The sequence below is a fragment of the Homalodisca vitripennis genome, chromosome 5 (assembly GCF_021130785.1).
Source record: "Homalodisca vitripennis isolate AUS2020 chromosome 5, UT_GWSS_2.1, whole genome shotgun sequence".
In the NCBI taxonomy this organism is placed as follows: domain Eukaryota; kingdom Metazoa; phylum Arthropoda; class Insecta; order Hemiptera; family Cicadellidae; genus Homalodisca; species Homalodisca vitripennis.
In genome coordinates, this window is record NC_060211.1 from 109,184,678 (window position 1) to 109,256,766 (window position 72,089).

Consider the following 72,089-nt stretch of genomic DNA (forward strand, 5'->3'; position numbering starts at 1 on the left):
AACAAAATGACATGACGCAACAGCCCGGAGCTCCTTCAGCCAATTAAATCAATGAAAATATTCCGAATAGAGAGCTGCTCTCTACCCATCCACAAACATGGACTAGTGAGAAGTTTTGAACCAAGTTTTCCTACTGATGTTTTATTTACGTTGCTTTCAAACAGGGTAACTATTTTTCAGAATAAAAATAACTACAAAAATGAATATGATGGGAAATACATTAAATAATCTGAATGTTTCTAAATAAGTTAAAAACTGTTTGTGTTTTTAAAAAGCAAGTGATTAGTTTAAACAAAACTAAATGTATAATTAAACATTTAAATCTCCAGGATACTCACTCACATATACAGTTCTTATAAAAGTGTGAATTTTTTCCGCCATTGTGAATTCCACCATTACAGGAGTAGAGACGAACAGAAAAGCAGCATCATTTAACGAACAGAAAAACACAAAACGATCGCTTTGACACAACAGGTAGGAGTGATCATTAGCCTCACTGGTGAGATCAAAGTATCCACTGGCCCTAAACAGTTCAAAGCTCGATTGGGAAACCTTCTTTTGTTACACCTACTTGTTTGGCGGTTTTATGATCGCGTGAAGAAAAGGATGTGTTTATTTGTAATAAGAAGAATTTATAAACAAAATCTTTATAGCCATTTTAAAATTAGGCACGATTAGTACGTAAAAACTCAAATAATAATTTTTAACATACTTTATTAATATTCTAAAATATAATTCGTGTAGAAGTAAATTGTAATGATTGGTTCGATTTATAATATATATTCGATTCTTTTAGTCATCATTTCTCATGAATAGATCACAATGCCTTTTTTCTTAGAAAAAATACAACGTGGAATACAATTAATCGGTTTGTAATTATTTCTAAAATACCAATACGTACAGAAGATATTAGTGGACGGTGAATATTTTCAAGAATACAGCGTACATCGTTAAGAATATTGGGAACCAAGAATTTATTATTACTAACCAAAGTCAATGTAATTACAAACACATGTTAACTCAGATAAGCATTTTATATTATAGATCGATAGTGAATATTGGTTGCTACCCATACCGAAATAGATTTTGCATTTTGCAGGTATTTAATTTTATTCATTAATTTGTTAGTGCGTAATAAAACAGTTATTATTTTATGCATTTAAAAATAAATACCAGGTTGCTAGATCAATGTTTGGAAATCCATGTTTGTAACGATGGGGAAAATACTAATGCACCAACAGCGCCTAAATTTAACTCACTCTTCAGGACTGCTTTCTGCAGTGAGAAGAACGGATACCCCTTACTGTACAATTTTAAGCAACAGATCTCTTCGTTTCTATGTTTTAGTTAGCTGGACTGAGTTATAAAATACTCGAATTGCTTATGCGTTTGTAAGACTTTTTCTGACAAAAATAATTAATTACGCATTTTAATATATGGCATAATACGAGAATTCCCAACGATGGAACTGCATTCTGTTTTGCTTTTAATATGAAGTAACATTTCGGCTGTTTTATTTTCAAGCTGTTCTCTAAGAAACATATCACAAAAAATACCCTCATTACATGTGTTTGTAAACTTGAATTGAAGTAGTATACTTAAGTTATAATTAAAATATCATCACGGGTCAGTATGTTTGTTTATTAATCTATTCCATATGTTCACTACATAAGTTAAATATAGGATCATTATTAAACTATTATATTGTTTTAAATTTGTTATGTTCATAAATTTTGTTCTGAACATTTGAACAAAGTCCTTGCACTAATTCTTGCGAGATATGTCACTCAGTAAGTTAGTATTGGATCATAGAAGAACTATTATAGTATATACAAGTAAATAAAAAAACATAAAACTTTATAAAGGACATAAAAATGAAAGCCTGAAGAATCTAGCGCGGAAATCATCTTCTCCCATGTGTGTGATTAAGTCAGTAAGAAAGTATAAGTTGAATCTAGTTTAAATAACATGTTAAAGTAGATATTATTACAATTGAAGAATAAACATCCTCCCACGCCTTTCTCGTACACACAAACAAACAGATTCAACTGTCTCAGAGCGAAATCATACTTCGTTCCATTAATAAGCTCTTGTTATTAAAGCCATTGCATTAGTACAACTCTCCGCTCCTATTGTTTGTGTTCAATGGTCTTATCCAACTCTAGCTTTAATTATTCCCACCTACAAACCTAAACTTGATTTCTCTTCACAGGAACTCATTAAACATCTTTTGTTTCAATCTTACAAAGAGCTGTAAAGTGACTGTCACTATTGTCTCCTGATGAATGACCACACTTTATTGAATGTAATATACGGTGAGCTGTTACTTACAATCCAAATCCAGTTTTAGCAACCATTGACGTAAAACTATGAAGAACAGTGATATTTATAACATCAGGGACAGCAATATATTATAGAAATTCTGGAATAACTTAATGCTGGCATTCCAGAATTAATAAAGTTAGTTGCTGGTCATTCAGACATATGTGCATTGTTTAAAGTGCACGTAAAAGCAGGCTAGCCATAGTACGGGAGTTATACTAACAACGACACGGTCTTTAGTAAATGGTTTATGTTCGACGAGAGAGCTATGACGTATTAATACTTTTATTTTCTCAACTATTGTATTCAACATTTTATTCGCGAGTAGTATTCTGTACTCACTTGATTATCCCTCAAAGTTCTGGGAACTAAAGGATAGCGTAAGAATGACTCCTACATTAGTTCTTGTTTACGAATATATCTATTATTTGTGTCAATTTACTGGATTGTAATTAAAACCATTCTGATTAATTACGTTTTATTTCATTTAAATTTCTGAGAGCAACATAAAGAAGATTTAAGTATTTTTGTCGTAAAAATAATATTTATATTTTGGTATCACATTTAATAAAATAAAATATAAAAGCTAAAAAAAAGAACTTGAAGTTAAAATGATACCTCTACGTTACTGTATGAATACAAATACATAATAAACTGTACTATTTTCTCTACAAATTGTATACACAATGCAAACAATTAATTATTCTTGTTATGTTAAATTATAATAACAATATAAATTATAAACAAACAAAAATATCAGTTTATATAGATGTCAGTAAATATACTCAATGGTGAATTCTCTCATCTGTGATACACCCGTTGCCTTAAGTTTGTGTTGCAATAAATGTCCATTGTAATTGTTTATAGATTTAATATATAACGAATAAATAGAAAAAACAGGACAATCTATTTATACCTATTCATAATAACGCGGTTTTGAGAAGGAATCATTTTCATTATTAATAAGAATTCAGATTTCAACGAATGATATATTAAAACCATTATCCGCTTTTAGTGTATTTATGGCTTATACAAATTTAATTCCTAGTGGTTTTGTTTACAACTAAAGAGTGTTTCGCACATTGTTTAAAAAAAATACCTAAAATTATGCAACTTTACGTAGTTAGTGTTTACTTCTGTGTTTTATAATTAAAAGTCAATGAAATAAAACTTTTAAGAATATTACTAAAATTCCAATTTTTCTTCCCTTTAAAATTAAAGTTATTGAATAAAAGGTATGATAATAATAACTATAACATTGTTACATAAAACAGTTAAATACATGCGTAGTAAAGCATGGGAGGTATCAAATAAAATATCAAAAGAAGAAATTGTTCTTAAAAAAGGTTTAATAACAGGCAGGAGTTCGTTTTGTCATCTTGCTCCTAAATTAAATTAAAAATACCTCGACACTCTAGGCGTTAACAGCTCGATTGAAAAGCTTTTTAGAGGTCTTTAAATCTTTGGATAAACGACCTGCCTGTCTGTCCGATATAAAACCTTTTACACCTTACTTTTAGACCTCACCCTAGACCAAAACAACAATAATTTTGAATATGGCATTTACCGTAAACGTACAGCATCAGACCAAACTATCCATTACACTTCATATAATCCATACACGTAAAAAATGGCCGCTTATAACTCTATGATTTACCGACTTCTCAAAGTACCATTGAAGATAACCAATTATAACAAAGAATTAAATATCATAAAACATATTGCCAAGGTTATAACAACACTATGATGGACAAAATAGTAAAGAAAAACACGATCAAAATATTACTTGGCAATGAGAAGGAAAATGAAAAACAGGACAAGAAGTACATATGCGTTGAGTATAGCCCGATTATACAGCATGCACTAAATAAAGACCATTATTTCAATGGCTTAGACCTAGTCTTTAAGAAAACAAACCACACTAGAAACATTTTGAGATAGAATGAGCAGGTTGAGACCATTTGGAGAAGGTTATTGTTACGAAAGTGTGGGAGAATGTTCCATACAAACGGCCAACCCCAGATACAAAGCGAGAATAGATGAAAAGCGTTGTTGGAAGAGGAGCGGTCAGTGAGTTAGGTCGGTTTCTTTGATCCGGCCATCCACGCCCCTGAGCGGTGTATGGAGGATGTGACCCTTCTCCACTAGTGGGTTCTGGACGTCTCCACTGGAATGTTCTGGAAGCTCTAGTGGCCTTATAAGGAGCTGTAGCTATGCAGCGAGTTGAGTTGAGCTTCAGAAGTGAATTTATGCTAATACTCGTAATCGTGACAGCTGGATTTTTGTAAACAGTTATTGACTGTGTCAGTGTTAAATATACTCGTGTGTAATTAGATAGGCAATTTACTTCATAGTGGATTGTGTCAGAATAGATTACACTTCGTGAGTTTTGTTAACAAGTAGTTTATTTAAAGCCAGTCTAGTTTTAAGTAGACATTATTAATTATATTTATTTGTAAGAATAATAAATATTCAGTATATTCAATAATCGCCTAGTGTTTAATTCAAACAAACCCGTAACATTAATCTTAAAAATACTTTACAACAATAAGGTGAGAACGAGATAAAGTTTCAAAAGCGTATAAATATACAACGGTGGAAGTAACACTTCAATAATATTTAATGTCACCATTTGTTAATGCAACATCCTATGTTCTTACGTTGACATTCTCAATTAAGATAAATATAGTAAGAGACACTTATTAACAAGACGTTGTGTGGAAAGGCTTAACGGTATTTAATCTGTCTAAGTTACATAAACATCTTAGATGATGATTATTAGCGGAGCATTAGCTGACCCCATTTCAAAGGGGCTGAAATTTGTATTCCTGTCTGTGTGTTTAACTGACTGTCTACCTTCGCACGATATCTCGAGAACTTACTAACCTATAGATTTCAAATTTTACATGCAACTTCAACGGAGCCTATTAAAATATATCTTATTTATACTTTCTCTGAAGAATTCGAATTGGAAAAAGTAAATATGTTCAATTATTATGTACTTGGAATGTTATGAAGACAGTTGTGTTGTATTAATACTGATATCAGATATGTTGAACCAACACCTATAATACAATAAGATATCAGACAACGAGGACACGTTTTATCAGTTATTTAATACGAACACGCGTATGTTTGAAAAGCTGGTTTAATATTTTCGTTTTACTTCCCTGCATAATGCTATCAAGAAGTTTATATTATTTGATAAAGTTCTTTTGTATATTGTTTACAAAATATAACAAAAGTCATAACACTCAGTTCTACTTTTTACTTAAATTGTGTTGTAAATTATGATTTTACTATCATGAAAGTAGAATTTTTTTAAAATATGTATTTTAAAGTAACTTTTGGAAATTTCAAGCACAAGACTTGGTTAAATTATTCAGTGGCATTAAAAACTCTCACTGAATATATGAATTTGTGTTACTTAAATTAATGTAACTGATCTTTAATATACAGATAAATTTAATTAATATTATTATTGACGTTCTTTATATTCAGTTCCCCACATGTTCCATTCGTATCGCCTGTTCGTACAGTCAATATTGTTGTACAATAAAAACGGCCAAATATAAATAATACTGATTATGTGCTTTAGCGAGTGAAAATAGAAAATAAATACAAACAGGTAAAATAATACAAGCTGTTGGCTTAAGCTGACGTAAACAAAATAAATAGTGCACCATTGTACATGCCTGTGTTAGCAATAGTTAATTAAGTAAGGTAATTATGATTAGTAAGGTAAATTTAGCGCATGGTGGAATATTCGTCATTATCTGCATTGTTTGAGAGCAGTTATGTAATAATGAGAACACGCAGAGGCATTTGTCCATAAATGCAGTAATTGGGGAGTCAACAAGAGCCCGTGGGTACGAAAATTTACGATTATTACGTGATTCAAGTGAATAATGGCTATAGGATCAAATTGTAAACAAGGGTACAATATAATTTAACCTGTTAACTTCTAAAAACCACACACATTTATATTTTTTCCATTAAATTCAAACATGCAAGTTAAAGGTTTTAAGATCTTGCCTTAAACGTGTATACGATAAGCCATTTCAGCGGAATAAAGTGGGTGTTTTCGAAAATCTCAGGATGAATGGAAATATGAGGAATTCATCTTTAAATACTACACATAGTTATAATAGAACATTTATAATATTTGTGAAGTAATAGAATATTTAAGATAAGGAAAGATGTAGGTTATAATAGAACATTTATAATATTTGTGAAGTAATAGAATATTTAAGATAAGAAAAGATGTAGAATAGTTATAATAGAACATTTATAATATTTGTGAAGTAATAGAATATTTAAGATAAGGAAATATGTAGTATCCCGTGTAACTTTCACTATGAGATAGGACCACGGTCACCATTTTAATAGCTTTGTATCAGCTTCTTTCAGTCGAATTGTACTCCCTCAGGTTTAGGCTTGAACAAATCTTTAACAAAAAGGTAACCCCACCAATCGCAACAGCAATCCTTTGCAGTAAACTGAAACTATCGGTCAATCCCTATGTCTCAACATTTACAAAAAGTGCTCCGGAGAATCCTTGTGAGACCCAGATGCATATAGGTTTTTGCTGTACCCAGTGTATGTTCAACTGGATGGTAAAATCGAGCCAGATACGAACCCTACCGGTGTAGTCCTTCAAATTATTTGTTTACTTCAGATCCTGATATGGGTGTATGCTTTGTTTCAGCAGCAACAAGATGACAAGATCGATATGGGTGACGTTGCTACTGCTGATACTGACAGGAGCGGTGAAAGCTCACATACACTTCCTGAGACTGGCAATTCTGGCGGCTGCAGGACTGGCGGGAATGTACATGGTACATCTACTGGCTCAGGACTGGACTAAGATACGACCTAACACACCTAACCTCACTCCGCTCATTCAACAGGCACTGCAGGGCATCCAGGGCCTCTCCAAACGGTCCATCCCTGACGTAAGTGTCGGTGCGAATTCTAATACACAAATACATTTTCATTTAGTGAAATTCAAATATATAAAATTCTTTGAGATTTGAAACTATGATGATACAGAAGGTTTCATGTAACAGATAATTATCTATGCTTTGCTAAAACTCATATTCTACCAATATGAATAATATAGTATTTGATACACACCTGTCGTCATTGTCAGTGAATAAAATACATTCGTTTTGAATTTATATAGTACTAGCTCTAAAACAATTACTAAAAATTCAGTTAGTTTTTGTTCAAAGATTTCTGACCAAAATAAAATAAAAAATTATTATTAAAGATTATTAATTTAATTTCTATTACATTACATTAGATATTATGACAATCGCTGATTCAGTTTATAATTCATTCTTAGATAAGGGGTTATTTTAACAGAACGAAACAATTGTCTAAGATATAAATAATTAATATTAGGATAGTGAAATTATAAAAGTTAAAACATAGGAAATGTCATTATAGAGAACTACTATTTCAGTTAATTATTTAAACTAAATAAACAATTAATTTTGTATATAATAACCTGTATTTTTCTAATATATTATAAAACAGCAATTATTTTTTATTTGAATTTAATCTTAATCTTCATGTATGACTGATGTTTCAACATTCTAGCTGGTCGATGTAGAGTGGCCAAACATGTGTTCATAATACCCAAATGTATTACGGGAATATTTTGTTTGGACGAAAGTGAGAAAACAAGTTATGAATATAAAAATGAACACGTAAGTATAATTTACTTACGTTAGTAGTTTGTAGAAGAATGTGTCTACAGGACTTCAGAAATAATACGAAGTTAACACCTATGATTACGTACATACAAAAGGAACAGAACAATTATGAGAAAGAAAATAATTATGAGGAGTCAACCGGCTGTTAAGAAACATTATGTGGTGAATGCCAGTAAAATAGTGGTAGAAACACTAACCTGGGTAGGAATATGACAACTCGTGATAATATAAAGTAGCATTAAATGCTGTTAAGGAATAACAGTTCCTGGAGTCGTCACTTTAATCGGTTCTGCTAGTGACGGTAAAAAGAAAATGGTACAAATTAAGAGTAGCTCTCAAAACAAGAAATGAGTAGTATATTTGTAAATTATGCGTTTATAACTAATTCGTCAAGGAATAATAGCTTAGAATTTGTGGCAGAATATCGGTTCACAAACTAAAGAAACTTTTTGCAAACAAAAATTCATAAAGTTATTATTATCTCAACTCACAGGCAGTTACATTATATTTGTGATTTTTTTTGCTGATGTGCTCTTTTGAAATAAATAAATAAAAAAATATATTAAAAATTTTAGACAAAGATTTACTTCTTTTTTGACGTGTCTTCCATGTTTTTCAGGGAATAGTTGACGATAGTCTGAACGAGATCCCGACTTGGGACTCGGCCCTAGAGCAGGATCCCCTAGGGTGTGCTCGTAAACTGGTCTGTACTCTGGCTACCAGGCCACGCTCTTCCCTCAGGGCAGAAGAGACCAACATACTCGCCATGGTCAGGTTAGTTACTGTTATACTATATGCCTTAGTGGTAAGTGGATTTAGGAGTTTCGGTATTTAAATGTTAGATCAATGAAATGTTGTTTCATTTCACTTATGTTTTGTAAAAAATATAAAACTGCAACAATACAACGCCGTTTGATATTTCATCGTAATTTTTAATGTGGGGGTGAAAAAGAATTTTTACAGCTACGCATCTAAAGCCAGTTAATTAAATGATTTTATAAATAGCAATCAAGACTTGAGTGTTAATCAGTAAGAGATTCTTGGATAATATCAGACGGTAAGTAAGTATAATCTAATGGTTGTTTTATAAAATTCATAACAACCAATATTTAATTTTATGAAACCTTTCGATAGCAAGTAAGTGGTTCATAACTGTGTTTATTTGGTGTGAAAACTAATTACACTACTAACGCTACTTTGAGCTGAAATTAATGATATTGTTGATTAGTACAAGAAAACTCCTTTTACAAAAAATATTGAGTAAAAAATATAAGTAACATCTTTAGAATATGGAAAGTTGTAGAACTGACATTTAGAGAGAGAGAAAGTCCATTAGGAAAGTATAGGTTTTGTCTATCCGGTAATCAGTCACCTTTCGAGAGTAGTTGGAAGGTTCGTTAAAGGCCGTTAGTTTTAAATGCAAATATCATCAGACCAACTTTAACAGAAATCAAAGTGGTTTTAATATTATATTAATGTCTTATTATTCTTTCATTGAAAACGAAAGGCCTCGCCAAAAAACCTTATTGTTATTAGATCCTTTATTTTTAAATCCATTAAAGAATTACAGTAGGAAAGAAGTTTCTACAACGTGTAATATAATTTTCAAATTCCATTTTTAATTCTTCAAGAATTCATTGGCTATCAATATTGACAACTTGAATTACATTCTTTCTCAGTTGGAATCTTGATTGCTTTCGGCAAGATAAATAGGCTAATAAACCCTAAACTCTTTGTTTGAAGTTTATTTTTGACGATGGAAGGATTGTGAAAGAAACATGATTTTCCGGACATTTGCCATCGTTCACTAAATTTTTGAATCAGTGAGTTTTTGTTTCACTGAACGATGGCAAATGTCCGGAAACCCCCCTAAACACTTTGTATTACGTAAGAATGAAGAGAATCAGCATTCTTGTAATATACCTTCCTCATGTTACTAATTGGCAGATTTAAAAATAAAAACTATTATTTAATATTTGTCAGTAGGAATAACTGAGGTGTATTTAATAATTTTATTAACTATATTTAACCATTGTTTCAACCAATTATGCTAATGAATTGACTCCTAAGTGTTTGTTGTAGCAAAAAAAGGCATGTAAATACCTTTTGGGCTTTGAAATAATTGTATCCTATTGATAAGTATAATTATTTGAATATAAAAAACTAAATCGTGTCTTTGATATGACTGTTTTGGAATATACAAATATACTTTGCTGTAATTGACCGTTTCTACATGAATACGTATTGTTTGATGCAACATTCACACGTCTATTATTTATAGACTGACACGTCTGCATAACTCCTAGTTTGACGACATAATATTATGAAGATTTTACTTAAAATATACACAACAAAGTGTGTTACACCAAAAATACACAGTGTCGAAGACTTTGACATTTATTTTATAACACTGCCGATATCTTGTTATAAAATACGTGATGTTAGAAACATATTCAAAATAGATTCACTTGTACATTGAGGAAAAAAGTTTGGCATATATTGTTATATTTGTTTGAGGTTATATGTAAAGGATAGACTGAGAAGTAAAAGCATAATTTAATATTATTTTTTTAGATATTCAGTTTCAATTATGTGTTACATATTATTTTCTAAAAAATATTATGTTTGTAATAGAAAGAAAAATATTATGTTTTACTTTCTTTATCAAATACGATTACTTTCTTTCTTTATTTTTCGCTTTTTATAAATAAATTAGTATCGTACTCCTTCTCTTAAAAGAGATCTGGGTTTAGTAAAATATTTGTTAAGATAATGTTCAAAACGAATTTTTGTACTGAAAATGAATTATCTGGCATTGTACACTTTACTGTAAGGTCTGCACTGGGTGACATCAAAGCGATTGTACAAGCACAAATATGAAACTCTAAATAGTGCGGTTGCCTGTAGCATTCCGTAATTACCCTGAAACATTTCGTACAACCAACGTTACTTACGTAATTGTGTTACGGTAGTACTTTTGAACAAAACGTTTCAAAAGAACTTCTGACTAAATTTAATTATTGTTGGAGCCCATATTCATTCAGAGGAAAGATGAATGAAGTTAATCAGATAAACCAAACTGTCAGTGCTATAATCGTAAAGTTTGCTATCAAATTCATGTTATGTTTTTGTTATATTGTTGTAAACTACTCCAAAAATAATTCTTATACTCGAAAAAAATAAAAGAATATAAGTATATTTTTGGACTAAGCCGAGGATTCACACGCAGGACTAAGTTATAAATAATTATTTTTTCTATCTTTGGGGCAATAGATTTAGACGAAATCATAGTTAACTACTCTTTTCATTCGAAGGGCTGGAAAAACTTCATTTCTATTTTTGTGGCCATCTGTATATAGGTCCGCATGATATCTCTTAATTAACCTGACCGATAGACGTACTTTTTGCTTGAAGCTTTCTATTTAAGCTTATTTGAGTTTGATGTTGGTACATGTCACTCCATGCTATTTCGATGAGCTTTACTGAAGCTTTTGACTTGATCTTATGGGTTTACCAAAAATATAAAGGCAACGAAAAAATCGCAGGGTAAGTAAATTTGTATTCAAACTAAGCACAATAATTTAGAATGTAATACGTGTCAAAATAATACATGTAGGTTTTTGACATTTTGAATGCAACTCCAACAGAGCCTGTTATTCGACGCGCGGTGTGGCGTACTCCTGCATTGTCACTGGACAAGGAAGAGTTACATATTGCCTTCTTATGGACAGTAATTGCTTTAATAAAATGCTTTCTAAATAAAAAACTTGATAATTATCAACCTTGAAATATTTAAGTTGTTGTCAGGTTATGGGATCATTACTAACTGGGGAAAAACAACAGGACCGTGATCTATAGTAAAATTACTTCCCTTTATAATAAGAATTATTTAACTAGTTTTAAATATTATATACTTAAATGCATATCCGAAAATAAATATGTTTAACTATGTTCTAATCGTAATTTACCTACGGAAATGTGCGAAGTTTCTTATCTTGTGTCGTGGAAATGTGATCTAGCTAGCATATATACGAATTCTCATCTTAATACAAACAATAATTTTTGTAATATGAAATTTTATTTGTATACAAACAACATTCTCCTCAAATTTTCAATTTGAATCCTGCTGCATATGTTTTCAATTACTGTAATCTCGTCTAAAAAAAATAAATCAAAACATATGGATACGACGATATTACTAGTGCAAAACAGTTTTACATTTATTTTGAGATAATAAACCAGTTTATAGTTTGAAATATTCTTCTAGTATATTATCAAGTGACGTTTGAATATTCAATCAAATAATATTCAATCAATAAAATACTTCTCCAGCAATTCCTTACTTTTCTGTAAAACTTCTCTAGTTTTATTTTTCTTTGGGTTTATTTAATTATTTTTATGTTATATTGAAGAAAACCACCGTCTACAGAGCTAAAAATTTGCGAAAAGACAAAAAAAATATCAGATCTGTTAGGCCAACTACATTTTTCCTGTCATTATTTCTAGAGCAATAATAGTGAATGGAAAGGAATGAAAAATGTTGGTCTTCTGCTTATTTGTCATAACATATAAAACATATTTACCGGTATAAGTATTTTTCATAGATAAAAATTTGTAAAACTACAATGTACATCTATTAGTCTCTTCCTCTAGCAGTCGATAGAAAAATAGATTTAACTGTCATTTGCAAATATTGGATACAGAAACTTCAATGGCAAGACAGTAAAAACTTATTATGATATTTCTGGTTTATAAAAATCTTACACTACACAAACGACCGCCTTTTGAAACATTTTCATTAATTTAATCTTCAATTCGATACATGTTCCAAGGTGGGAGAGCGGTCTTGAAAAGTTTGCCGAAAATACATTTTCTAAAGATCAGTTTCTAGTTATCTCAAGTAGCAACAATTTTCTTAAGAGTTCAAGTTCAAGTTATCATAAGACAAATTTCCAGCACAATAAGGAGCATTACTAGATATCTTTAAAGTATTATTTCTTCCATATTATGTACGTAATAATTAAAGCTATTTGTTTAACATTCAATACGGGCACCTAATAAAAAGATAATATTTTTCACTATCATTTCAGAATATATTTACTATAGTAAATATTGAATTAAAGATCGTATTCGTGAAGTTTAATAGCAACACATAATAAATACACGTTTCAATTCTATAAATAGTTTGGTATTTTAGAATTAATTACACTCCGTAGAGAGAGAGAGAGAGAGAGAGAGAGAGAGAGAGAGAGAGAGAAGAGAGAGAGAGAGATAGAAAGAGAGTTTGATACCATTATAGGACCCAGGAGCTACATTATTCCCAAGTTAATGGTGACAGATCGACTGCCAATGGCGTTAAATGTAGTTTTAGAGTCATCAATCACAATATAAACGGAAGTTAGTCTTTCTATAGTTCTAAAACAATTGGCTCAATTAATCACACTTTAGTATCATAATGGCTTCATAGTTCGGCGTGTTCTTACTGTAACAGTTCTGACATGACATTTGTCATAACCTCAGAACACTACGATATAGTCAAAGACACAAAACTGATATTTCCATACTTAGGTTTTGATCTATAAATCGTGTTTGGTTTAAAGCCAGAGCTTACCCAAACCTCACAAGGTACTCAGTTACGTCACTCACTCTTTATGAGAAGTTCAAATGTTTTATAGTTTAATATAGTTTAAAAGTCAAGTTTAAAGTCAAGTTCACTTGAAAATGCCATATTATATAAAACAAAGAAACAAAAATATTATTAAGCTTTAACGTATTTTTAAATTTTTTATTTCTAGCAGCAAAAATACCATAGAGTACGGTATAACAACAAATATATCACAGAGGAAAAACAAAAGTGTACATTTATTAATTTATTTCATAAATAGTAATGTAATTTAGTAACTATCCTTTTAAAATATTAATTTATTGAAATTTGTAGGCATGAATCCAGTGTTTCTGGAGGACTATATCTTACCAGTTCAGTTTAACCAGTGTTTGATATTATTGCTATGGAGAGGTCGCTCGTTTAACAAGGTTAAGTGCCTTGCTCTCCACCTCCCTAGGTGACTGAAATCTGTCACCTGAATTGCTGAAATCTGCAACTACTTAGCTACCACTCAGAAATTCAAATTTTAACATTTAACACATTTTGAGGTAGTATGAATAGTACATACAGTTCAGTTTAATGTAAGTTAGGCCCATCCTGTTTATCTTGTATCTCATTTTCTTGAATTTTTTAACATCATTCAAAAAGCCTCGCAGTATTGTATGTATTAATACCTGTGTATATTGTTACATATACTGAATGGTAGATATTCTCTACATTAAAACTGGTAAATTTCTGCTTTATTTTTAATGATGATGTGTACATTTCTTAAAATGTATTTTAACATGGGTTTTCTTTATAGAATGTCAAATACTGGTAGTAATATTGCAATCATTCAAATGGATGAGGCGTTTGCGTGTGACTGAATTTGATGTATGGGATTAAACCAGTGATTTCCCAAAAGGATTCAACACCATTTGCAAAGGAAGAATTTGATTATCCAGGAGAGTATAAACAAAAAGTAAACATTCACATAAGTAGATATGAATATGGGGTTTCTAGCTCACTTTTGGGACAGACAGTAAATCAATAGAAATTCCTGTTTAAAGGACAATAAACGAATCTGTAAAATCAAACAGTAACTCACGAATGAAAAATTACCGAATCTATAGCTGTTTGCTTCTACTTTCTTGAGCTGTCTAGTAAATCTATTTGAAATGTCTGCTACGAATAAACGAAAAATCTTCTATTCTACAAAATTGATAGTAACACAGTCTTTATCTTTAATAGTCTTCTTTCCAGTAACAACCAAGTGAAATTTATCATGTTTATTCAATTCTTTAATCTTTTTTTCATCCAAAACAGTCAAAAATCTGTTCGGTAAGTGTACTTTGAAATATTCCAATTCTGCTATGATTGTAAGCCCGAATTTATCTTTCATTTTCTCCAATGTCACAATTTTATACTTCTTATTTTCTTCTAATTCCATTAATTTCTTATATTCTTTGAACTTTAAATCACCAACATCATTTAATTCCTTGATAACAGATTTAATGGATTAGGCGGCTATGATGACAAAATTTCTCCTTTATAAATGACTCTAATCTTTATAATTATTTTACTAAAATTTATATCTTTTCTTATAAAAACGTACATTAGATCGATGAAAAAATGATATCTTTCTTATATATGGTGTTTAAAATTTCTAAATTTTTTCTTAATAAATGGCGGACTACAAAAAGTATGCTAGTGATATTGAAAGGGCGGAGTTTAAAAATTTCTATCCAATTAGTAAACAACATTTGAATGAACCGAATAAAAGAACTGAGTTTAATATTGATTTTGGAGATAATTTTTGCTCGTCTAACTTCCAGTTTTATATTTCTGGAACTTTAACAAAACAAGATGGTCAAGCATATCTTGGAACTGATAATGTTAGATTAATCGATAATTTTATACCGTTTTTATTTTCTAAGATTGAAGTAAGAAAACACAATAAATTGATAGAAGAAGTCGAAAACTGTGGCCAATTAAGCACAATTAAAGAACTATTTCGTATTCAAAAAGTGATGTTATTTCTCAAACTTCTAATGGCTTTGAATCAGATTTTAAATTTGGTGTTTTTGAAGCAGCTGGAAATTTATCTCATTTTGGATTAGGATTTTTTGAAAATGTTACTATTCCGATCTATAAAGGAGGATTTTATCTAAGTTTTATAAGAGTAGAAGACGATGATGCGATATTAAAAACAAAAACTGGAAATGATATGCCAGTTGATGGCATAATTACAATTACAGATTTTTTATTAGAGTGCCGATGATTGATTACAAAACTACGAGTAAAATTATGTTGATTAACGAAATTACAAAAACTCAAAATATTATGTTTAATTTTCTAGATTGGCAATGTATTGAGCAAAAAGGTATTTCCGGAACAACTTATTCGTTCGATATCACAAATATTTATAGAAATATCTTCAATCCCAAGTTCGTTATCATTGGTTTTCAAACAGATAGACAGAATAATCAAGAAAAAAATCCTTCAAAGTTTGATAGTTTGAATGTAAAAAATATCAGAGTAAAATTGAGCGGTTCTTATTATCCAGATGAATTACAAAATTTAAACATTTCAGGAGGTCTTTTCAGAATCATGTATCAGATGTATCAAGATTTTAAGAAAGTTTACTGTAATAATAAGGAAATGTATTACAATCCTAAAGAATTTTTAGCGAATAGACCTATTTATGTCATTGATACGACAAAGAGTCTGACAAATATTTCTGGTTCAAAGAACGATATAATTATCAATATGGATTTTCAAAAGGCTGTTACAAACGCGATTTGTTATGTGGTTGTGGTTTCTGAGAAATTTTTAGGCTATGATGTGATTAAGAACGATATTAGAGAAATTCAGTAAAAATCGCGTTATTTTCACTATTATTAATCGGATAATTTTAAAACTTTACAGAATTGTTAAAGACATTAATAAAAGTATTCATTTTAAATTGCATTAAAAAATTTTGAAAAATAGGGATGATATTAGGAAAAAAACTATTTCAAGGTCATGGACCGGAAGTGGTGATTTAAAAAAATACTTTAATATTTACTGATCCTATATACCAAATATCATCAAAAAAGCTCCAATAGTTCTCTAGATATAAGAGTTTAAAGATAAGGGATGATTGGGGTAGATCTTGAACATTTTGTTATTTTCATGAAATTTTAAGTTGACCTCGCTTGTTTTTGAAGTTTCAGATTTTTCTGATAATTTTTTATATTTTTTTATGAATATTAAGAAATAGGGAATGATTTCACCCTTATGGATAAGTTAAGTCAAAAGAGTTAAGTATTTACTATATGTGTACCAAATTTCATTAAAATCGGTTGAGTGGTTTTTGAACAACAAGGTTTGAAATAAATATTGATATTCACTTATTTAATATACATTGGAAACTATAACAGTTCTAGGGAATTGAGACATTTCATTTTAACATGTTGGTAACACTACATCTCGTCTTCATCTCTTGCTGGGCGTTGGCCACGTATAGCTAGCCATGTGTGATCCTCCTCTATTTTAACGAAATTTAACAAGATATATCATCATTTAGAAGATTCTAATGTATTTCCAAGTTGAAGAAAGAAGAAATGGACCTTATATGAAGTAAGAAGATTGTGTGATGTTCTGTGTTTCTTGTTAAAAGTGAAGTGAAGTGTTCCACTGGGCGTTGCCATTCATAGTGTTATTATATTTTATAAGTTACTTTTATATTTGCGACTCGAAGAAAGGAAAAATTGCAAGAAGATTGTGAATTTGTGTAGACATTCTAAACTGTGATAAAAACATTGTGTGAAAATAGTGTTCATTTGTAATACAGAATTAAGTGTTTTTACAGTGATTTCATTGTCGCACACGGCGTGAGCAAACCAAAGTCATTGTGGTGTGAGCAAAGCAAGGTCATTGTTCGCGGCGTGAGCAAACCAAGGTCAAGCGTTAGTGACACAAACGCCTCTCACATGTTTCAATAAAATGAGATTCGAGGTCAAGCGTTAGTGGTACAAACGCTCTCAGCTGAAAAGCAGACGTCACAAATCTAGAGTTGATTGAAATAAAACATATGATTTCTTTCTTCTTCTCCCATTCCCAATTTCTTAGAAGTTAAGTAGATATCGCAAAAACACGCACACTAATAACACTCATTTTGTATGTATTTAACAATAATTGATGATGTTCATATTATTCTCTTTCATTCCTTCTAAAACTTCAAAAATATACTCTTTCGCTGATGAAAAATCTCGATTTCTTCCGGAATAATCTTTGTAATCATAGACAAAATATCCTGAATAGTTGAATAATAAAATAATTTCTTTTTATCTCGGTAGTTGAAATATAAACATAAACATTTGCGCTGAAAAATTTATATCTCGGCAGACTTAGTTCCATAATCTCCATTTATAACATAAAATCTTTCTATATAAATGAATGAAGAGTATAATGCCAACTGTTACAAGTGTTATAATAGAGGAGAAATTATTGATAAAAGATATTTAGTTTGTAGAGATTGTAATTTAATTTTGTATGAAAGACCTAAACATAAGAAATTTCGAAATAAACTAACACATTTGAATAATCTGCTTATCTGCTTAAAATTACAATACGGAGGTGAAAAACAAACAAAATTTGTTACAGAGTTTAGGAAAATAAATACAAATTTTTACTTATCTCTCATAACCCTTGAAAAAATTATTTTCCTTTTCAAAGAATACATTAGGTTTGTAGGTATCGATACACACGTTTATTATGAGAAGATTTTACCTATAATCTTTCACTATTTGGATATTGAATTTGATTACGATTTTAAGCCTGAAATCTTTGATGATTTTATAGTACATTTGGAGAAATTAAATGAAGAACCTCGTGAAAAGAATGCGGTTTTACTCACATTCTCCCCGAATTCTCGAGTGATTGTTAGCAAATTCCATCATTTCCGTTTATAAGCTTTAATTTATAGTTTATTCGTACCAGACCAATAGATTGATTCTAAGGAGATTTTACATTAAAACTGCTCAAGAAAGTAGAAGCAAACAGCTATAGATTCGGTAATTTTTCATTCGTGAGTTACTGTTTGATTTTACAGATTCGTTTATTGTCCTTTAAACAGTATTTTCCCTTGATTTACTGTTGGCTCCGAAAGTGCGCTAGAATCGGCACTTTCTGACCTACTCACATAAATTAATATAAACAATATTAAATATTGAAATTACAAGATTATTTCGTCTAATCCAATAAAAAATTTTAAAAATGTTATGCATTTTAATATAAATTTGAGCCCACGCCGCATTTTAATGTTAAATAAATCGCTTTAGGATCATTCTTGATCCTTCTATGTACCAAATAGTAAGCGACATTTTTAATACAAGACTTCGTAAAATCGAATAAAAAGTAAAAAATTTCCGGTTAGGTAATTCCTCGGTAACGGTTTTTAAAGTGTTACAACATTTTGAAAATAAAAATACTCTTAATTCTATATTATTTGTATGAATACAACTATTGTTATAGTTTGTGGGTGAAATATATTCATTAAAATCTCTGTTCACCGTACAAATTTACCGGCCAATGGAGTGATATACGTCACTAATAAACAATAAATATGTAAATAACATTCCGGAAACGTACAAATTTTGATGGAGTTTTGTTAGCGGGATTTATTTCAAGTGCTAAATAAATGAAATTGAATGGAATAACAGTGACGAAAGATGGATCCTTTTAATTCGAGTAATTATTACTTTAAAAATTAACACAATTTATTTTATAGACTATTCTGTCCAATTCCGATAATAACATGATGCAGTTATTTATTCTCTATATACAAGGCATAATACATTAAAAAAATTTTTAAAACCTATTAAAATCTACTATATTTTCTTTCATATTTTTATTTTTGGGTGTCATATTAGGTACTACGACACCATAAGACAGCTTCTTCTCTTAATTTCAACACTTAATTATTTGTGCAGATTGAATTGCAACCATTGACATTGGTTTGATTCTGACTACAGTCCGTGTGTCGATTGTATACGCATGTATATAAGCTTCGGCGAAATGTGGTTACCAGGTAGCGAAAGTAGATTAACACAAGCAACTCTAATAAACCAGACCCTAGTTATATCAGAGATAGTGTACCCAGAGCACAGATAAATATTTTGCTTAAATAATCACAATACGCTTGGCAGTGATGAACAGAGGTCCAATCAACGTACAGTTTACTATTGTATAAGTCATAAAATTAACCTTACCTTGAAGTTCGTTCAAAATATGACTTTACAACTATATTAACACAATTTTATCTCGTTTATACCGTATATTGACAGTAGCTTTAAATAATGTTGCTCCATTGTTTAATGAAAAAACTCGTTTATATTATTCTCTCATTTATTTCGGTATATTCAGACTTATGCCTCGCCCTATATACGCGTGTTTGAAAGTCCAAATGGATATCACATCTTACTTGATGTGGCATTTGGTTACACTACCATATGAAAGTGAAATACAATGAATTATAGTCTTGCTAAGCCTCGTATAAGTTCATATATGAAATGTTCAGGCAAGAAAACATTAGTTTATCTTGTGTAACAGGAAATACAGCTGACAGGCACTCCTGGTGTTCAGGCGGATATTACACTTGACAAAATATTGGTTTCTAAAGAAAACAAAGGTTATCTGTAGGTACAGCGCCTCTTCAAATTACATTCAACTTTTGGTTATATGCAGTATAAATTATTAACATAGTAAATTTATTAACATAAAATAGAATACAAGGTGATAACCTGTTTAGTCACGATAATTCTGTATAGGATGTTTATTTCCAAACCACCCACAACTAATGTTTGTACCTTTGCTCAAATTGGTCAATATTAAAAATTCAGTTGTCCTTAATCACCATCATACAATTTTTAACTATAAATATGTTCTATCACAACTCACTAGAGAGAATTTACTAGAAAAACCATAGTATAGTGAAAACAAATTAAGAATAATGATTTTGTTATCAAACACGTATTTTTGGTTATTTCCATTTTTGATTTTTCTTTTATATATAGGGAACTTAATAAAGTGTCCTAAACATATAACGAGAAAACAATTCGAACCACAAGAAAGAATTAAAAAAACATGTTCCTTAAGATACACATGAGAAACCCAATTTAAAAAGTTTAATCTAAACTTACGTACATATTGGGTCGCGAGTTTCAATCTAAAAATTCTCAAATGTAAACCTGTATCACATTGTAGATATTTTAAGGACCTTATAAAAAGACACATGGTGTTGAACATTTTCATCAATATAACGGGAAAAAATTCTGAAAATTGGGATTTTATGCTGCAAAAAATAATGTAATACAACTCTTACAATTCGTAATTATCATAAAAGTTTCTTTTAATCTACATAACATTTTAAACAATTTAGGAAAACTTGTGAACTTAAAATGTTTTTACATGGTCAAAGGTCAAACTGAAGGCTGTGCCATGCTGTTAACTATTTTATTCGTATTTAAGAATTATTTTTATACACATAAATTATGTGTCTATCTGTAACCGTGTGTAGTGATAGCATGTACTATTTTAGCATATGAAAATAGGGACTAAAACATGGACGAATTTGAGGTTTTACAAAACTTTGTTTCTGATTGTGATTATATTGAAAATTTACGATATGCATTTAATTTCATTAAGAATGATAAGACACGTGAAAAAATTTGAATATGTTCTTTGAAAAATAAATATTTTAAAATATGTAATGAATTGCTAAAAATTCTAATAAAGTGTACTTCATATAATCAAGAGTTTAATCGTTCTTGTAAAATGATTTTGTTATACTCAAACCTTATGTATAGTCCTAATCATATTGAGTGAGAGCTTTTCACTATTAAAAATAAAAATAAAAATTGTATAGCAAATATTTGACATTAAAAAATGAATGTTGTAGTATGTTTTAAAAAGTATTACATGAAGTTACGTAACCCGGTAGATTATATATTACTCGCTTGTGTACTATTTTTATACAAAGAACATCTAAGTGAGCATTCAAAGCCTGCGAGATGTGCCAACTATTACAATTATATATATATATATATATATATATATATATATATATATATATAATTTCAATAAACATTGAATCGCAAAAAGTACTTGCTCCGCCGGGAGTCGAACCCGGATCTCTCACTTGCCGGGTGAATGTGCTACCATTACACCACAGAGCGCTTACTTTTTCCGATTCAATTATTTTGTATTTGGCCGTATCTGTCACATATGTGTTTTTAAATAAGCAAACTAACATATGATCGGAAGACCAAATACCTGTCAAACGACTTTTATTTACATTAAATTGTATAAATGGCAATAGCCTTATTTAATTTCAATAAACATTGAATCGCAAAAAGTACTTGCTCCGCCGGGAGTCGAACCCGGATCTCTCACATGCCGGGTGAATGTGCTACCATTACACCACAGAGCGCTTACTTTTTCCGATTCAATTATTTTGTATTTGGCCGTATCTGTCACATATGTGTTTTTAAATAAGCAAACTAATATATGATCGGAAGACCAAATACCTGTCAAACGACTTTTATTTACATTAAATTGTATAAATGGCAATAGCCTTATTTAATTTCAATAAACATTGAATCGCAAAAAGTACTTGCTCCGCCGGGAGTCGAACCCGGATCTCTCACTTGCCGGGTGAATGTGCTACCATTACACCACAGAGCGCTTACTTTTTCCGATTCAATTATTTTGTATTTGGCCGTATCTGTCACATATGTGTTTTTAAATAAGCAAACTAACATATGATCGGAAGACCAAATACCTGTCAAACGACTTTTATTTACATTAAATTGTATAAATGGCAATAGCCTTATTTAATTTCAATAAACATTGAATCGCAAAAAGTACTTGCTCCGCCGGGAGTCGAACCCGGATCTCTCACTTGCCGGGTGAATGTGCTACCATTACACCACAGAGCGCTTACTTTTTCCGATTCAATTATTTTGTATTTGGCCGTATCTGTCACATATGTGTTTTTAAATAAGCAAACTAACATATGATCGGAAGACCAAATACCTGTCAAACGACTTTTATTTACATTAAATTGTATAAATGGCAATAGCCTTATTTAATTTCAATAAACATTGAATCGTAATAAGTACTTGCTCCGCCGGGAGTCGAACCCGGATCTCTCACATGCCGGGTGAATGTGCTACCATTACACCACAGAGCGCTTACTTTTTCCGATTCAATTATTTTGTATTTGGCCGTATCTGTCATATATGTGTTTTTAAATAAGCAAACTAACATATGATCGGAAGACCAAATACCTGTCAAACGACTTTTATTTACATTAAATTGTATAAATGGCAATAGCCTTATTTAATTTCAATAAACATTGAATCGCAAAAAGTACTTGCTCCGCCGGGAGTCGAACCCGGATCTCTCACTTGCCGGGTGAATGTGCTACCATTACACCACAGAGCGCTTACTTTTTCCGATTCAATTATTTTGTATTTGGCCGTATCTGTCACATATGTGTTTTTAAATAAGCAAACTAACATATGATCGGAAGACCAAATACCTGTCAAACGACTTTTATTTACATTAAATTGTATAAATGGCAATAGCCTTATTTAATTTCAATAAACATTGAATCGCAAAAAGTACTTGCTCCGCCGGGAGTCGAACCCGGATCTCTCACTTGCCGGGTGAATGTGCTACCATTACACCACAGAGCGCTTACTTTTTCCGATTCAATTATTTTGTATTTGGCCGTATCTGTCACATATGTGTTTTTAAATAAGCAAACTAACATATGATCGGAAGACCAAATACCTGTCAAACGACTTTTATTTACATTAAATTGTATAAATGGCAATAGCCTTATTTAATTTCAATAAACATTGAATCGCAAAAAGTACTTGCTCCGCCGGGAGTCGAACCCGGATCTCTCACTTGCCGGGTGAATGTGCTACCATTACACCACAGAGCGCTTACTTTTTCCGATTCAATTATTTTGTATTTGGCCGTATCTGTCACATATGTGTTTTTAAATAAGCAAACTAACATATGATCGGAAGACCAAATACCTGTCAAACGACTTTTATTTACATTAAATTGTATAAATGGCAATAGCCTTATTTAATTTCAATAAACATTGAATCGCAAAAAGTACTTGCTCCGCCGGGAGTCGAACCCGGATCTCTCACATGCCGGGTGAATGTGCTACCATTACACCACAGAGCGCTTACTTTTTCCGATTCAATTATTTTGTATTTGGCCGTATCTGTCACATATGTGTTTTTAAATAAGCAAACTAACATATGATCGGAAGACCAAATACCTGTCAAACGACTTTTATTTACATTAAATTGTATAAATGGCAATAGCCTTATTTAATTTCAATAAACATTGAATCGCAAAAAGTACTTGCTCCGCCGGGAGTCGAACCCGGATCTCTCACATGCCGGGTGAATGTGCTACCATTACACCACAGAGCGCTTACTTTTTCCGATTCAATTATTTTGTATTTGGCCGTATCTGTCATATATGTGTTTTTAAATAAGCAAACTAACATATGATCGGAAGACCAAATACCTGTCAAACGACTTTTATTTACATTAAATTGTATAAATGGCAATAGCCTTATTTAATTTCAATAAACATTGAATCGCAAAAAGTACTTGCTCCGCCGGGAGTCGAACCCGGATCTCTCACTTGCCGGGTGAATGTGCTACCATTACACCACAGAGCGCTTACTTTTTCCGATTCAATTATTTTGTATTTGGCCGTATCTGTCACATATGTGTTTTTAAATAAGCAAACTAACATATGATCGGAAGACCAAATACCTGTCAAACGACTTTTATTTACATTAAATTGTATAAATGGCAATAGCCTTATTTAATTTCAATAAACATTGAATCGCAAAAAGTACTTGCTCCGCCGGGAGTCGAACCCGGATCTCTCACTTGCCGGGTGAATGTGCTACCATTACACCACAGAGCGCTTACTTTTTCCGATTCAATTATTTTGTATTTGGCCGTATCTGTCACATATGTGTTTTTAAATAAGCAAACTAACATATGATCGGAAGACCAAATACCTGTCAAACGACTTTTATTTACATTAAATTGTATAAATGGCAATAGCCTTATTTAATTTCAATAAACATTGAATCGCAAAAAGTACTTGCTCCGCCGGGAGTCGAACCCGGATCTCTCACTTGCCGGGTGAATGTGCTACCATTACACCACAGAGCGCTTACTTTTTCCGATTCAATTATTTTGTATTTGGCCGTATCTGTCACATATGTGTTTTTAAATAAGCAAACTAACATATGATCGGAAGACCAAATACCTGTCAAACGACTTTTATTTACATTAAATTGTATAAATGGCAATAGCCTTATTTAATTTCAATAAACATTGAATCGCAAAAAGTACTTGCTCCGCCGGGAGTCGAACCCGGATCTCTCACATGCCGGGTGAATGTGCTACCATTACACCACAGAGCGCTTACTTTTTCCGATTCAATTATTTTGTATTTGGCCGTATCTGTCACATATGTGTTTTTAAATAAGCAAACTAACATATGATCGGAAGACCAAATACCTGTCAAACGACTTTTATTTACATTAAATTGTATAAATGGCAATAGCCTTATTTAATTTCAATAAACATTGAATCGCAAAAAGTACTTGCTCGCAAAAAAATTGTTTGTTTGCTTATTTAAAAACACATATGTGACAGATACGGCCAAATACAAAATAATTGAATCGGAAAAAGTAAGCGCTCTGTGGTGTAATGGTAGCACATTCACCCGGCAAGTGAGAGATCCGGGTTCGACTCCCGGCGGAGCAAGTACTTTTTGCGATTCAATGTTTATTGAAATTAAATAAGGCTATTGCCATTTATACAATTTAATGTATATATATATATATATATATATATATATATATATATATATATATATATATATACAGTTCTGCTATACATACATGTAATATACATTTAATGTATAATATATGCTAAGTAGCCTAGAAATTTAAGAGGATGGAGAGGTAAAAGTTTCATTTTATCATTCCATTTTAATAGGAATGATATGTTTAAAAACATTAATTTAAATATTGCAATGGAAGTAGTTGCTTAAATTTAGATACGCTGCATTCTCAAAAATACCATAAAATTCTATAAAACGAGATGAGATACACTAGCTTGACGATAATCCGAGGTTAACTAATTACAGTATGAATAAACCTACGTTGTGTATTAGTAAAAGGGGATTTACTGATTTCCTAATAAGAAAGATTTGCTTTGTTATATACACTCTGTGGAAAAGTGGGACTATATGTATAATAGATTAAAAAATAAATACTAAGCAGCCACTGTCTATTAAATGCTTATAAAGAATTTTACTTTGACAACTATTTTCATTGAATGTCATTAAACTTTCCGATGAAAGCAGTCATAACTGCAGTTACAACAAGATCTCATCACAATATGGTCATGCAGCCAGCAAGCGAGAGAGAAAGGGAGTTGTGTGTGTGTGCGCGCGTGCGTCTGTGTGTGGGTGTGTGAGATCACAGCCATATACGAGAAACATACCGCAACTCTAGTGGACAGGAAGTGACCCCTAGTTCCGGTCATGTAACGCACAGCTCATTTCCGGGCCTTTATACATAATCTACAAACTAAAAGCTGAGACGAGAAATTATCTGAAGTATAAGCGATTTCTGAGACGTGGTATGTTAAGGATATTAAAATTTACAAAATGTATTACATGTATCACGGAGAGCTTTTACGAGTGAACTGAGAACGCATTAAATATCCGAAATATGTATTTCAATATACAGTGTAGAAAGATCTTTCTAGTTGGTAAATGTGTATTGATCACAAATTTAAATTAAGGTAATTCAATAAAAATAAAATAAATTTGATAGTGAATTTTTTGCTACAAAATTAAAAACAACGTAGGGGAGCGCCACACCACGGGTCGCGTGACAGACTTCACGATGGTTGCATGCAAACTTTGAAATATAAAGCTCATTTATCTCTAGACATGTCCTGTGAACAGATATACATAGATACAAATAATTATTTACATCCCCTCCATAGACAAAACAAACAAACACACACACACACACACACACACATTATCTGTCTTTCTGTCTCTCTCCCTCTCATTATCCCTCCCCTCTCTCTCTGACTTTTCAATTTTTTTATTTTTACTCCGTCAATAAAAGTTTCACATGTTAAAATCTCACACGTTTTTTCAAACTTGTTTATTCTGCAATTTTGGTTTTCCCTTCATGACAGTACTTACCGTACTTATAATTAAAAATTTTAATATTCACTAACGTTCAGCCAAATCTCATGGAGAGACATATACCAAAATTGAACTTATTATTCCATATACCGAAATGAAGTGTCATGCAACTTTCAAGTCTAAAATGTGTTATATTGAGCGGACAGGTAGACAGATAGAAATAAAAATCAAGTTTTTGATTAATGAACAGGGGTGTATTGATAGTGTTTCTAACGCTTTGCCAATTATTATAAGATATTATCTACGTACTGTATTGATACTTATTACAACATAGTGACTTATAAAACTGAGATTTAAACTTACACAAAATGTTTTAAATTATATTGCAATGGACGTAGAGACTGATTTATAGTGGTTTAGTCCTTTTATATATTATTTTTATGAAGTCCTTTGTGAGATTTTATTGTTAAAAAATATATGCAATGGTTGTGATGGGTTAACATATACCATAACTCATAATTATTTCTGTTACTACCAACACAATTCGTTATGGTCATCAAAATCATGCTTACTTAGAGAATAATATAAATATATTTCTCAAGAAAAAGATCCATTTGAACTCTGTTTTCACAACAAACGTTTTAAAATACCTACCTGTAAAATATGTAAAAAATTTTACTGATACTCAGTATTTTATCTACAGATAGTTATATTTGTGTATCTGATGTAAGGCTAGTATTTATTTTTATTCATTTTAAAACTGAAGAACTCAACTTACTTACTAAAATTATTGCAAATTTATGGAGAGCGCCTTTAAATGTCTCTAATATAATTATAAAAATGGTTTAGCTCAACTTAGATATTATTTTTGTCTAATTAAATCTACATTAAATATTAAGTAGTTAAAATAAATAAATTATTGTGTTAACATAACTTTTTAACTTCATAAACTGACTTATTAGGATATGAAACTATTGGTTCCCCTGAAAATATCAGAGATTTCTAAAATTTTCTCTATTGCTGAAAAGTACTTGTTTTGTAGTGTATTCCCTTTAAATTCATTTATTTCAACAAATGTTGTTTAAAACGAAATCTACAAAAGAAAATAATCCAATATATTTAAAAATTGACTATTGAACATTCTGAAGAGAGGACATGTAAGGGTCTACCAGTGTAAGTCTACCAACTCCCATGGAACTGAAATTTCAGGGTAAATATTATGTATTTAATGGCTGAAATTGAACCGTTTAATTATACTGTGAAATAAATCCGTATTCCAGAGCTATAACCGTGACAAATAGTGATTGTTCTCATCTAAATTGTACAAATTATTTATTATACACCTCAATAATCTTTAACTGCAGACAAAAAGGTGTACCCCTCGATTCATATTTATTGTTATCATACTAAGGAAGTTAACAATTTGCTAGAACTACTAAACTGTAGGCCAATTTTTAGGGCAGTTATAGTCAAAGTTACAGAGGCGATCATGTAATAATAAGAACATTGTTTTTTATTTGAAATAAATAAGTAAACATGACTTTTTGTAGTGTAATAACACATTACATCAGTGAGAATAACTTTGCATATACATTTCTCTTACAGTGTTTACACACAATTTATCACTAAACTGTCTTTCACTCGTAAGGTCCCTGCACGGACCGTAATAAATTCTGTCTTACGCCTCGGGTAGAAGCAGAGTTATCGCCTCTTCAATATTTATACGTTAAGTCTACGAGGATTGATTAACTACTGTGACTTGGTTTTCGAGTTGTTGACAGAGTCTATGTTGGCAGCGAACACATCTCTCCACATGTCTGACGCTGCGGCTGGGATGAACCTGGGCACAAAAAGCAAATAACGTAAAATACGTTTAAATAGCTATCCAATAAATACAAGTTATCTTTTTGAATATTCATATAAAAATTATTGAAATGTCGTGAACCGAAACCTGATTAGATTTTTGTATATTTCTAGTTGATCTATAAGCTGAGTATTATAACTACCCTAAGCTTGTGCTATACAGGTGTGAGTTGAGAACTGCTGGCCCAAAATTCAGCAGTGTCATTAAAATGTTCACTGAATTCCGACTATGAATATTAAGACGAATTATAAAAGTTTCTGATAGATTTTTGAATTCGACAAAAGGTAATCTCCTTGATTCAAAACAATATTCATACGACACAATTAAACTGACATTAAGCACTTACTGACATTTTCAGCTGCAGTTCACGCAAGGGAATCAAACATTTGTTTACTTTTACGGCGTGGGAGAAAACAAAAGCATCTCTATTTCAAATATTTCTGTACTTACTTTTGAGCACAGAGCTTTTTCAGAAAAGAAAATTGTATACTTTTATAGTTTAAAGTGATTGTCACATTACTTAACATTTTAATCAAAGCCTATGTATCACATAATGTTTTGTTTCAATATTAATTATGCAAGAATTATGGAAATAATAATAAACCTAGCTAAAACAATTAAAAAGTGTATCAGAACTGTTAAACTACGTATCTTGTCAGTAGAATTCACAGAACTCTATACAATCCGTGTGCGGGACATTGACATGTGTCACTAGTGAGAATGTTGGCTGGTTGTAGTATCGCGATAAATTTTCATCACGGACGTGTTTTTGTACTTTTAGTAGTTTCAAAACTATATGACTTTAAGCTTATTTAAAGCACTAATTAGCAGCAATTATATGATAGCCCCAGTCAATATTTCACCTTCTTATAATAAAATAGGCTTATCGAGAAAGGTGGAAAATAGGGAAAAAATATTGACTTTTTACATTTAATATAATTTTTAAAACGTTGACAATCACATAGCAAGTTTGAAACGAATCAGCATAAACATAGCATTTAAAATATACTGACCTGACCATGTACATAATGAAGAAGAGATAAGTCGGGATTGTGAGGGTGACCGCATTGTGTTTGACAGCATCCACGGTAGAGACCGCCACTGAGCTGGCTGTTATGTCGGGTAAGACTGACCTAAAACGTAAACGGCTAAATGAAACACTTTAAAATTCACCATTGGTCTATAATGAGTTATAAAATATGATTCTTACCATTGTTTATATAGTACTCTTCTTTTTTCTGGGGTGAATAAAGTCATTTGGAAGTTATGTTTGTACTTTATATAGGCAATACTGCGTGTTGTATACGAATAAAAACTGTGGTCCAGTGAGAAATATATTAGTAAATCCAAAAAATCTGCAAAAATGAACGAAATGGACCATACCGATATATTTATAACTTTCAACTCAAAGAAAGATAAAGTCGCTGGGAGGAAACATGTGAAGTATGTATTAATAATCTACCAAAAATGTGACCCTTCTATTTCGATAAAACTAAACATAAGAAATATATTAGTTTTTTATTTTCAAATTTAAACTATTTATAAATACAAATACATAATGAATTAATTTTTTATTCACCACAGTATTTACAAGTTTTGTAACAAAAAACCATGTAATAGCAAGAATTTTGCAAAGACAAATATAAAAGTCTAATTGATAGTTTAATGAATTTAGAGGTTTAACAATTCACCATCAATAAAATTGATTAAATTTGTTTGGTATCTAATTTGTCTAATCATATCCACAATATTCCTAAACTTACTTGACTTCCCAATGTTTTTTATGTTCCGGTGGTGCCAGGAAAAACGGTTGGACGGTGGTACAATATACAGATGTTCGTTGTTTTCTTAATTCTTCTCGCAAACATCCCATTAATCCTGAAAATGAAATAATTGTTGTATAATATATAGACGAAACAATTTTTTTAGTAAGGTAGTATTTCATTCTTTTACGAGCTGTTCTATAACTTGTAAGGCCACTTTAAGGCTTAGGCTATAGGACTGCTCAGAAAACTATTGGTCTGTAAAACATCGTTTCTTACTCTTGATTAGATTATAATGCTGATTGATATAAAACATTTGTATTGATATAATATTGTATTATTGCAATCAATGTGTGGTGATCAATTGTGTGAAAAGCTATAGTCGAAAAGAATAGTCGAACATTATATTGGAGCTATTTTCCCTTGTATTTGGAGTCAAGCATGTCAGTGAGTATATTAGTCAATGCATTAAATGTATCACGATTCTTCCTTAGCCTGGCCGTTCTCTTGGGAGTAATTTATGTTAATTAATGTGTAACTTACTGTTACTTAGTATTACTTCAAGCATCTGAAAGATTGCTGGAAGCATGGATATGGGTCTCGACTGAACCATTTATAGTAAAGGACGAGAATTGCGTCTCTTTAAAGCTTATGAAAATATCACATTCTTTATTTATTTAGTGATCGTGCCATGAAATGACTTAAGCCATATTAATTTACTTCACTCCTAGATACCATTTCAGTAAAGTATATATTTAAGTCAACAGTCTAAAATCGCATTTAATCAGTCACTCTGATAACATTACAAACTAAATCGTGCAATAGTGAACTCGTCTCCGTGAACCCGGTGTTGGTAACCAAGTAACGCAAGTATAGGTTACCAGCTCTGTGATTACGACCGCCCCTCTCCACTACCAATGTCTTGTTTTTAACATTGCGGCTGGGCTTTCACAACAGTCAGAGTCAAATGTGGCTGAAGCAACAATCCCTGCCAATATCTAAACCAGAAGCAGGAGAGAGCGTGGAGGGACAGACCTCATCCCTTTAACAACAAGGAAATACTTTCAATGTCTCCAGATACCGTAACATAGTGAACTTGAATCTTTCCAATTGTTGCCCGTTACGAGAGACACCTCGGAGCTTACTTCTAAGTATCCCAATGGCTTGCAAATAGTAGATACTGGCATTTTAAACATTATATAAGATAAACAGCGCTAACCTAATCTGACTGGTATTGTGAGCTTGTATATGAACTTTATGATGAACCATTATTAATAAACATAAAAGTTAGTAGAATTTAAATATAGTGGACCACTTATTATTGCTGAAGGATTTATAGTCCACAGTATAATGACAAAAAACTGAATAAATAATTTTAATAGTATTATGACAAAGACTGAACACGTATTACAATAGAGTAATAGAGCGCATTTATGCATACATCAAAGAGATCTTTCATTTCAAAGATATTCCTTGTTTTCACTATTACACCTTTATATACTGTAACATAACTTCTAAACCTTCCGAGAAGCATCAAAGAGCTCAAAATTACTGTCAGCTTAGTACGGATTTAAGAAGAAATTATACTATCAGTGGTTCCAATGACAAACTTGCTACATAACACTTGCTTGTATTGCTTAGTTACAGTCATAATTTAAAAGTCCATATATAAATGCATAACGACACTAAAACTAAACTTTCTACTAATTTTTAAATACATTAGTATTAAATATTTAAAATATTTCTCAATGAAATAGTCTTGCCGATTGGGTTATAACAAAATTGAATTTTTCTAAATTTCGTAAGAAAATTAAAAGTGCATCGGTGAAAAATGAGGAACATCAAAATGCAATTGAACTTAAATTTTAGTATTAGTTTGTATTATTTGTGCTTCAAAAAACATGTATAAAACATAAAGAATATTTATTGTTTCAAATTAAGTGTTTGTTGATATACCTTCTAAAAATCTATTTCTTATAATTATCTCTTATTTATAAGTATTAGTTGGATTCAAACCCCATAGTTATGTGGTTATGTTCTGAATCACACACACACACACACACACACACACACACACACACACACACACACACACACACACACACACACACACACACACACACACACACACACACACACACCACACACACACACACACACACACACACACACACACACACACACACACACACACACACACACACACACACACACACACACCACACACACACACACACACACACACACACACACACACACACACACACACACACACACACACACACACACACACACACACACACACACACACACACACACACACACACACACACACACACACACACACACACACACACACACACACACACACACACACACACACACACACACACACACCACACACACACACACACACACACACACACACACACACACACACACACACACACACACACACACACACACACACACACACACACACACACACACACACACACACACACACACACATTTATACATATACAACACAAAACAAATACACTTGCCCGACACAGCAGCTTTGGAGGCAGTGTAAGGCCCTATGTTTGAGGCCACGGCAAGCGCTGCTGCTGAGGATATCGCCACCACGTGACCTGTATTTCTCGCCAGCATCGTCGGTAGGAATGCTCGGATAGTCTGAAATAATCAAACTTTATGGTTTTTTTAAAGCGTTATATTGTAATATTTAAAAAACGACGTATTTTAAATAGCTTAATTTTGTTAAGTTACCACAAGATAATATCTAAACACCAGTTAGCAGACGAGCGTCTTTGCTCCTTGGATGGGAGAGCGCTGAGATATCGTGTAAGCAGCCCAGCCCAAATATTTGTTGTTTTGTTTGAAAGTTATTAGTCATTTGTGTCAAACTCAATTTTTATTTCTGCCTTATAGTGTAAAATAAGACCTTGTTATCTAATTTTAGTAAGTAAAAGACGTAATAGAATAGTTGATGGCAAACAGTAAAAATATAAAGATGATTATTCGTAACATATATTAAGGTAATCACAATGTGGAGGAAACATGGAAATCGGAAGAGAATAATTATTTAAAGCACCCTATAAGATCGTTTTAATTTGATTTAAAATGTAAGATTATTCCATTTTGGAACCGTCACTTCGTATTAAATTAAAAACAGAATTAAACTAAAATATAACGAATTATTTTTAAAATCGTGAGGAATTACCCAGAAGTGAGCCATTAAATTGACGTCTATGATTTTGGAAATTTGCATGTCCGTGACATCCAGTAGTCCTCCAGCCTGGACAATCCCGGCGTTGTTAACCAGGATGTCCAGAGGCCCGACTTCCAGCTCCAGCTGTTTGGCGAAGGCTGCCACAGCCTCTCTGTCTGTAACGTCCAGCCGGTAGCAGCGCGCTGGCTTCTCGCTGATCTTGGACACCAAGCCGACTGTCTCCTCGCACTCTGGAAGGTTCACGTCCACGCAGGTTACTCGGCAACCCTCCCGCGCGAAACACAAAGACAACTCCCTGCCTAAAGCACCACCTGCCCCGGTTACCTGTGGAAACAGTAAATTAATATAACTTTGGGCATTCTACAAGCTTGAACAAATGAGAAACACATTTTAGACACTGAAATCAGAATTAAGTTCTCAATTATTGTTATTTAACCTCTTTAAAACTCAGTATAAATGGATGTATACGCAAGAATTAGCAATGAAAAACTTCGTGAAGATGTAAAACTGTTAAATCCCTTCTTGCAGTTCAAAGAACCATTTCTTATTTGAAACGCAAGGTGTACGAAGTGTGTTATTCTACCGAAAAGTAATTGAAATGGACAGGCTATACGTTATTTAATAAACTACTAGTTGGCATAAATCCTTGGTTCTGGAATCTAAACATCATAAGACTTACCGAGTATAAACACGATGCTGTTATCGACTTTTGGTGTTTGCAATTTGATTTTCATCTTTCATACAATATAGATTTATTACTGTTACTTATGTTGGACTTACAATACTAAAAATACATTGCCTCCAAACATATTTAAAAAGAAATATGTGTGTGTGTTTGTGCGTGTGTATATATATATATATATATATATATATATTATTAACGGGTATAGACCTATAAATATATGTAAAATATAAAACCTAATCGTAATGATCGTCATTGTATGTGAAGTGACACGGTAGTCTTTCTCTGGTCTTGTAATATCTACAGTCCAGATCAGTATTAAGCATATTATCTTTCAAGCAAAAGTTTAAAAAGTAATTTAATTTTCTATAAAAACGTTCCATTATTTGTATACATTTTATAAAATTTGCAGGGACCAATTTTTATAAATTATATCATGAAATATGTTGGATGAAATACTCCGAGGTCTAAACATGGTTTGCACTTTTTAAACAGATAAAACTTGCGTTTTGATTTAGGATTAATTTATTGACGTTTATGATACTTTTTATTATACTTACAAATTTTTAATGTTACAGCGCTTCCATAGAGCATAATTATGACAATGTGTTTTAAAAATCCCCTATAATTAAAAGTTGTTTAGTTTGGGGTTTTTCGAATAAAACCCTAACAAATACTTTTATAAGTGTCAGTAGATTGTAATGAACAGAATTTTTTGTATAATAGTAACTTATTGAAAAGTAAATTAGTTTGAAAAATTACTAATATAGGCATTTCTAAATCAGTCCTTAAATGTATAGTTATACTTAATACTCGTAGTTAATCGAATAACTATTTACCGAATTAAATTAATTTTTTATTTTGAAATGTTTTGTTTAAAACACCTTTATATCCGTAAAATTATAAGATACGAGATAAACTTAAAGAAGGCGTATCTGAACTTATTAAAAATAACTATAAACCATTGCATGGTTTTTTTATATTTGAAGGTTTCAGTATGTGACACGATTCAATAATATTCCATGAGCACGTGATATCAAACTTCACATATTACTAGCATACATAATCCTTTTATGTTTGTTTTAAAACCACTTTTAATAGTGGTAAAACATTCTTGAAGCAGGAAGAGAAATGGGTATTTAACTGTGCTAAATTAGTGCAGTCAACTGACAATTTCAGATGCAGATTTACCACTGAATTTTGGGTTGGGTATGATTCGCTGATCTAACAGAAGAAACGACTCAAAAGGCAGAAGCACGGAGCCTGAATGAACACATTATAACACATTGAGAACCAGAACGACTAAAATGCAAACAAACAGAAAATACCCAGAATTGGAGATTGGATTGACTCAGGTCATTATTGTTTTGTACAGTTGAAAGCCCTCAGAGGAATTTGCCAACATTTTTATCTGTTTCCGCGTAACAATGTCCTGAAATAACACTTAAAATGATTGCAATGTCTGAAAATACAATTTAATTTCACGGATCACATTAAAAATGAAATGTTTGTGAATCGATTCAATCCAACCAAATCTGAATTATATTTATGCTTTTGACAATAAAATATTGGTTCTATTGTTATCATTCAATCTGTGAATATTACAACAAAGGAAAGTGACTAGAATTGGTTTAGTTTTGTTAATTACGTTACACTAATCACTCTGAGCTGATAAAACATCGTATATAATCTATTCATAAATATCTAGTTTGTAACAAGCGCTGACTTTGTTAGATTGAGAGAAAAATGGTTCCAGATTTTAAGCATATTATGATTCTACTTTAGTAGTTCTATGGAACAGCTTGCAGAGGATTAGGTTTCGCTAACGCTCAGCCAAATTATACGATGAGACCTGCCCTGAACTCTATGTTGCCCATACATAAATGGAGCTGCACATACATTTTAAGTATACACCTAAATTACTTTTCGAATTACCATGCGGAAAAAAGGTAGATAGAGAAGATAGAGAAATATAAAGATATGAAATTTGGTCAGCCCTCCAAAAAACAGGCTTCACTAACGCTCAGCTTATAAGCAAAATTGGTATTGGGCACATATCGTTGATCTGGAATTGTTGAACAATTGAGAATAGACAATTTAATTTCTTGAAAATTATGGAAATTCTTCTTTTCTTCTTTTTAATATCAAATAATTGTATGGAACTAATAAGTTTAATATATTTCAAACGGAAACTTCACTGACATTGTAGTGTTAAAAATATTTCATTAACGACTATTATGTGCTTTTGTATCGTTTGACGATTACACATGGTGGTGGTGACTTCTGAGGTCATAGTAATAAATACTCGAATTGCAAAGTTTACTTATAAGTACATTTTAATTTGTGAAACTTACAAGCACCACTTTTAGATGGTAAAGGAAATGTATGTAATGCCACGTTGTTGCCAATTAGAACACAAGAACTAAAAATATATTAACTGATAGGTGGGCCTAAAATATCCAATGTTCTCTGGAATTATGCCTACGATGTTCTACTTTATAAACCTTTAAGATCTTACTTCCCTTCGCAATGTGTAGACTCACAACCCGGGTGTCGGCGTCTTGGCACGAGACAATGGCGCTTTAGTCTAAGAAGGGTTATTTCTAGTCGGTGGTTACTAGAAGATGAGTAGAAGTTATGAAACTGGTAGCCATCTACTCAAATAATATGTGGCCAGTGAGCCGTGAGACACGTGGGACACGTAAACTCGCGGACAAAGCGCGCGAGGTCTGCTCGGTCACATAGTTGGGCTGCTACAAAGGGTTAGAAGAAAATATTCATACGCGTGCCAATTAGGTAGTTACTCCGTCCAATAATTTAGTTCCGGAACATTGGATAAAAATAATATTAAATTATACTGGCTGACTAGGTTGCGAAATTTACATTATATCTAATTTAATTAATTAATCAATTAACGGTACACTTTATTTTAGACCCCGTTACCGAATAATGTCATGTGTTTTTAATATTGAGAGTGTTTAACACTTTATAGTTATCGTGTGCCATTGAAATTTGAAAGAATAATATAATTTCGGTCATTTTTTATCGTTAATTTTAATACTTAAAAGTCTTACATTTAGTTTTTAAGAGCGTCTAAAGCTGCAATTATTGCTGTGTAAAATTACTATACAAATACCTTATTACATTTAAACAGTTGCAATATGTTAAAACATGCTTGTATAGGATCGCAATTCCAAGTTCTTTTATCTCGGGTCCTCATCTTAACTTACAGATCAGGGCCAATTAATTTTTAGCATGAACAGTTACTCTGTGTGTAAAATTTCCTTAACCTTATTGGACAATTATGATTTCGTGTATACTAAAAGCTCCGCTTGGTAAAGCAATATGTTAAATGTACGTACATATTTGTGTAAATGCAATAAAGTACCGTGTCAAGAGTTAAAATGTTATAGATAACTTAGTCGTATTTATTAATAAGCAAATATCTTTTGAATATATGATACAGATATTATAACACTTTTCCTTAATATTATATCCTTTTTTAATACTGAATACGTTTTACTATAACAATGAACGTTTGTGTAGAAAGTAATTACACATTTTATACTTTATCAGATATATCCATGTATTCACAAATGCAAATTAAGCTGTACATGAAAAGGTTGATATTGTTCCATGAATACGTAATAAAATGAAAAATATGGTGGTAATAGTTATTACAGTTTATCTCGTATTTAATATTGTTGTTTTGTACGAAATCGTAATGTTACAATTTTAGTGTTTGACAAAATATTTATTTTTGTGCACAATACTAGAAGTTGCTTAGCTTAATTTTGAGTTATTTAAAAATGGAATCGACATATTTTATATTAAAAGCGTAAATAATGTACACTATATTATAGGAGACCTTTTGAATACCTTTTGAACCTTTTTGAATATGCTTCTTTGCGTATTCAACTATCTTATTAAATACTTCGTTTTCACACTTAATCGGTACTTGAATATAACAATCTAGAGTCACAAGGCTTAAGTTTATACACAATTGTAGCGAATGATATGAGCCTTTTATTATACTTAATAATCGCAACGGTAAATCATAATAGAGTGACGATAAAATAAATAATTTATGATATTTTGTGAGTTAAGTAATTGTTTAACTAGCACATTTTCAGACAAGAACGGTTTGTTCCAGTTAAACATTTAATCTCTCTCCCTGTTGTTACGTTATTCAACCTTAACACATTCACTCTCTCATACATCAAGAGATGATATTACTGACTCGGTTATAAGCAGCTCACACTTTCATTTAATCATAGACACACACAAACTAAGACGCGGTGTTAAAAATCTCTCCTTTGAACGCAGATCATAAAAGCTACAATGACAATTAACTTTACATGGGCAGAATGCGGATATTCTAAATTATTAGTAGACTTAAATTAAAAAGGCCACTTATTTATATAGTATGTTATAACGAAAGTTTTACTCAGTTATATAAAATTAAAAGTGCATGGGTTCAAACAGAAATATCCGTTTTTGCAAATTATGACGAATGGCATGTTTAAAAATTATGGCATGTTTTTGAAATTATATCTGGTCATTTCAAAATATTAAGCAATAGTCACATCATAAACGAAATTTAATTTGTACACCACTTATGTCATGATGATTCTTTTGTGGTTTGGTTGTTAAATATATTATTTTAAAAATTCAACCTTCTTGAAAATTAAATAAATTCAGAACTATAAAAACATATGGTTTTTATATAGAGTTTTTAAACGCAATATTTCCTTCTAAATGGTACCATAAATATCATATTATGAATAAGTTCAAAATTTTATTTACTCGTAATTTTTGAACATGTCTGTAGAGTTACACATAGGAGAAAATAATTTTGGAAATTTATACATACTGATAATTAAATTACTTATTAAGCTTTTAGAGCATAGTACCTAAATTCCTGCACGAATTGTTTTCAATAAAAATAATTACATAGAGAGCGTACTTGCTTGTATTTAGAGTTCCTATAACTAACTATAACTCACAATGAATTCAGTAATAAAAATAGTATAAAAGAATGGATCTTTTTTACTTTGTGTAGCCTTCATACTAATTAATACATGTCTAATATGTCACACATTGTGTCTTTCAGATTATTTTTAGATTTAAATATATAGGTAGTTTGAATAAAAAAAAAATTATGGCATAGACGAAAGTTCTGCTGAAAATATCCAAACCATGTTAAAAAAACAAAGAATCAACACGCTGTTTGTACTTGTTTTGACAGGTGGGGAGAGTATTTATAAGTAATTCTAATCAATTAATGTATTTTCCTTATCTGATTTCACATTCACTTAACCAAATAAACAGCTCTAGGGTAATAACTTTCACACAAGTCTATCGTGGTAATGGAGAATCCGGTTTCAAGGCCGGAAGTTATAGAAGGCGCGAGGAAGAGAGGACACGGACTAACGGCCGCGGTGTAGCAGGTACCTTGGTGAGGACTGCAGGACCGGTGTCCGAGGTTGAACCAGTTTCACTCACCTTGTAAACCAACTGGTTCCACAGCTGATGGTGAGCAACAGGTTACTTTGTCGTGCCAAATCAGATAATGCAGTGCCAACAAAATGTTATGCAACACTTCCACTTTTTATTTGTGCTAAGTGCAGCAACTTACAAGAACATGTTTTTCTTTGAGGCTCTTCCCCGGGGGAGGGTAGAAGAAGCGGTAGATCTGCCGCACGCTAAGGTAGACTGTGTAGTAGACAGCTATAAGGCAGCGTACCACCAATAAGGGGATGTCCTGTATCCTGAGGCCAGTCTCTGCCATATCTGAAAATATTAATGCTTCTGAATGTCCAATACAATTCAGATAAAATTTGTATACGAACATTTCTAGCAATAACACTCTAATATGCACACTTGATAATATAATACTATGATTTACCTGTAATGTTTGGTGAGGTAGCTTAGAACAGAAATAGATTTAAATTTTTGATCCAATAAAAGCCGACTTAAAAATAAAAATATAAAAAATAAAAATTATATATATTGAACTTCATTCCTTACACATTTTGTTGTCTAGGAAGTTGAGAGTTTTCTTGAGGTGTATGTACTTCATAAGCTCAATTGTCTCTATTGAACTATCTAAAAGCCTTACAAACGTACCCCATGGCATTGAACTGCTGTCAGGAAGGAATAATCACCATTCTTATACGCATTATAGGAAGTTATCCAGAAGGAGATTTCTATATTTATTTTAAAGGCTAATCTCTTGTGCTTACAGAAAATACAATAATAACAAGGAAGTACTAAACAAGTTTAAGATCTCACAATCTCAAACAGCAGATACCTTAGGTTCCGCATTCTAAGTAGACTTAATATCCAGTCTCATATACTGTCTTGTGAAACGCATACTAAGAATTACAGATAATTGAAATACCTCAAAATATCTTAACGGTTATTATGAGACAGCATAGATTTTGCTCGTTACGGCATTGCAAGGTATAGTTTGTTACTTTTTATTTACTTAGTATATAAAAAATGATAAATAATCTGCATGAAACATTGGCCATATAGATACTACTGGTAATATAACTTGACAAACACATGGATGTATACAAATAAACGAATAAATATGTAATAAAACCTTCCGGCTGGCACATCGTATAATTTAATTGCATGTGATTTTATATTTATCTAATGTATATTTGTTTGTGTATCAGTTTATTTCATAAATGTTATACGTACGACGAATTTTTCATGCAGATTACATATTTTACACATTATATATTCACAATTTATTATAAATTATTATTTTAATAAGAGTAAGTCACAGCCTAAGGAAAGAAATCTATTGTCCTCTAATAATATTTGAATGGTAAAACAGTAAAATACATGAGCACATTATATAATTAAAGGAAAAACCGATTACAATATTATTAATTTTTCGTATATTCTTAAAGTAGATTATAAATTTCAGCGTGCTTTCATGAATGGACTGTGACTTAATCGTGACTGAACTCAATATATACAGTTCATAAAGAATATTTAATCACACATTTGATACATATTGAATGAGAAACGCAATGAGTAATATATTAAAAGTAAAACTTAATCAAACTTAATGGATTCTACAATAAATGTTGTACTGTGTTGTGTTTTTGATAAATTTGCGTGTTCGAGCAAATTTAAAATCACATATAAGAGAAAATTGTGCAATGTCATTAAATGTAAAACATATCACCACAGAAAATGTGGTCAAGTAATCTCCTTGATTAGTCTGGTTTATTGCCAACGGTGTTCATTCGTTGGTAATCGCATTACCACATGTTCGCATTTTGCGGCTATAATTACTAATGATAGTAATCAGTCCAGCCCGATTAAAACTGACGTAATTGATAGCATTTATTTAATTCCAAGCAATCAAACCAATAATAAATACAGGATTTAAACTGATATCAAGTACGAAATATAATACGAAATAGAATTAGTCGCATAATTTAACTAAACCATGGTTAAAACTTATATTTTATCTTGTATATCAATATTATCTTGGATGTATATCAAGTCATTCCATCCAAAAGTATACATTAGATTTTACTTTAGTTAAATCCAAACTTAATACAATTTTTTTGAACAAATAAATATTGTTTACAAATCGATTGATTCAATTTGATTACTAGTGACTTAAATTTTATAGGAAACGTACATTAAATAACGGAACTAACTTGGCAGGCTATCACGACCGTATGCGTTGTTTCCAGCCTTAGTGCCGGTAACTGCAAGACCATGATGTTATTCTTAAATAGAGTTTAAGCCTCATGTCTTCAGATATCTTGCAAATTCAGCGTGACCCTACATGAACCCACCGCAAAATATAACAACAGACAGTCATACAGAAAAGAAGTTTGTACATCCCCACAAAAATGAAATTGTGTATCAGTCTATCGACAGTTACGCTTCTAAGACGCTCAGTAATTGAACATGTAGCATCAAATAACTCATCTTGTCTATGCAAAAATGAAGTTGCATGCAATATTTAAATTCTATTGATGAAATTTTTTCAATATATGTTCTATACGATTAATTAAAGTTTTTTCATCAAATTGGGTTTTATATCAGCGTTTAAATAGTAACACTCTAAACACCGAGTCACCGTAAGTTGATGTATGTATTGGGGTAGTTTGACTATATGTATTCATATGTGACATGATAAAAACTCTTAATAGTGTACGGATTTTATTTATTGTGCTATTTTCTCGTCGCCGTATGTTTACCCATAATATCAATATAAAAACATTCGATAACACTTTGCAAAATCCCATCAACATAATGTTTCTCTTATAGAAATGATGCTTTATGCTTCATTTCAAGTCTGTGGGTCAGTTGATTTTCGAGACATTGTGTGGACAGACAGACATGTAGATAAACAGACAGATATATAGACAGACACATAGATATAAATGAAACTTTACGGTCCCTCTTTAATAGGCTTCGCTAACGCTCAGTCTATGAGTAATTAATCCGAAGGAGAAAATGTAATTTATATTGATACAGCAAATGTATACTAAGGGTTCAAAGATAAATAATTGAAAAATAAATCCAATTAATGGTAGAAAATACAAAAATTCTATACTTATACTGTTTGGAATACCTTTTTTAATTTTTATTTACATCCATAAAAAATTTAAATAAACTGTGTTGAAACCTCACCTGAAGTGGCCATATCCAGCGACAGATCGGTACTGTTTACTGCAACATCAGGGGACGTGGGCCGGGGGCTCGCCTTGACACACTCTCTAGGCCGACCGTCAGTTCCATTTACCCAGGGATCTGCCCTAAACTTGTCGGCCAATGAACTGGATGGCCTTGCTTCGTATCTTATCTTAGAGCTTTGTTACTCCACTATTTGCTTGGCTGGTTTCTTTTATTTCGCTAAACGTTTTATTGGACTAAACTCGCAGTATTGTGGAATATCACACCTCGTGACTCGTTCTACGTTTTAGGACAAATCTTCACTTGCTTGCTCCCTAAATATAAGCACGTATGAAACATTTGCACTATCTACGTACATGTATTTTTTTCTGTTCTAAAATTGTACTTGCAAATATTTTGCAAACTTGTCAAATAAAATAAATGCTCAGTGAGTTTTTTTAACACATTTTGTATGTATGGCGAAATAGATTTATAAGCCAATGGTCTATCGCAATATCAAACCACGCGTCACAACATTTCATCGTTATAAAACCCTGAAATAAAATCAATATTTGAAGATAAATGTCCAATATTAAATTAATTTTCAGTATTTTGTTAAGAGATAAATAATCTCATTGAATTTTAATTAATTCATTCGTCATGGAGTTAAATATACCTATTCATTTTGAAATTGTAAAATTTGAGTTAAAAGAACAATCATACTGATAATTTATATGATAAGTTTGAAATGAAAATTATATAAAAATTCGTTATTGAAAAAAGAAATCGGGCACATTTTGGACCACTTAGTCCTTCCACACATAATCTCAACTAACGAAACATAGATATTTATATATTTAAACTGTACTTGAATACCATATTAAGCGACCTAAATGTAAATCACAAGATAACATACAAAAATGACCAAGAAATTTAAATGTTATATAAACATTGTTTGTTTACATATTATTGATTTCTCGAAAATTGTTACTATCAAAGATAACTGAAAAGTTGTATTATTATTGTCTAATTTAAAATCATCTCTCAAAATAATAATATCTATCTTTATTTGTTCAAGCACTATCACAAAAAGGTATAAATTTAGTTCAATAGGTTCACTTGCAAACCCTAAGCTAAAATAGTTGTTTCTGTCCATCTGGGACCCAAAGATGTCCCAAAACCCAAGAGGACATCAATACATGGTTAATACTGGATTCAGCCACTATTATATAGCATATGGCGACATTTAAGAGATATCACAGTAATTTCATATTGTAGTCTTATTAGTTTGCCGTAAGATCAATGGCTGAACTGAAACAAATATGGCCAGATGGGCAAAAGTTTTAGGACTAAAGCAGTGAATCAAGCTACTGGTGTAGGCCTCTCACTATTTGACGTACATTATTCAAATTTAGACTAGATATTCTACGTATAATGTATAAGAATACTTAATAAAACTTGATGTGGGAATTTTATTGTTTGATCTCAAAATCAAGGCCCGATTTAAATAAGATATGCTTTTAAGGAACTAAGGCATAGGCGAATCAAACAACTAGTCTGGGCATTATCACTTCAACGTCATTCGAAGGAAAGTCGGTAATTAGGCTTTTATTTGAAGCCCAACTGTGGCCAAACAAAAGCGATTACCTAAATTTATACGATAATATGTTCATGTAGATTGTTATAATATACAGTAATAAATATAAAATGTTACTATATTCCTAATCGTTATCTTTGTAGTAAATAGTCTTTTGGAAGTTAATCAGTGGCAAAACCACTGATCTGAATTCTTTTTAAGTTCATCGGTTATTTTAAATATATATTGCATGGTTTATGGTTACCCAGAAGTAACACAATGTTTTTATAAAAAGAGGTACAGGGTGAAAAGGTTTTCCAACAATATTCTGTGCAGTATATATGACAGAATCTTAAGCAAAACATTAACTATCAGTAGTGGTTTAGAACGAAAGATAGCCATCGTATATGACTAGATGATGAAAACTTTTAAGATGTAAAAGAGGTATTTTTAATTTTATTTTCACTAGGACAAAGCCTTGGGAAGACAAATTCTGTCTTACACATATAAAACATTCTACGGTGCTACCGAAGTGACAGAACATTATGAAGGGGAAATGATGGGATACTCTCAGTCATATGATAAAGAGCAGCCAGCTACCACTAGTTAAAGCGGGCATGAGAGTAATCTCCCTCACGTAAGACTTCCACGTTAAACTTCATCCCCTCCTTCGTAGTAAACATACCTATAGAGATAAAGTTATTGTTTTATTGCGATATATCGAAACTTGCGGTTAGTTTCTTGGAATAAATTGGTTTGCTCAGGTATGCGTGATAACATCTGCTATTAACACACGAAGTGTAGGTTTTACTGACCCGTATGGCCCGAAATAAACCCGTCTGACGGGTAGCAGAGATTAAGGGGACTGGTTTGGGACTCGTATTTTAGGACAATCACAAAATTTGGCCACAATATTTTATGACTTTTAGTGGACCGTATGTGTGTTAATACGTTTTCTACAATTATGGGTTTATTAAACGTGTACATGGGTACATTAAATGTGTTAATTATTAAAAAAAACGTAACTAAATTTGCAGGTCACTACTCTGAAATAATTGTAACTTATTGTCCTGGGAGTTTTTTGTGTTAATACTACACAAAACTTGCTATCTACATATAAAATATAATATTTTTATGCTTATGTTTTGACTGAGAGTTTATACAACTGTATCTCACCGGTCTTTATACAATTCCCATTGATGAATGGTTTCACTACAATGATTCCATAGTTATTCTAATATGTACATTTTATTTTGAATAAACGTGGTTAAAAGCGATGAATAATTATTATTCCTTGGCCAGCGATATACAGAGAAGATTATAGAAATTTATTTGAAGAGAAAAATATTCGCAATTAAATACAGTTTTATATTATTGACAGCAAAGATCATTTCTATATAGTACACACATACGGGAAGAATGAGTACCTAGTACAATTTATTTTGATAAACAGATAAACTGGCTGAGTGCTCATGTACAATTGGAACAGAGAGTAAGTTACTTTATTAAAATAAAATAATATACTTTGCTAAGTAGTAATAATACTTCAATACTCTTTTGAAAAAGCGATACTGCCTGCTTTTTACTAATAATTACCAAACTCTAAATGTCCACATCCATTACTTTTGACAGACCATCTGTAACACAAGATGTTATGTAAATATCCTATAGGGAAACAGGAAGTCAACATCTAAAAGTATCTGCTGCATGTCACGATATCATTAAAAGGAAAAGTGAACATCCGGTTTGTGAAATCCAGTACACGACCACATCAACCATCTTTTTGTTTCGATTTCACAGACAGTTGTCACAACAAGCTACGGAACTGCGTGTAACAAACCATGTGAACCGCCAACATTCTTCTAACATAGCTTACACGTATAAGCCTGATTTGAGGAAAGTATTACCCGTTGAAGTATCACAAACACTCCATGTTGCCAGTAAAGAATTCCAATTAATTTTTAGCAGAAATGTGTTTCTAGGAAAGATGTTTAATCGTCTAGTAGCCGAGAGCCAATTTTCACTGTATGAGGGTATAACCTGAATTTTCTTCAAGTCGTCAGAGGAATCTTTCCTAAGAAAGAAGTTGATCATCAGCCATCTAGTTTTGTAGAGGTTGCTAGGGAAAAGTATCGAAAGATTAACGATATTAAACGATAATCGTTTCTTCAGAATAGGGGTTTTCAGCTTGATAAAACTTAAAACCAACCGTCAGACACATAAATAATAAACAATTGACTGCATTACTGGAGAAGTTAATAAAGAGATTGAGAGTCGTCACTTTGAGTGTCTGTACATGGTTAGATGGCACTGATTTAACATGTATTTACGGGTACAACGATTAGTTTGTAAGTGTGTAAAATAAAAAAAAAATTATTTGAGAAGAAAATATTGTTTCGTATTTTTAACATATTTGATACCCTTCCATTTCAAAGACAACTTAGCGCTGCTGAACATAGATTTATTTCTTCGGGTAAATTTATATATCGTTTAAGAAAAACCAACTTGTACTCTTATAATAAAAATTGGCTCTTGGCTCTTGGGCTATTAGGAATTGCTTGTAGGACTATATTTTATAAAAACTATGAGCAAGAAACCTTTTACTTTGAAATTAACTAATGGTTATGTCACTTTTGTTAGCATCATACCGAATCACTGCCTTCTCGAAAAGTTAAATTCTTGAAATATTTTAGCCTTCCTGTAGAGAACCTATTCAGTCAACAGGTGTAAAAGCAAAAGTGCAAAATATTTGACAAATTAATAATTTATTCCTAATATTTGATCATGTTCATCCGGTAGTTTAATTATAATTATGGAGCTTTAACTTGCTCTTTAATAACTGGCTCTTCTTGCTACTGTGTAACATATATTCTCTATTAATTAATTATGCGGAACAGTTATCAGATTAATTTCAGAGTAATTTATTTAATTAGTGCTCAATATTGATGGTACATCTACGTTGTGTAAAATCTATCATTAGTTTAACGCTATTTTATAATCAACTATTTATAAGTTATTTAAATAATCAAGAATGTTGAACTTTTACATGATTACAATGCACTGCCATAATTAATATACTATTAATAACAGAAATGCTGTGTGGTTTGTACTTATCATTCGCACAGGTAGGGGAACTTTTAGATAATATATTCGATCATAAACAGAAGGAATTTTAAAGTAAATAATTCTGGTGATTTTTGAATCCTAAGTAACCAACCTCATATTCAAGAAAATAACTGCTACTGAATAAATATTGCATACCTACACTTTATATGTACTAAGTAAATAATAATAATAATACTTAAAAAATGTTTTAAAAACTGAAATATAGTTGTAAATATTGTTAATTGCTAGATATTACTCAGATATCGATAGGAAAAAGAATTTCGGAAAGGTTAAGTTTCAGCCTAAATAAACTTAATAGCCGTTCAGAATTGTAGTTGTAATTAATGAGAACTAATCAATAAACTTTCATAGTTGTTTTAATATACTATACTGAATATAATTTTCTTATATGAATATTATTGTCACATGGAGTTTCTTTGCCAAGAAGTATCCACATCATGAAGACAGTCAGTCAATCTATCCGGTTAATTGGTAGGACTTTTGATGTTTTATAAAGGAATGATTAATGCTTTTGGAAGCAACTAATTCACTTTAATGTCAATTAACATATCTTCGCCTTGCACTACATTTAATGATGTATTTCACTGTCTCAAAGCGTGGAGTTTGTATTAGAAATGTTCTCTATAAGATTTAAGATAGTTGACTCTTACGGATACTTAAGGTCCGTCAAACAGTTTAGTATATAGCAGCAATGGTCACAAAAGCTGTAGGGGCCATGATGAGTGAACTGTTTTACTCATCATCCCAGAGTTGGCTAGATGAATGAAACAGATCAACAATTTGGAATTTACCATCCTTCTTACCCTTTCCTCCTTCTCTTATCGTTGTTTTGTCTAATATAGTATAGTCTGGAGGAATTTCCTATCAAAATACTGTGTTTAAAAATGTGGTTTGAATTACAATGGGATTTTATTCTACATATTATTATTATTATCATATGGGAATTTTAAAGTTTTATATCACTCTGCTCTGTATACGTATTTCATAATGTTAAAAATGATGGACAGTATCCGATAGATAATCAAACAAGTTATAGGCGAATAAAAATTTTGTTATTTAAGTATATTTAATATCCCTTCTAAAATAAGTCTCCAAACCCCTCCACCACTTTAATGGTTTAACTTTTTTTGGTCCCTGTTGATGGCACGTATTAATTAAAACCATTAATTATTATTTGAAAGGTTTTCATTATCTAACTAAATTGGTAGCTAATAACGGTATTTGAAACACATGGATATTGAGAAATAATCATAGTGTGTCATTTTTTGTGTCCAGAGAGCAAAGGACACAAATACTACAGTTGACCTGATGTTTCAGGGCAGGTGTGGGGGACGGAGGTAGCAGAGAGTTCGAGGAGGCGGCAAAGCTCGGAGAACAGACGCGACAAGAGTCAACATGTGACCACGTGTATCATAAATGTTACTATTCTACTAGACAACTAGTGAAAATACTTAGGACGTTTTAGTGTCGACTAAACTGCAGTTAGGACTTGTTTTACCAAGAATTTTGTGATGCGCAAGGATTTATTTGTAAACAAAATGTAAGGTCTAAGAGTTTAATACCTGACGACAAAGATGCACTCAATATGCTCTCAATAAGCTTTTTGGAAATATGATTGTTCCAAAACTGCAATGAACGAGTTAAGTACCATTTTAAAATATCATTCTATTATTTTTAGAAGAACCTTTACTAAAATAAAAGTGTTTTAGACAAATTAAGAAGCGATTTGGTAAAATATGATCTACACCTCTAGAATAGCTGCGTTATAACACACATACCAAAGTTGTTAACCTCTTTATGAACTATTTGTACCACACTACGTACAGCTAACATTGTTAAATGTTTAAGAAGTGTTAAAGATTGTTATTTCTGTATGTTCTCCCTAGTTACCAGTTACTGTAATATTTATGTATATAGGCTGCAATTTCCTAATTAGTGAATTTGTCATTACTAGTGTAAATAACGCTTAATTTTAACAATTATATGTAACTCATAAGGTGCTAACTCTTGCTTTATATAATAGACATATTCTCCTTATTCGGATATTAATGAACAAACGTAATATTTTTAAGACGTCACTATAATTATTAAAGTAAATGATTACAAAATATTTGCCGGCGTAGGCTGTACAAATTTCATTAAATTCATATCAGAACATTGTCAGCTCACTTAGTAATTAGTATACCTAGAATATTGACAGAACGTTAAAAAATATTAATTGGAACATCTTTTGGAGTTAATTATTTTCTTTTCTTTAGAATACACTTTCAATATTTAGCAAATCTCAAATCAAAAGGTTAATTTTCAAATGTTGGATATGACTATGCTCAAAATAATAAGCTTGTAATGGTCAAAGTGGCGGTTTTTTCATGAACAAACACAATGAATAGTTTAAAATAAAATAGAATTTCACATAAAATAAATCGAAAAACCCTAAAAGGCGTTTTAACTAACATTAATTAGAATAGCCATTAAAATCTTATAATATGACAGCATTATTTGATAAGGGGTAAAGACTTGTCAGTTAAATTTAATTTTTATTTCATTTGTTGTACATTATATAGATTAGTAAATATATTTTAGTTAATAAAAATGTTATGTTTTGCTTTATTCTACTCTCATTTTCCCATGTGTAACAAGGAATTCCAGCGGAAACACGAAAGATAAAGTCTGACTTGCCCTAAGCCCAGACAATGCTATGGATATTTTTTCTCTTGGTCCAAATTCACCCTACTAGTGAACATAATTATATATATTCTTCCGACCTAATATTATGTCCAGGTCACTTCGTCCGTTAAATCTAAATTCTCAACGTACAGAAAAATACAAATCTTCCAAGAAATGCACAACGCCAAATGCACGGTGTCGTGCGCAACCCTTCTGTAGTGCAGCACGTGTTTCGTTGTCGACCATAAAGCTTTATTATAGACACGGTGAAGACTGGAACTACATAACTACACAGATACGGAAAGTCAACACAACGGTCGGTCCTAGCCAACATTGTAGTGTCTACTCGTATAACATAGAAACTATGTGCAAGGACGGCGAAATTAATTTGAATATTCCAACTTTCGGAACTTCAAAATCAGGTAATATATATTGTAAAGTGATTTAACTAACATTAATTAGAATAGCCATTAAAATCTTATAATATGACAGCATTATTTGACAAGGGGTAAACTGTATGGTGTAAGTTGAAACCATTAAAGTGAGTAGAACCGTTCAAAGGTTGACGAGACTCAGAGACTGAAAAACATCGTTCTGGCCAACCCAGCAAGTTTCAACTCATATACTAAAAACTGGGATTGATGACATTATTACTGCCGACTGCGATGACACATTGGAAATTATTGAAGATAATATTTAAGTTAGTATTTAAAGTTCGTAACCTTACCAGTATGATAACACAAGGGTACAAGACTGACATTGTGTATATAGCTAACCTTATGAACGACAATATACGTTCTTCCTCAATAAAATGTTAACTTGATGAAAATTTAATTCAAAGTGCAAAGCATGAAATGGAGAAAAACAGTAAAACAAGCTGTCAAGAAATAATTCAATCCCCAAACATTAAAAGTAGAAGTCCTGTGGACGATTTTTTGTAACGCTGAACGTGCAGTTGTTACTATAATTTTAAAGAGCAAAATGTAAAAAACATATACTACTCGAATATATATATATATATACATGTATTTAAACAAGGTGAAGCAGAAATGGGTGAGAGACATTATTGTTTCACTTAAGAAGGCATTACGTGGGGACACGTTCGACCATAAGAAGGATAGAAAACAATTGTGCCAAACTGGCTCAAAAATCCAAGACAGAGTTCTATGCAGTCTGTATAAAAGAGTTTGTAGACTATTTGGAAACGTACATAAATTATGGAGGGAATTTTATATATTTAGGTTTATTTTTATACATTGTACGTTTATATTTGTGTACTTTAGAAAGTTGTAATATCAATAAACTATTTTACAGTAAGTAGCTGTAGTATTATTTTAAAACTGCTCTGAATTAGTATATAAATAAAATTAGTGGAAGAAATAATTCAGAAATCAGAAATTTTGAACAGAATAATTATATGATGAGTTTCCAAATATGCTACCGCCACCGCTACGATGAGTGACATTTACATATTTCTGACAATTCTCATAACCTGATAGTTAGACGAAAGATAAGCATATTAATGCATATGTAAGTAAACAAGAAAGTCAGTGTAATTTTAAATTTAAATACAAAACAAATAATCACAAAGTTTCTTAACTTCGTTTATATTAACTGACGGCGTCGAGAACGAACGCTTCCAAGAAACCTATAACGAAATGCACTAAAACAAACTCACTGGATGATTTCAAATTAATTCTTAATCTAAAGACTCGAGCTAATAGGCCGTTATAGAGCTTTAACTGCTAATTCAAACTTTCATTCTTATATATCCAAAATTGCTTTTACAGCCCACTTCAATCTGGGTTTAAATAAAGGCACCACGAAATCTCGCGATTATGGGACTATTTAGAGAGACTACTTTGTAATTGAACAACAAATAACTATGGAGTTTGAAACTTGTCGTCCCACGTCGGCTTCTTACTAATAATAAGACATTATTCTCAATAATCTTACGCAGTTGAAATCTCAAAAAACACTTCTTGATGCATATTAATCATTCGAGCTTTTGATAAGGAGCTGGGATGAAAATTCTTGATACTTAATAAGTAAAAGTGTAAAACTTATGTATTAATACTATTAATACTATTAATGTAATTTACATTACTTTAATTTAACACATACAAACCAATAGTGAAACTTTGTATACAAAAAGAATATTATTATCATATAAAAAAATATAAAGTATCTACTGGCCTACTAAACGGATTTAAAACTTTTAGACAGAAACAAAAAAACCTTTGTTCCTTGATAAAGTAAGAGTTACTTATACCTTCATTTAACAAAATTGACAATATGTGAAATATTATTAGGTAATCCGTAGCACTATTTAAGTTCATAGTAAAAATTTCAAAATTTTTAAATGAGTTTATATATATATTTATGTATAGAATAAAAATAGAAAACGTTATTTTGAAACTCTTACATAAAAATAAGTCCCGCTAAATAGAACACTACTTATCGGTAAAGTCTTGTAGTTTACAATATATACTACATTACAAAAATATGAATAATTTTTATATTTATATCATTTATATAGGTATACTGACGGATTTTCTATTGATTTATAATAGAATGGAATTAATAATTATACAGTGGCACAGTGGTGGGCAATAAATCCCAATACAATTAATTAATGAAGACTAACAAGTACAAAGAAATTCAGAGCGTATGGGAAGAAATTTAGCAAAAAGAATAAAGACAATCATTAATATACTAATGAAATATATAAATGTATAAAAAACATTATATATGTTGGTAATGAGAATTGAGTAGCCTGGTCATTTATCAATGCTATTGGGATTGGGTGCTGTATTTGCTATGGACTGCTATGCTTCACTGTTTTTCTTTTTTCTTATTGTGAAATTGCCTACTAGGCTATGTGTATTGTTAATAATTTATTTACTGTTCCATTTATTACGTGTATTGGCTTTTGTTTGTAAACATATATGTATAAGTATGGACTGTGTGTATTTTGTTTATTTGTAAGCTAAGTGCAATCATTCGATTAGCAGAACTTAATTGTTTTGTACTATAATTGTAGATTAAGTGTCAGGCTAATATTATTAAGAATGAAAATTTATACAGCTTTCAAGTGTATAATTTATTTTTTACAGTAATTAAGTTGTATATTATGATGTGACATATTTTATTTTGTACATGCTCTTTACGTGAAAGTGTTGCCCCGTACGGTTTTATTAAGCGTACTATAGACAATCAGGAGCTCAGAAGCTCTTCTTTTGACCAGGAAGAGCTGAATTAATTTTGGGGTCAAAAATTAAAGTAAATCTGTTTGTCTCTCTGTCCGTCTGTGCGCAACATCTATCGTTTTACTTTTGGGTTCTTCGATAGCATGTCGTATCAGTTTATTTACGTACACAGTTAATTTCCTATTGCAGAGTTTCAGTAATTTTACACTGTTAGTTGAATGAAATGGTAACGAAACTTTTTCTCGTATCAGAAAAACATATTTATGTTTGTTACATACTACTATTTATATCCCATTTTCCTAACAACTGCTAAAAAAATTATTCGTGAAAACAAGTTAAAATTTTAATTTATTCCAGGATTCTCATTTAAAAAAAAAAAAAAAAAAATTATATCATAGTGTAAATTCCTGAGTTATATTGAACATGTAATAAAGTTTATTATGGCCATCTTGAAAAAAAAAATAAACATTATATTGATATCGACTTCATACTTCGTACAGTAATGATTATCAAACTGTAACGAAAGGAGCGTTCCTTGAAAAAATATAACTTTTACAATCAATAATAAAACATTCCATTGTTTCTTCGCAGATAAAGTTAATTATTTAATGAGTTTCTTTTGTTTTCATAACAGCTTACAGTAACCCATTATTACAACAATCAGTTGTTTTAATTAATCAATTAAATTCATAACTGTTAATGATTTAAAGTGTATTTATTAAAATTGTTAAGATTACTTCCTGTGAATAGTAAATTAAACCACGTAAGTTAAATTCCGCGATTTTTTCTAAAAAAAGGAAAAGCCTATCCTTCTGTAAGCCTTATTTTTCTCTTCCTCTATGCTATAATATATTCAAATGAACAGGTATCTTCTCTCTATATCTTTTATATCGCCATTAATTTCTTATATGTCAATTATTTCTAGAGATGACTTCGGTCCCTTTTGGTATTGTTAAATTTTGAACTCAAAATCATGGGCCGTGATAAAATCGTCTAGTTCTTTAATTCTTTTAGTTTACTTTAGACCTCGAGCCTCAAATTTTCGTTAGGAAATAAATTTGTGGATTTTGAATGAGAGAAAACAAGAATATAATTTTACTGAGATACATTTTTATGATAAAAAGTCTTTGAAGAAACGTTTAAAACTTTGAATTATTATGTGCAGACGGACCTAATATAATAGTAAAGTACGTTCTATTTTCCACTCAAAAAACTGTGTGTGGTGTATTTAGTTCATTACGTAGAAGTGTCAAAAATTTATTTTAATAATTTATATTGTTAGCTAAATAAATTATGAGATATAAGTAGAACAAGAGTTTATTTTAAATATTAATGCGAGGGAAAGTGTCCGTCATCATGTTTTTTTAGCAGAAATGTTAATTGCATTTCATTTGTAAATTTTATATTTGTTTTATTCAATATTTGCACAAATTTAGATTTCCAGTGTTTATTTATAGTTTTAGAGAACTATGTGCTTTTTAATTTGAGTGATTGAACCTTATTTTGAAGAAAAACAAACCTTTTATAAAACTATGTTATAATTTTGCTTAAAAAACAATATAATGATATATTACATTTATTTTTAGATGTCGGATGTCACATTTATGAAGGTCTGATCTATTTAAAAACAAAATTTATTATTAATTTTAATTTAACTCCATATGCAGTATAAGTAAGAATGCAGATTTATCCTAATCATTTAGTAGTTAAGACAATGTAGATAGTCTTATTTTTGAGAGAGAAAAAAGATTCTCCTTATTTCAAGTGGTTTAAAGATGCTGGAAATTAATTACTGAAATCATTGCGATTGCTAAAAACATTTTAAATGAACTGCTTTGACATTTGGTTGCCCCTTGATAAGTACATATGAAATTAATAAGAATATAACTGTGGGCTTAATCAATTAACGTATTTGTGGCGAGTACGTTATTAAATATTCATCGAATTATTTGCAGAAATTATGTTGAGTATTACCAAGTAGTTAAAAAGCTATGAACATTACTGCTAATTAAAAGCAAACCGTTTTGAGAATGATATGTTTGATTAGAAGTACGAAACTGAGTTTAAGTAGCATAAAATGGCATATAATCCGCCTGTAGACCTACGTTACAATGGAATTACCTGAACTTGTACCTACCAGCAACAAAATAAATATATAATATACAAAGACTAAAATATACGGAAGTTTAAAAGTATTTTTTTGGACACATCTAGTAAGGGGAGTAGTAAAAGACTTTAAGTAAATAAAAGTACATTATCTTCCTTTAGTTATACATACACATAGCTTTGTCAAGATGTTATGACATTAGTAAATAAACAGAAAAAAGAACAATTAGGAGGGTTATATCTTACAAACAAAACTTAAAAATATATATAATGTAAAATAAAGGTGAACGATTATTATTTATTATTAATGGTTCAGTGGTGTGAACCACATTAATTTGATTGATGTGAAACTGCAAATACACATATTTCAGATCTATAACATTAGGTGGGATAACCCAATGATGTCAAAGACCGCTAAACGACCGAATAAATTATATTTGAGGCAGAGTGGTCGTGCCGGCCCTGACCTGTGCGCTTGTCCGTAGCACCGAGTTTAGGTAACTGAGCTGCAAACACGCAGTAAACTTTAACAGCTAGGATACTACATTTCGGTTTGAAAAACGAGGAATACTTTTGGATACCAATAAACCAGGACGAAAAACAGATAGAGTTGCGTCAAGTAATGCGACTTCTTTTCTACTCCTCAAAGATATAATTATGACAACAAACTGTTACTTTTGAGAAAATGAATCATAGGTTTCAGAATCAATCACTTGCTCGAAGCATAGACAAAGTTGTAGTACTTCAGTGTATCATCATTTTAACTTTTTTACTTTAGATCTTCTTCCCAATAGTTTAGAATATGACCATAATCTTCTATATAGGAAGGTGAAGAAATAGCGAAACCAAAATGTACATATTTCGTGATTAAACTATCTAAAATTGCCTAACGATGCATAAAAAGTACAAAAAACTGAGATATATCCCGGGAAGTAAAGTAAGTTTTCATATATCTTGAGAATTTAAATAATTAAAATATCTAAATAACAAAATCATGCCATGGAAACCATTTATGGATAAACTTACCTTCCGACTTGGTCATCCAAACGCACTGAGATGATCACTTTTATGTGCTAGTTATTTTATTATGATAATGTTGACTTCGATAAAAATACGGGTGGGGGGGGACATATGGATATCGTATGTGCACAGGGAGGACTTCTAAAAGTACGAGTCAGGAAAATATCATCAGTTACTTTGAGAGTCTTAGAACCCAAACAATGCAAAATCGTGAGATTTATATGCATATATAAAATATATTAAGCTGTATAAACATCTTACAGTGATAGTAATTACTTTTAATCTGGACAAACAAGTTAATTAGACAATTTCAACCAACAGAACTTCATAATTTGGACAGTACGAGTTTTTTTTCTATTCAAAACATGTTTTTGTAAGAAGAGACATATTGTAGAATCATTCAATTTTTACACCTATACATTTTTCGATGTATATTTATAGATAACAGCCATTCAAAATTGGAAGGGATACTTATATCTCAGTTATTAGGCAACGTAAATATAAAGAATAATTATATATGTTTATATGGACATTTACAACAATGTTTACTCTCACATACTTGTATCAAATTTTGAAAAATATACAACAGAATTATAGTCATGGTGATAGGGGTATGAACGATAATTGGCGTAATTTCTGATACAAACTAAACTTTGTATACCCGATAACATAACATTGAATAATTACTATCTTTACCAAAATTACCAAATAAACTTCAGATGTTTCGAGATAGCAGCCATTACCTAATTTAATTGTAATAGTATTGATGTACAAAAAGATCTTGCCCCACCGTGCCGGAACTTGACATTTGGAAGGTATTTGAACTTCCGATCACATGAATATCTGATTATATACATGTTTTGTATACGACACCTTTAAATACAAAACCCTTCATTCGCAATCTCTGTGGTGTAGTGGGTGGATGCTACTCCGGAAAGTGCAGCATCCAAGTCTAGGCAAAGCAAGTTTTTGTGTGTGAATCAATCCTTGTATAAATCAAACCTATGATAATTTATGGTTGGGCCTAGAACAGTGAGGAGAGCAGGGTGAACCAACAGTACCCTAATGACTATCACCGGTTTTAGCGGTGTTTGGAAGCTGGTCGATAACAACGTAAATATTTTTACCAATCCATTGAAATCGGATCCAAAGTCGGATCCACGCCAAACGTACTACAATCTGCATATTTCTTAAATTGATAGAATAAACTTTCTCAACCAAATATGAATGTTGTCTATAAATTAAAATCTAAAACGTATAATTGTAACTTGTATGAGCCAAATTAAAGTTGTCCATATCAGATCTAAAAATGGTAACCCTAAAGCCAATGAATTCAAATAAGTATTACTGTATAAAGTTTGGAATATTCTGTTCAGTTAATTCAAAGATAAAGATTAATTTTAGTGAAAATTTTGATTTGAAATATGTGCAGTCTTCTTGATATTTTCACAATGTAGGAGTCTTTATACTTTAATTGTTTAAATATAGCTAAAATATTAGGTACATTTTAGTTCCAATATTATATCACTGCAACAATTACTGGAATAATAAAGTTTATATTGAGTTCGAACCATTATTAAAAATTCAATAATCGAGTTACAAATGTCGTTTAGTTGCTGATTAACAATCACCTAATATTACGTTTAATAGCTGAAATATCTCGCTCATTATTGTCATTTTGAACAGATGCTATGGAATTGGTTTGGATGCATGACATGTTAGCAAAATTTGTGTCTAAGTTTTGTTGTTTTTTGCATTGAAACCAAATACTACTCCTTTAACATATAAATGGTTAATTTACACTATTTGATTGTATTTCTTCTTATTTGTAATAGGTTGATTTACTAAATAAAATCATTTGACAGCTAAAATTGGAAGCTCTTTATTATTCATTATTTTAGTAAGAACAAATAAAATTATAAAACTATACAAATCATCCAATTGGCTGAGCGTTAATAAGCATATCATTCGTTCGTAAGAAAAATTGTATTGTATGAACGTCTTTCAGTCATTTATAGTATGTGTTCAAAATCATTGCATAGTCAATGAAATAAAATTTATAACCGATTAGTGTATTTTAATAGAGGTACGGCACTGAGTAAAACTTTTATTGCTCTCTAAATATTGATAGTAATAACTATTTTCATAAATAAATTTCATAGAGTTATTATAGACACTCTATATAATAAGTTCACTTAGATGAATAAAAATAACGAACAAATTGTATTCAAAATACTTTCATAAGAAAAAAATTATGGTTGCCTGTAAAGTCGGTTTTACGGGCGAAGATTTTACGTGACAACGTCTTTTTCTCGGTAGAATATTTATTGATATGAATATTATTAAATTGCACAATAGGAACAAGGAATTGAATGAAAATAAGAATTGCACAAATTTTAACTATAGAAATATATTTTGTTTACTAAAACGTTGTACATAATTTGAAAATAATTAAAATTTGTTATTGTAAATGGTAAAGTTGAATAAAACATTTACTAAAATTGGAATTTGAAATTCTTGCTAAACACAGTTAAATTCTAACTCCGCGCGTGGTGATTGGTCGGTTTAGTTCGTTTGTTTGGTCGCACTGTTATGACAGGTTAGAGGTTATAATTTGTTATTTTAAATGTTTGACTAGCAATACGCGCTGTTTCTTCTCAATCGACTGAATTACGATTGATTGCAGAGTGATTTAAACTAATAATTTACTTAACACTATCAACATTTGTCAATAGTATGACATAACCTATAAACTCAGTTTCTCAACTTTTGTGTCAATCTAACAATTAATCAATCAATCATAGTTTACGATAATGAAATATCAGTGTACAATTATTTACCTTTATTGTTGTAGTTGTTGTAAATGACGAATCTAAGCACTCCACATTTTCACGAATAAACATAGTTATCTGCTTTATCCCGTGCGGCGGACCCACAGTTATCTGCTTTATCCCGTGCGGATCCCGTGCGGCGGACCCACTGGACGGGCATCGTAACGTTACCGGGCGTTACACTTTTTTATGAGTGACTCCGAGCCGCAACCCAATTTAAGACGTTGTCACGTCAAAAAACACAATGCAAAATTTTCGAGCAAAGCAAAATACTGTAAAGTGGGCAGATGCAATAGGCTACACCAGTGTGATATTCTCCCCATACGCGTCTCTCCTCACTACCGCGCTAAGAGCAGCTTTACACATTGCCACATTGGAGTGGAGAATGCCACTCTCATAATGACCACGGAGACACCATTCAATCTGACCTAAGGGAAGCCAAGAAAGGATGGTAATGTGTTTCCTTCACAGTTATTGGGATACATATGCTCCTTACCCCTCGTTTTGCTTAACTCTTATTTGTTTTGACATTTGATATGATCAAATTGATCGATTGACAACACATAACATATGAAGGTGATGGAAACGTATTGATTGATATTTTAATGTGTTTTGCAGTACAATAGCTCGAACTCATTATCCCTGTAAGTAAGTAGGATTGGATGCATAAACTCATCTTATTTAATGATTGTGTAAATTACATGACATAAAGGAGTTAAACAAAACATTTTCGGTTCATGAACAAATTTAACTACACGGGAAAATTAGTACTTCGCAAGTTCCTAATATAGAATCTTTACACTACATTCTCTTTCATTAGATTTATTAGATATAAAGATTAATTCATTGTAATAGTTACAGTTATATAATTTACTTACAGAATTATAAAAGAATTAAATATATACCATTTAATAACACCTATAAACTTTAGCGTTCTCTCCAAATAGATGAAAGTTTAATGTAATGATTGCGCTAAGTTCTTCTACTCGAATACATAGCTATGAATTATTATACTCGATTATTCTGATATAACCAAATATAAAATGAATATTAAATAAACATTATAAAAATGTATGAGTACTTTATGCTTGTTGTTTATTGGATTCATGATAGTGTATATCACGGACTAGAAGCCATATTCCTTAGATATTTCCTACAGATAAGATATTAAAAGTCATTCATGATTGCAAATTGTTATATTTAACTCATGTTAGAAAGAGTTGGCTATTCAACATCGTCTGAACACATGAGCTCCACGCTAATAAACATGAATTTCGAGCTGTATTGACAAGAATTTGGAACTTATGTTCACCAATGAAAATATTTGAGCTTATTTAATCCAAAGAGTGCACTACAAGGCACTACTATAGCTGTTTAGAAAATAACTCAGACATCCTGAACGTTTTATGATTGTTTGGGTTAAACGAAATTGGAAATAGAACAATAGACCAAACATTACAGAAGGGAAAGAACTGACTATCCTTGAAATAAAGAAGATATTTCTGGAACTGGATAAATAGGTTTCTATACAATTTCCATGCAAATACTACGCAAGAAATGTTTACCGAGGATAAGTAAAACACGTCTTTGAGTAAACAATTAATAGAAATGCACCCCTTAATAGAAGGGCTCCACCAGTATTGTTACTTGAAGAACGTATATAAATATGTAAAAAACATAAACAGTGTTCAACCGATGTATAATTAAAGTTCTCCGGAACAAACGTTGACATCTTAAATGCAACGGGGGCAAAGTGTTAAGTTTAAGGTAAAGGTATAGTTAAACAAAAACTAAATAATAACACGTTTAAAACAATTTTTTCGGTTTTATTCAGAAATGCATTTATAAAATAAGTTTTAGGAAAGAAGTGTTCTCTATACGCCAATAAATCTCTATTGTATATGGAATATTTATAATGAGCTCAGAAACTACACTGAATAGTATTCCTCATTAGTCGTACTTAATAATAAATTGCCTACAATAAAAAACTAATGGATTTGAGTAACTGAAACAAAAATTCAGATAGCTTCATAATAGTCCAAGTACAGATATTAGTTCCTAGTTTTTACCTAAAATAAACTAACGGGAAAAAGTTGGCCCTTATTCTTCAAACTAAACTAATTTATTTTGATCGCCTTCTAAGAGCTATAATGCAATTACATTTACACATATGGTTATTAATTGTATTAAAATATTTACAGGCGTGAAATTCAAAACGACCCAAGTTACTTTACATTCTGGTTCCTTTATAGGTTATTTCAACATTTGCAATGCCAGCATAAAATATTACAAACTTATAAATTAATATGTTCCTATTAACTTTGGTACGATATTTCCAATGATAGAATTTGCCAAATATAGGACAGCATATCAATGGATTGCGTAGTAAGCCGGTATGTGTATTAAAATTCCTGAGTATTAAAAAAAAATATATTTTCACTGTTTATATAGTGAGTTTAAACAACTCGATGGGCTAGTGGGCTTTTAATTTGTCGCAATAAATTATTTGAATTAGACTGATATCAGACCTTATGGACAAGTAACCTAAAAGATAGGAGTATAATTTTTAAATATTACAATACTAGTTCTAAATAAGTAAAATTAATGTAAAACAAGAAGTTAACATTGTAGAAATAAAAATTGTGAACTATAAGTATGTTTTTATTGGTGCATTGTTAATCGTAAGAAAGTAGATATTACAATACCTTTCTCTCGAATATACTTCTGAAACATTTATATTACTTTCATAATATATATGGCTGTATCAAGTCACTTAATGTTTTTATAATGTATAGAAAGCATGCATTTGAAACAAAAAAAGTTTTATCTTACCTGAATGATGATGAAGAGCAAAGTTACGGCTAAAGTTACGATGTGTTTCTACCAAATCATTATACCAGTTATAGTTTCAACAGCTGTTCCTCTACAAGTGTCTCATTATAACCACAGTTGTTAACTCGGTGCTTCATAACTTAACATTGTTTCAACTCTGCGACCAAAGTATACGATTCAATTTTATTTCAATTTGGAAATAGAATGCCAATAAATGTACCAAGTTTCTGTTTATGTATCAGGTTTTCAAAATAGTCACAAAGGATAATAGTCTGGTAGCCGGTGGCAAATTTGCGTTCTATAAGCACATAACCTCTTTTATATGGAAATCGATGGAAGAATATTCCCTAAGGACTCAACCAATCGTCAGGGTCGCTAGTTTAGGTGACGGTCGAAATAAGCGTTAAAATATGAACTCAAGTTGAAATTTTTTTAGATCGATACATTTAAAACTAACGAATTGACAGTAATATTAGCTCTGTTATCAACAGACAAAGGTCATCAGACTTACAAGGTTAGCTGATGCTGATTTGACATTAAATAGTGTGTCTTATGGTGATTTTAAGTGTATCAAATATATTAAGTGTAAAGAAATATGTAGTATTTCATAGGCTATATTTAAAAACTTGAATACCCTCCAATTTTGGCCACCACCAAAACTAACGCGGCTGACGTACAATTCCTTTCTAAAGGGAAATTTCTTATAAAATTCAAGAAAGTGGAGGATATGTGCTTACCAAGTGAAAAATTTCTATTGGCTCCAATCGTATATGAACAATAATTATACATTGATTATAAATTATATAAATACGGCATGATATTGTACTAATAGTTATAGCTTTTTAGTGTACTACACTATCACATTTAAAGAATTTTAAAATTTAAAAAGAATATTTAGGTAGTTATAATCACAAATGTGGTTTCTAAAAATATGTAGATGTTTTTAAGCAAACATATTCTTAAGGTGGTGTACAATCATAATTGTTCGTCATTTTTTATCAAAACTTCACATCGTATAAACGTTATACCGACCGTGTATACTGTTTGTTTTATAGGCAAAATAAACATCGTTCGGAACACCGATAACTCCCATATTGAAATTATTTATTTAAATAAGCTGGTTATTATGCGGGTAAATCAGACTGTAATATGCCGTCATCAGTACCTGACCCGGACAGTATAACATACATGCCTGAGGCTAATTTGGTGCAAACTGAGTTATGTGTGTATTCCATGTCAACCCTTGATCAAGGTGCATTCCAAGGAATTTAGTATACTGTGTTTTTTCTACAACGGTGTCTAACCAACATTATGGCAGGTCCACACCTAGAATCTCGACTTCGCAAAGAGAAGTGAAGGAAAATTTGATTTTCAGGCGCTTGTTGTGAGATTAAGACTTTGGAAATGTTGGAAACAGTTGTTCAGTTCAACAAACGGCTGTTGTTCCAATACTTCTTTTGATTTTCCAGTGAACCAGGAAGTCGTGTTTTCAGCATACTGCACTATTTTTTAGTTTTAAGTTAAATATTGTGTTGGTTTTCCGTGGAATATTTCTAGGGAAATCGTATTATTAGCCTACTGTTATAACACTTACTTTTTAAATACCCCCAGCTTAAAAAAAATCGGAATTTATTTCTTGTATGTGTCCGTAGGTGAGTTTAGAAAGACAATTTGTGCTAAAATTTTACATAATTTTTTTCTAAACCACGAATTATTGGAAGTATGTGTAATACAAGTATCAATATTCTAGGGTATAATTCCATTCGAAGTTACTTGTGTATGAGTGTGCTGTATTAATAATTTTTTATGTTGAAGAACTACCTTACAAAACTACAAATCATGAAGTAGAGAACTTTGCTTGTGTTGCTACCTTAATACAATTATACGTCGTTAAAAATTCCATATTTATATAACTTCCAGAAAATGTACTTCAATTGGAAATCTTCAATTATTATATAGTTAATTACCATAATAAAACATAGTGACGAAATTAGTGTTGAGAAATATGGAAATATCGTAAATTCTCAAAAAAAGCAGCGTGAAGCTTACGGTAAACAGATGTTGGCCAGAAAATAATTTACTAGCGCTGTGCAAGTTTGCAGTGTTGTTAAACCCCTAATGCTACTCAGCACTGATGTAAGCATTTTGCAAGGTTTTATAGACAGAACTTCAACACTAACACTTGCATGGCCTACAATATGTTCAAAATAGATGTCGGTATAGATTTAGCTTGGAATAATTAAATAGTGGAGGTAAAACATATAATAATTTCTCTATAATTATGTAACGGGAGAATTTTAAAATGACAATGATCTTTTATACTAAATAAAGGTCACATTGAAACTACAGAAAATGTATATTGGTTAAAATATACATATACATATACATATATATATATATATATATATATATATATATATATATATATGTGTGTGTGTGTGTGTGTGTGTGTGTGTGTGTGTGTGTGTGTGTGTGTGTGTGTGTGTGTGTGTGTGTGTGTGTGTGTGTGTGTGTGTGTGTTGCAAGATCTTCAGCTTCTTTACAAGTCGGTTAATGGCAAGTTGGATTGTCCTGACCTCCTTCGTCAAGTAAACTTCTACATTCCTAGAGGAACTAGATCAAAGGCAGTGTTTGGAAGAGTATACCGGCCAACTAGTTATGCTAGCAACTGTGGTTTGGCGAGGATGCAGCGTACTGGGGGATTGGTTTGCGATGGGTTGGATTTCTTCCAGGGCTCTTGGTTGTCCTTTAAGTGTAGGTGCTCCAGGGTGTTGCCATGAGTTCATCAGTGCATGTGCTTGTTATTATTGTTATGTTGTTTTTATTCAATTTATAGTTTGTTTTACCTCGTAATGTATAATTGTATATTATTTCCCTACATATTATAGTTCTGTTAAATATTGATATTTGTTATTGATTTGTTACATTCTTGCTATGAATGTTAAACGATTTTTGGTGTCAAACTATTGTTGTTACTGCTTTGCCTTATGATTATCTGTTATGCTGATTGCTGTGTTGTTGTTTTGTGTAAAATGTGATATTCTATTTTTCTAGCTTTAATTTAATATAGTCATCTTAGAAGTCTGTAATCTTGTAATTAATTATGTTAAATGGCGTTGTACCGTTGGAAGTAATAAATAAATACTGAGCTTACAGTGAGAAAAAACCTATGTATAATATAACTGGGTTTTAAAATTTATGGTAATTCTCAATGCACGATATTAATCTACTCCAATGGCACAGTGTAGCGGGTACGGCGGTTATCACAAGATAACCAGATCAAGCAACGTCGAGCATGGCTGCTGCTTGGATAGGTGACCGCTGAGCGATCCTGTCCTTGCAAGCGGCCCGTCCATTGGTGGTGGTTCGGAAGTCACCCTTAAGCCGTTGGTCCCCAGGATAAGTGTTAGAGAGGGCTTCTTAGCCCTAACTTCGCCTGGTAAAATAAGACATTCTTTACTTTTTTTTTACTTTAATATAGTTCAAACACTTTTAATTTACAATTTCGAACATATAACGTTTTGTAATTAATGGTAGGGAACATTACGTCTGTTTCTACTCATGTCTGTCATATGGAAAGCATCAATAACTTTTGGTGCATAAAGCTTTGATCTCTCCCACTATTCTCATAGAGTTTACCTCTTTCTGTTCTTCCCATTGTTCTTTTTCTCTGATATTCTTGGATATACTTCTTTCTCTTTCTATTTGAAATGATCTCTTTTAGAGTTTTACTAAGAAAATACGTTTCCTTTAAGAGTTGACCGTGTTCAGAAGTTCTACAGTGTTATTGCCGTTATACATTATTATAAACTTAAAATCCTATGTAAATATACAAATTTCTACATAAAGGCCACTTAAAACTTATTAAAATTAAGTTAAATTCTAAACACTTTACGTATTTCTCATATTGAGTATCAGCCTTCAACAAAACTATATTATATTTTATTTTTATGTTAAAACATAATTATTCAATCATAAGTAGCAGTTTAGTTTTTCGGTTTGAACCTTTTGCCTATATTTTACCACGTATACGTTCTTGAACGGGGAAACAAGGCATTCTCAACAAGAGTACCAGAAATATATTTGAACAGAATATTACGCTTTGACTTTTGTAGGTTTCTGTAGACGACACACACACACACACACACACACACACACACACACACACACACACACACACACACACACGTACGCACACATATCGGGGAACCAGGTAAACTCAACCATGGCGTAAAAGTATAATCTTTCGAACAAGCAATGCTAATACACGCGACAAACCTGAAAAACAACTATTATTTCGATTAGCATCTAAAGATCTCTAACATGAAAACTGACATAATATGTACCAAAAATATGCCTAATACAGTTTCAAAATTACATACTGCTCATAATTTACTTAAGTGATTCCTTCATTTTTGGCTGGAATAGTTTAATTATTACTGAAATTAATGGAGTTATCCAATAAAACAATAAGGAATATTGGATAGACATTCATGTTATATCTCAAAAATGTATAAAAACTGTTTCGTTCTTCCATTTTAGGAGTCAAAAACACAGTTCTTTAATCTTAAATAGACTCTAAGATTGGAATATTTTTGTAGGACAGACTTCCTTATATCAGGAGGTTTTGTAAATAATTTAAAAGGAATATGCCAAAAAAATGATGATATGTAAAAGAGATATGAGGTCTCTATTATTTATTAGAATATTGGGAACGAAGTCACGAGTAACGGATTTTGCCAAATTTAATAAGTTTTTTGGTGTAAACCGATTTTAATACTCAATACATAAATACCTCAATACAACGCAGTATCGAAGTATCGGGATTCTTTATTTCACGGCACTTTTCACTGGAATTATGTACCAATATTTAAAAAATCATTTATGCGAAATAATAAGGAAAACAAATAGAATTACTTTGAATATTTTTGAAAACTTACGATAACTTTTACATGGTTTCATCCATGTACATAAATCAATGTAAAAACCACAAGGTACAATTTTTGTCTTGTGAAGGGAGTCTGTTATACACCTAGGAGGATACAACACCTCCTAGGTTTCAAAAAGCTTGATTTTCTTATAATGAACCTAGAAATATATATAGAATAACATAGCGAAAAGATATCAGAGAACAAGTAGTTGCACTGTACTGTATCAAGTTTACAAATATTTATACTTTCCAAGCATGAAGACCGAGTACACAAACGACCAGAAGCGCGAGCCAGGTGTCCTACAATACAGGTAGATGTTTCTCCTAGATATTTAATTTTCCTATAATTATCGTGTATGTTATTGTTTAGATTTTTTGCTCATGTGACGGGTAAGCTACTATGATTGATTGTGTTTAAATTTGGCAAAAGTAATACTTTCGTTATATGCCTTCTTCCATTTCAAAACTGTCATAGTACATAATAAGTGACCTCACTAAAAGAGGCTCCAACATTAAGACTCCTTGGCCTGACCTAAGACAGTTCAAGTTGTACAGAAATAATTTGAGCTATCTAATAATAAAGCAAAACCTTTTGAACGGAAATTTCAATTGTAATATCTTATAAAGGCTGTCACATTTGTCATACCAGTTTTCTGGCACTTTTTGAAGATTTGTGCCTATGACGTCCTGGTTATTGAGCAAGAAATTGCGGGATATTGTCGGGTTACGGCACTACAGATAGCGGGCCTAGTGGATCACTAATTTATATTGAATGAAACATATATTAAAAGGAAACTCATATAAATACGTAGTCATATAAATCTATAAGTCTTCCAATTGTGCAGGAAGATATATTTATAAAGAGGTTTTCGCATTACCATTCAAAGCATGTACTAAGAAAGTCAACAATTTTCCTTCCACTAGCAGATTTATATGATTGAGAAGATTTCTCATTTAAGAAGTTTATTGCTAAAATGTTATCATATAATACACTAGAGGGAGCTAAATGCCACAGAGTGTGAGAATCCAGCAGTTTAATGGAGACAGATCGAGTGGCAATGGCGCTAAATACCGTTACAGTATCATTAATCACGATTGAAACGTAAATTAGTCTTTCAGTACTTCTTGTACAATTGGCCAATTCAATTACGTCGTTGGCTGGCCACTTTATAAGTTCACCAATAAAACGGTTTCAACCTTAAATCGACTTTTGGCTCGGTGTGGGTTAGCGCTGGCTCGCATGAGAAAATGAAAAAAAAAAAAAAAAAATGTTTTATTTAAAAGCAAAGTAGAGAATACTACATAATTTATGTACTTTTAAAAGTGAGTCAAGCTAATCTCAGTAGAATGATACCTTATACAAATGACTTCCTTAATTTAGTTATCCTATGCATATCTATACAGGGTTTTCACTATGTCTCAAGTGTTAGACAGTATATTACTGCCTTCACAATGTATCTGAACTCTACATTGCAACTGTGAGCAAAATTGACATATTTCAGAATTCTTAGGTCATTAACAATAGTATTTTATACTAGTGATTGTTATATCTCGTAAGGTTTTAAAACATTAGCTATGCAAAATTTTTACAAGTATAACATAACAGACAAGAATACAGAATTTGTGAAAATTCGGTTAAACATGATCATAATTATTGCACAATATAAATAAATTACTCTTCTTTGTTTAAAATTTGTCAATTACGATGGAGGCTTTCAATAGGACTTTTCCTGTCTGGAATACAAGCAGTTTCGAGTATTTTGAACTCCTTTACTTTGAATTCTTTTTTCTCTTTTTCTATAATTATATTATCATTTGACGAAGAGAATAGACTTCAATAATCGAAACCCAGGTATTTTTTTCTAAATATATGATTCAAACCAAACCTCATACATAAACAGTACTTAAACATACCTTGTAAAAGTTAAGTGGTTAGTACAATAGTACAACAAAAATGGTGTTTACGGTAACTACTGTTTTACTTATAATAACTCGAGCCTAGGCTCATCAAAGTAGACCTATTTCTGTATTATTTTTATACCTATGAACTATTAATTGTACTTTGCTTTGTTTGGTGCGGTGTTTTAATATTTTATAAATATTAAGTTTTAAGCAAGACATTTTATTACTGTATTTTCTGAAATAAAACAATATTTAATATCATTTAAAATAAAAAAGTTCTATATGGTGGCTGCATAAGCGCGTAATATACGATAGTATACAATAGTAACACGCAATTTGGAAGTTAGTGCATCTTAAACAAGACAACCTTTTTGGAAACTAATTAACAGATTTTTATTATAAGGTTTGAATAATTGTGGGTTATAAAATGCTACTATTTTTAACCTGGAACAGTATGTGTTGTCGTCCCATCAATGTCGTACAAATGAATGCTCAAAACTAATAATGCAAATACAGTTTTATATTTTAAGATAAGAGTAACACGTAAAATCTAACTCTCTTCCATCGATGTAGAAGGGATATGTGTTATGTTTGATTTTAATTGCGTTTTAAAGGCTTAACAAATAAAGCATATACTAACATAAAAGGGCTTCTAATTCTAATAAATTGTGTGTTTGAGCTAACAATGGAAGACAAATTCAGCGCTGAAGTGTGGGTTGGGTGGATTGGGTGTGATTGGGAGAACTAATAGGTGAATTTAATCAATTGAAATTGAATAACTCAATTAATTCAGTTGAATCAACCCTTCCTACCATAGCTATGTAATTTGTAATAGGATAAATAACTCAAAGACAAAAACACGATATCTGAGTGAACACAGTGTGCCATAATAATGGTGATCAGAACAATTATAATTTAACAAACCTCAGATACGCCCCATAAATGGGAATTGTATTGACTCTGGGCTCCAACGTTCTGTGAGAGTTGAAAGCACTCTCAAGAGTTTGGCAACACTCTTCGTTTACAGTCTCCCTGCCCTGGTGTCTTTAAATGATGCTCAGAACTTAAGTTATTGTTTGAAACATCAATTTACAGTAACAAAAGGCTACATACAAGATAAAATTTTAATTAACCAACCATATGTTGTCTCATCCATCTCAGTTATGTTCACAGATAAATCTTAATGGATTTGATTACCTACAGAGTTGTACCTATTCTTAATCTACCTTTTGGTTTCATGTAAGTTATAGGAAAAATAAGTCCCTATTTTTTCACTTTTAATGGTTATATAATAGCATTGATTATTGTTTACGATCAGCATATATTCAGTACTGCTGAGCATTAGCACTAGACTTATATCTAGCTTTTTCTCTTTCTTAAATAACGTCTCACAGCGTTATAAAAGGATATGTTTTGCATTGATAAACAATGGATGGCATAAATCGTAATCTTAGCTAGGGATAAATAATAGCATTTACGAAATATGATAAGCGTGGAGATATTACATGTTGAGAGATCTTTTCTTTTACTCGCTTCACTAACACTCACCCAAAGCATATAAAGTGAAATTTACCATCTTGAAATTCACTATTTCATATCTAGAAATAAAGCTTTATGAAAAATTTAAATGATATACATTCTATTATATATTGTACGTAAAAACTGACAGGCAGAAACTCTGTAACATTCGGTGACATTTCTGTATTTCATACTATAGCGTTGGCTTTAACAATATATAGTATAATTTTTATTAAATCACAAGAAAACAGTAAATTAAACCAAGACTTTCGTATATTTAGAGGTTGACAGACACAATTTGGGTAACTTTAGACCAAACTGAACAAATAAATAATTTTAATAGCTATACCATAACCACTAACGAGTAAATGGACTCTATACTCGGAGTGTTTTCTTTCTTTCGGGAGGTTTTAGCGAGGAGGTTATCTTACTGCGGAGGCATGCGTGAAGCGGTGTAATAGCTCGCGCTCTGGTTTTCTTCACGCCATATAAACGTTCTTCACTAGAACGATCTACAAAGTTCGAAAACGAGACCCTTTGCTGCTCACAAATTACTATCGGTGAAGTGCATATAGTTTCTATATCTCTATTTTGTTTGCACAGTTTTCTTTTAATAATTTTTACCGTTATTGGTCAAACATTGTTACAGAAAACGGAGATAACATTACTTTTTATACAATATTATTAGGAAGCTTTAAAATTGCAAAATTGCTAATATATGACTAATATATGACATTTTTATACAACAAAAAAAATTACAAAAGTCTTTCCAACTGATGCTAACTGCACCATCGATTGAGTCAATATGTTTCCTACCAGGTACGCCTACAAATCACCAAATGAAACCTTGTAGGAAGTGCAAAAGCAAAATAACGGTTCGAATAGTTGATAAAATAACATCGGAGCAGGAGATTGTGTACAAGAATTTGCACAACAGAGTTGTGGTCATAAAGTTTCAATTCAACTACGGCAGTCTAATTTTACCCCGATGATTGGAACAGCTGAACTCATAGTCTGGGAGCCGAGAGGCCACTGACTAAGCACACAACCTGGCATTTCTTGAAATTTATACAGGAATATTCTTTAGAAAGAAAGCGATGGTTAGCAACCCTGTTTTTGGAGGAGGTCGAAATATGAGGGTATTTAAAGAGTTAAAAAAATATTGGAACGTTAATATTTTTCCAAGATCAAATTTCTTCTATTTTTATACATATAAACGGACTATCAGACACGAAAATAACAACTGTTGATAGAGTGAGTGAATGTCACCATTCT

The 72,089-nt window shown here is 31.3% G+C and overlaps 2 protein-coding genes across 2 annotated transcripts; one reads left to right on the top strand and one right to left on the bottom strand.

The window, feature by feature from the left end:
• The first annotated feature begins 4,264 nt into the window (after positions 1 to 4,264).
• LOC124363579 lies at positions 4,265 to 50,264 on the top strand. The gene is made up of 4 exons (XM_046818835.1): positions 4,265 to 4,392; positions 7,031 to 7,277; positions 8,662 to 8,816; positions 49,117 to 50,264. The coding sequence occupies exons 1-4, from the start codon at positions 4,265 to 4,267 to the stop codon at positions 49,262 to 49,264; spliced, it is 678 nt and encodes a 225-aa protein (XP_046674791.1). The 3' UTR covers positions 49,265 to 50,264.
• LOC124362698 (epidermal retinol dehydrogenase 2-like) lies at positions 28,391 to 43,226 on the bottom strand. Its single transcript, XM_046817410.1, has 7 exons — positions 43,116 to 43,226; positions 40,078 to 40,232; positions 33,749 to 34,081; positions 33,072 to 33,201; positions 30,526 to 30,640; positions 29,776 to 29,895; positions 28,391 to 28,738 (listed from the first exon to the last, which is right to left on the bottom strand). The coding sequence occupies exons 1-7, from the start codon at positions 43,126 to 43,128 to the stop codon at positions 28,648 to 28,650; spliced, it is 957 nt and encodes a 318-aa protein (XP_046673366.1). The 5' UTR covers positions 43,129 to 43,226; the 3' UTR covers positions 28,391 to 28,647.
• Positions 50,265 to 72,089: the final 21,825 nt, after the last annotated feature.

Coding starts and splice junctions, on each gene's coding strand:
- LOC124363579 (XM_046818835.1), top strand. CDS start 4,265: ATGAGCAGGTTGAGACCATTTGGAGAAGGTTATTGTTACGAAAGTGTG. Junction 7,278..8,661: donor CCAAACGGTCCATCCCTGAC/GTAAGTGTCGGT, acceptor CATGTTTTTCAG/GGAATAGTTGACGATAGTCT. Junction 8,817..49,116: donor AACATACTCGCCATGGTCAG/GTTAGTTACTGT, acceptor CTGATGTTTCAG/GGCAGGTGTGGGGGACGGAG.
- LOC124362698 (XM_046817410.1), bottom strand. Junction 33,202..33,748: donor ATTTAATGGCTCACTTCTGG/GTAATTCCTCAC, acceptor TGATTATTTCAG/ACTATCCGAGCATTCCTACC. Junction 30,641..33,071: donor CTCCAAAGCTGCTGTGTCGG/GCAAGTGTATTT, acceptor TTTCATTTTCAG/GATTAATGGGATGTTTGCGA.